At 47.6% G+C, this 66,985-nt stretch overlaps 1 protein-coding gene across 1 annotated transcript; it reads right to left on the minus strand.

The window, feature by feature from the left end:
• Positions 1-7,333: 7,333 nt before the first annotated feature.
• LOC143764305 (nicotinamide N-methyltransferase-like) lies at positions 7,334-46,739 on the minus strand. Its single transcript, XM_077249736.1, has 3 exons — positions 46,567-46,739; positions 18,706-18,913; positions 7,334-8,054 (listed from the first exon to the last, which is right to left on the minus strand). Exons 1-3 carry the CDS (start codon positions 46,715-46,717, stop codon positions 7,631-7,633), a joined length of 783 nt encoding a protein of 260 aa, XP_077105851.1. The 5' UTR covers positions 46,718-46,739; the 3' UTR covers positions 7,334-7,630.
• Between the last annotated feature and the right edge of the window lie 20,246 nt (positions 46,740-66,985).

A 66,985-nucleotide genomic window follows, 5' to 3' on the forward strand; every position in this document is an offset into this window, starting at 1 on the left:
CCCCCTCAAGGGAATAGGACTCTGCAAAGGCTCCAAGGAAAAACCACAGCGCTTGGCAAATTCTAAGTCCATTAAGTTCAGGGCAGCGCCAGAATCCACAAATGCCATTACAGAAAAGGACGACAATGAGCAAATCAGGGTAACAGACAAGAGAAATTTAGGCTGTACAGTACTAATGGTAACAGACCTAGCGACCCTCTTAGTACGCTTCGGGCAATCAGAAATAGCATGAGTAGAGTCACCACAGTAAAAACACAGCCCATTCTGACGTCTGAATTCCTGCCGTTCTGCTCTAGTCAAAATCCTATCACATTGCATAGGCTCAGGACTCAGCCCAGAGGACACCGCCATATGGTGCACAACCTTACGCTCGCGCAGGTGCCGATCAATCTGAATGGCCAGAGACATTGATTCGTTCAAACCAGCAGGTATGGGGAACCCCACCATAACATCTTTAAGGGCTTCAGAAAGACCCTTTCTGAAAATAGCTGCTAGGGCATCCTCATTCCATTTTGTGAGCACAGACCACTTTCTAAATTTCTGGCAGTATACTTCTGCTGCTTCCTGACCCTGACACAGAGCCAGCAAGATTTTTTCTGCCTGATCCACAGAATTAGGTTCATCATACAGCAGTCCGAGTGCTTGAAAAAATGCATCTACATTGAGCAAAGCAGGATTCCCTGGCTCTAGGGAGAATGCCCAGTCCTGCGGGTCTCCACACAGCAGAGAAATTACAATCTTCACCTGCTGAATGGGGTCACCAGAGGAACGGGGTCTCAAAGCAAAAAACAATCTGCAGTTATTTTTAAAGTTCAGAAATTTAGATCTATCCCCAGAAAACAAATCAGGAATAGGAATTCTAGGATCCAGAACCGGAGTCTGAACAACATAATCTTGGATACTCTGTACCCTTGCAGCGAGCTGATCAACACGCGAGGACAGACCCTGAACCTCCATATCCGCACCAAAATCCGGAACCACCCAAAGATCAAGGGGAAAAAAAGACAAAACAAGCCACAAAGGAAAATAAAATGGCTCAGAACTTTCTTTTCCCTCTTTTGAGATGCATTCAACACATTGTGGGCCAGCTGTACTATTATGACCCGGTGGTTACGGAGAAGCACTGATATGACCTGGTGGGTAAAATGAGTCATGGGACAATCTCTGGGAGGTGGTAGCTTTACTGACCGCAGTTCCTAATCCTAACACCAACACTAGAAATAGCCGTGGGACGTTCCTGTCACTCCCTAGACGCCTCGTCACAGCCTAAGAACTAGCTACCCCTAAAGATGGAAACAGAAAACTATCTCGCCTCAGAGAAATTCCCAAAAGGAAAGATAGCCCCCTACAAATATTAACCGTGAGTAGAGAGGGAAATGACATACACAGAAATGAAATCAGATTTTAGCAAAGGAGGCCAATTCTAATCTAGATAGACAGAAAATAGAAAAGGATACTGTGCGGTCAGTATTAAAAACTAAAAATCCACGCAGAGTTTACAAAAATGATCTCCACACCGACTCATGGTGTGGAGGGGCAAATCTGCTTCCCCAGAGCTTCCAGCTAGCCTGAATATTTCATAATGACAAGCTGGACAAAAGAAACATAACTTAACTGAGCAGTAAGGTCCAAAGCAAATGGATAACCAAAGAACTAGCAAGAACTTATCTTTTGCTGAAATGGACAGGCCATCAGAGAAATCCAAGTAGAGATCTGAATCCAACCCAGAGAACATTGACAGCTGGCATGGACTACAGACCAGAGCCAAGTTAAATAGCAAGGCCAGTGGAGCCGATTAGTGAAAGCAGCTGCTGCAGAACCTCAAGGAGCAGCAGTTCCACTCGAAACCACCAGAGGGAGCCCAAGGGCAGAACTCACAAAAGTACCATTCATAACCACAGGAGGGAGCCCAAGAACGGAATTCACAACAATGACCCATCTTAAGATCCTTGATGGAGGAGCGGAGGTTCTTGGCCAAAATCTCCAGCTAGGCAGTGCTATCCATCTTCCCATGGATGCGGACCAGATGGCCAGGCCCCTTGGCTGAGAAACAGCCCCACAGCATGATGCTGCCACCACCATGCTTGACTGTAGGGATGGTATTCTTGGGGTCGTATGCAGTGCCATCCATTCTCCAAACGTCACGTGTGTGGTTGGCACCAAAGATCTCGATCTTGGTTTCATCAGACCAGAGAACCTTGAACCAGTCAGTCTCAGAGTCCTCCAAGTGATCATGAGCAAACTGTAGACGAGCCTTGACATGACGCTTTGAAAGTAAAGGTACCTTATGGGCTCGTCTGGAACGGAGACCATTGCGGTGGAGTACGTTACTTATGGTATTGACTGAAACCAATGTCCCCACTGCCATGAGATCTTCCCGGAGCTCCTTCCTTGTTGTCCTTGGGTTAGCCTTGACTCTTCGGACAAGCCTGGCCTCGGCACGGGAGGAAACTTTCAAAGGCTGTCCAGGCCGTGGAAGGCTAACAGTAGTTCCATAAGCCTTCCACTTCTGGATGATGCTCCCAACAGTGGAGACAGGTAGGCCCAACTCCTTGGAAAGGGTTTTGTACCCCTTGCCAGGCTTGTGACCCTCCACGATCTTGTCTCTGATGACCTTGGAATGCTCCTTTGTCTTTCCCATGTTGACCATGTTTGAGTGCTGTTCACAAGTTTGGGGAGGGTCTTAAATAGTCTGAAAAGGCTGGAAAAAGAGATAATTAATCCAAACATGTGAAGCTCATTGTTCTTTGTGCCTGAACTACTTCTTAATACTTTAGAGGAACCAAACAGAATTCTGGGGGGTTGAGGGGTTGAATAATAAATGACCCTCTGATAAAACTTTTCACAATTTAAAAAAAAAATAAACAAAGAAATAACATTCTTTTTTGCTGCAGTGCATTTCACACTTCCAGGCTGATCTACAGTCCAAATGTCACAATGCCAAGTTAATTCCAAATGTGTAAACCTGCTAAATCTGCAGGGGGTTGAATACTACTTGTAGGCACTGTATGTGAACTATTGATCAGGGTCATTTGGATGTTTTGGGTTGTCATTATTATTCAAAAAGAGAAAACACAGTAGCTTGACAATAAATGGCTTCACCCAACCAGTAACCATGAGTGGAGAAAAAGTTTTGGTGTTATCATTCATATTCTCTGAAAAAAAACTACGAAAGCAAAAATTCTGTCAGGGTATGTAAACTTTTGAGCACAACTGTATCAGTGTAACCATCCCACTGCTATGTCAATTAAAATGTTCACTGCAGAATCTCAAAGAGGAAACCTTGAATGTCGAGCAGGTTGCTATGGAGCAAGATTTTACAGTGGCTGATACCACACAGACCAGCCTCACACAATATTCTCAAGCCACATTGGGTGATGACGAGGAACAGGAGGAGGAGGAGGAAGATGAGGAGGAACAGGAACATCCTTCAGCATGACCGGTTTGGCAGTGGGTCACTAATGGTGTGGGGTGGCATTTGTTTGGAGGGCCGCACAGCCCTCCATGTGCTCGCCAGCGGTAGCCTGACTGCCATTAGATACTGAGATGAGATCTTCAGACCCCTTGTGAGACCATATGCTGGTGTGGTTGGCCCTAGGTTCCTTCTAATGCAGGACAATGCCAGACCTCATGTGGCTGGAGTGTGTCAGCAGTGCCTGCAAGATGAAGGCATTGAAGCTATGGACTGGCCTGCCTGTTCCGCAGACCTGAATCCGATTGAACACATCTGGGACATCATGTCTCGCACCATCCACCAACATCACGTTGCACCACAGACTGTCCAGGAGTTGGTGGATGCTTTAGTCCAGGTCTGGGAGGAGATCCCTCAGGAGACCATCCGCTGCCTTATCAGGAGCATGCCCAGGCATTGTAGGGAGATCATACAGGCACGTCGAGGCCACACACACTACTGAGCCTGTAACTTCATTTTCCACTTTGATTTTGAGCATCATTCCAACTCCAGACCTCCTTGGGATATTAGTTGTGATTTACCATGATCATTTTTAGGTTTTATTGTTCTCAACACATTCCACTATGTAATGAACACAGATTTACAATTGGAATATTTCATTCAGTGATATCTAGGATGTGGGATTTTAGTGTTCCCTTTATTTTTTGGCTAAAAATATTTAGAACTTTGTATAAAAAATGTATTCATGTTGACATTTTCTGAGACCCGTGAGATAATTTTCTACATTGATGTAGCCCCTTGAGAAAGTTCTTTGTGAAACGTATGTAGGAGTGAAGACTCTTCTGTTCGGTTTGTCTCATTATGTTACATTATGTCTATGAAATGCTATTTTGAATTTCTTATAACCATGTTTACTGATATTCATTGTATTCTTATTAATTAAATTCAGGAAATATTTAAATACACTTTTTATTTTAATTTTAAATCTTAATTAGTTAATTTATTTTTAAAGGGGGGAGCTCTTTTTCATACAGGGACCTGTAGGTTTGGATTATTTTTTCCCTTAATTATAAAGACCTTCATTTAAAAACTGATTTTATGTTTACCTATGTTATATTATTTAAATTTGTTTGGTCATCTAAAACATTTAAGGGTGACAAACATGTAAAAGAAAAGGAAATCGGGAAGGGTGCAATCACTTTTTCACACAACTGTTACTAACAATAGCAATGTTATGTTTGGTTTCTGAGGAATGGTAAAATCTCGACAAAAAAATGGCATTGATCTCGAACTTCTGCAATCATCAGAAATGAAGCTATCGCCTAAGTTGGGTAGGTCACAAAATCCTGAAGGGCTGAGGACATTTCACAACCCGGCCAATGTGAAGTCATCACGGGTGGAGGAGGGGTGAGTATGGGTGTAACTCAGGTGCTGATAAAAGGTCAAGACACATTATGATCTGGATTCATGTAGGGAGATGCACTTCGGTGTATGCATGATTCCTGTCCGCTGGACGTTCTTCAAAAGAAGTACTCTCTTTCACTAGGCCGAAGAATTATATCTGTGATCAGTGTAATAAGTTTCTTTTGCTTTATCCATTTTATGTTATGTAACTTTACAGTATATGCTCATTGGTAAAATTGTCTGCACATTTTTTATAAACATTGGTTTGTTTGAATTAAATATAAAATGTAATAGTTCTGTTCCTTTTGTTCCTTCCACTGGCTGTCTCACTACGCTGTCTTCCATTTCTCCTGCCCAGTGCCTTGCCCACAGTTTCCCAAGCCAGCAGCCACGAACCTGGTCGGGCAACGTCCTCTGAGTCCCCTGGGTCCTATACGGCTGCCTTTTTGGCAAAGTATGGGTGAATGTGGCTGTGCTTCTTGCAAATGCAACAGACTCTGGTTTCTTAGCTGAACTTAACCCCTTCATAACCCAGCCTATTTTTACCTTAATGACCAGGCCATTTTTTGCAATTCTGACCAGTGTCACTTTATAAGGTAATAAGTCAGGAGCGCTTCAACAGATCGTAGCGGTTCTGAGAATTTTTTTTTGTGACATATTGGGCCTCGTGTTAGTGGTAAATTTAGGTCGATAATTTTTGCATTTATTTGTGAAAAAAATGGAAATTTGGCGAAGATTTTGAAAATTTTGCAATTTTCAAATTTTGAATTTTTATTCTGTTAAACCAGAGTTATGTGACACAAAATAGTTAATAAATAACATTTCCCACATGTCTACTTTACATCAGCACAATTTTGGAAACAAAATTTCTTTTTTGCTAGGAAGTTATAAGGGTTAAAATTTGACCAGCGATTTCTCATTTTTACAACAAAATTTACAAAACCATTTTTTTAGGGACCACCTCACATTTGAAGTCAGTTTGAGCGGTCTATATAGCTGAAAATACCCAAAAGTGACACCATTCTAAAAACTGCACCCCTCAAGGTGCTCAAAACCACATGCAATAAGTTTATTAACCCTACAGGTGCTTCACAACAGCAGAAGCAACATGGAAGGACAAAATGAAAATTTTACTTTTTAGTCACAAAAATGATCTTTCAGCAACAATTTTTTTTATTCTCCCAAAGGTAAAAGGAGAAACCGGACCCCAAATGTTATTGTACAATTTGTCCTGAGTACGCCGATACCCCATATGTGGGGGGAACTACTGTTTGGGTGCACGACAGGGCTCGGAAGGGAAGGAGCGCCATTTGACTTTTTCAATGACAAATTGGCTCCAATCTTTAGCGGACACCATGCCACGTTTGGAGAGCCCCTGTGTGCCTAAACATTGGAGCTCCCCCACAAGTGACTCCATTTTGGAAACTAGACCCCCAAGGAGCTTATCTAGGTGCATAGTGAGCAGTTTGAACCCCCAGGTGCTTCACAAATTGATCCGTAAAAATGAAAAAGTACTTTTTATTTCACAAAAAAAATTTTTTAGCCTCAATTTTTTCATTTTCACATGGGCAACAGGATAAAATAGATCATAAAATTTGTTGGGCAATTTTTACTGAGTACACTGATACCTCACATGTGGGGGTAAACCACTGTTTATGCACTTGTCAAGGCTCGGAAGGGAAGGAGCGCCATTTGACTTTTGAATGAAAAATTTGCTCCAATCGTTAGCAGACACCATGTCGCGTTTGGAGAGCCCCTGTGTGCCTAAACATTGGATCTCCCCCACAAGTGACCCCATTTTGGAAACTAGACCGCCCAAGGAACTAATCTAGATGTGCGGTGACCACTTTAAACCCCCCAAGTGCTTTAACAGAAGTTTATAATGCAGAGCCGTGAAAATAAAAAATCATTTTTCTTTCCTGAAAAAATTATTTTCTAGCCCTCAATTTTTTATTTTCACAAGAGTAACAGGAGAAATTGGACCCCAAAAGTTGTTGTCCAGTTTGTCCTGAGTACGCTGATACCCCATAAGTGGGGGGGAACCACTGTTTGGGCACACGTCGGGGCTCGGAAGGGAAGTAGTGACGTTTAGGAATGCAGACTTTGATGGAACGGTCTGCAGGCATCATGTTATGTTTGCAGAGCCCCTGATGTGCCTAAACAGTAGAAACCCCCCTGCAAGTGACCCCATCTTGGAAACTAGACCCATGTGGGGATTGCCTTTTTGTTAGGCATGTATTCAAGCTGTCTAGCAGCCGCAAATCATGCAGCTGCGTCGACATAAACTAAATCTCCGAGCACGCTGAAATACTCGGAGACCACCCGAGCATGCTCGGAGAAACTCGAGTAACGAGCATACTCGCTCATCACTAGTGATAACTTGTTTTAATTGCACAACTCCTTAAAGGCTCTGCATAAAATATAGCTATAATAAGACTCAGAAATCAAGATAGATAGCTTTTTGGCAAAGAAAGAGGCAAATAGCAATAACACCTCAAGGAAATCACAAGATTCAAGTTTAATATTGCATTCTCTTTATTTCAATATTGATATCTTGCAAATAGCCAGAAGGCTCATAATACCATAAGATCTCCCAAATGATCACATCACGTGCTAACTCTATTTTCATTTCACTCAATTATTGTTCCAAATAAAGACTCCAAAAAATAAAGGTGGAGAAATAGTGTGAAACTTTTACAAGAAAAATGTTGGAAATTCTTTTCTTTAAAGAAATTTTATCATTTGTATATTTTGAAAGCATAGATATTAATATTAAAATACACACAGGATTATTTTGTTAGTTTTTTCTCACACTTACTTCTCTTTGTGAGCTGCAATGAATAGGATTCCCTTATGGTCAACAAGATCACTTGCAACTGTTCTCTTCAAAACCTCACAGCGGTCAATAACAAAACCTTCTCCAACTAGAGCTTTCCTGGCAAAATCCTCATCATAATTGAGAAGATGTAATTTGTCTTTCCCAACTGTGAAATATGTTGACTCTAAACACCCAAATATTATAATGTGTCCACCAGGTTTTAGTAAACTTGAGAACTTTTTGAGATTTCTCATATAATCATCTTGGTCTTTACTGATAGTATCTAGGAGCCAAGCACAGATTATACAGTCTGCTGGAGGTAAAACAATCGGATCCATCATATTTTCTTTCTCAAGATCACATTTCACAACATGTTGAAGGGCAAACCTCATTTTCTCTTCTTTTTCCAGTAATTTGTCACTGAAAGAAATGTAAAATAATGTAAAATTGATTGTCACAACTCTGTTGTTGGGTATCCCAGGGCCAGGGGATCCTTCCCTGTCCCTATTGCTAGGAGCACTCTAGCTATCCCTGTTCCCCAGATTACTTCTAATGGTGAAGATGCCAGGGCCATGTACCTTGCTGAGCTCCTGAATCCACCCTCAGTCTGTTCCCTCCCCCCACCGAGGGAAGAGGGGAGTAGTGGTGTATGGCAATACACAACCAGACCAGCAAGGTAATATGAACAGGGATAAAAGAAAATACCAATCATACAAAAATGCTCACACAAACAAAGGAAAAAAACAGGGAGGGGAGGATCGGGGAAAACCAAAGTAGGAGAAGGAGAGCACACAACCTAAACCACACAACAGTCTTAGATAAATCCAGCAAACACCTTCTCAAACACCAACTCTCCACCAGCTCCTAAACTATGCAGCAATGAAACTATCTATGGCAATGAGTGCTTGCCAGAGTGCAGTTTATATAGGCGAGGAGAGTGTCTAAGAGTGAACAGCTGATAACCTTAATGCAGGCAAGCTTCCAGGAGTTCTCAAATGAGCGGATTAACCACTGCCCTGCTAGAAGAAACCTGTAACATTTAATATGAAGTAGAAGTGCTTCTAGTTAGTGCAGGAGTAGGAGAAATCATACGTTGCCATTATCTGACTCCTGTCTGTTGTGGTAAACCCATGACAATGATTGTTCCAAACTCACCATTTTTTTTTTATTGTTGCATTCTGTGCAAGCTGGGGTGTGGCCTTCCCCTATCCTGAGCTAGAAATTGTATATAGAGCTTCCCCAGTCTGGTGTTTCACTGGTTGGGCCCAGTACTTTTCTCTGCCCTTATTCACACTGAGGTAAACATTGACACATGGTAAGGTTTTAATATTAGACAGTGTAGAACAGTCCCGATCAGAGTTAGGCTACTTTCACACTAGCGTTAACTGCAATACATCGCAAATGTGTCGTTTTGCCGAAAAAACGCATCCTGCAAAAGTGCTTGCAGGATGCGTTTTTTCTGCATTGACTTACATTAGCGACGCATTTGCGACGCATTGCCACACGTCGCAACCGTCGTGCGACCATTGCGCCGTGTTGTGGCGGACCGTCGGGACCAAAAAATGTTACATGTAACGTTTTTTGCTCCCAACGGTCCGCTTTTTACGACCACGCATGCGCGGCCGGAACTCCGCCCCCACCTCCCCGCACTTCCCCGCACCTCACAATGGGGCAGTGGATGCGCTGGAAAAATGCATCCGCTGCCCCCGTTGTGCGGCGGAGACCACGCTAGCGTCGGGAACGTCGGCCCGACGCACAGCGACGGGCCGAGCCCGACGCTAGTGTGAAAGAAGCCTTACCTTGACATGGTGGGATGGCTTTTGTGCTATTTTTTTAATCAAAAAATGGTATTACTAAAAACTTTGTTATTCAAATGCACTTTTGCTTTCTTTACTTAGTTACCGCAGGGTTTTTGCTCACTTTTTCTCTGGTAGGTGTTACAGTATATGTGACATGTATTCCCCTTAAAAAATAGCCTTTATTAATACAAGATGCTCTAAAAATACCAATTTCCCGGTGAAAAAAACAGAAAACCAAAAAAGATCCAAATTGTGCACCTAACCTAGCATGTAACCCTACGCTCTACTACTGTCCCTTCCTGGCAGTGGAGGTTGGCACCCTGATAGATAATTTTGGCGCCTCCACTCAACGGCGGCTGTCCCCAGCTCACCCTGTTAAATAACTAATACACTAAAGGTAGGAAAACAATGAGCATATAAAAGAGATGAAGCAAGGTGTAGAGAAACAAAACTAGGTGCACAAATATACCCCCATGTATTGTCCTATATCAAAATAGTTATACATATATTGCACCTGAGCACTATTATAGACATATAACTAATTTAGCTCAAAGCATCCCATCTGCTAGTCACCAAGTATACAGGTATAATCAACCTTTTCTGGGAATGCAGATAGATGCATAAAGGACAATAGTAACACAGGGAGATAAAAAATTACCTACTATTAAAAGTCTGGTTCATGAAAAAATACATGCCAGACTGTACAAAACAGCCTTAGTAAGCCTCAGGCAGGATACCAACCTGACAATAGCAAAATATTAACAATGTACAGTCTAAATGTCAATATCAGGTTTCATGGATAGCAAAGAGAGGGTGATGGCCCCACATAAAATACTTAGCTTCCAAATAATCGCCTCAATGCGTTTCCCCGAAATACGGTTCATCAGGAGGCAGCAATATAAGAACCAGTGATGCATTGATGCAGGTGCCCTAGGTGTTACAGTAGAAACCTGTAACGTTTAATACGAAGGAGAAGTGCTTCTAGTCAGTGCAGGAGTAGGAGAAATCATACAGTACGTCACGGTTATCTGACTCCTGTCTGTTGTGGTAAACCAATGACAATGATTGTTCCGAACTCACAATCAAAAGTGAAAAATGTAAGACCAGTAGTTAGCTTTAGAGAGGGGTTTCTAATACATAATGATTGCTTATTGCTAACTCCACTATTTTACAGGACCTTATGAATCAGTACAATTACCTTTGTGGACAAAAATACTATTTGATTTTAGATAGTCTAGCATTGCGATAATAGAATATGTGCATGGTCTAGATCTCACTTCCGGCCTAAATTTGTACACTATGGTATGGGGCAGAATCTTCATCCACTCCCCTGTAATTCATGCCCTTAAAGATTGTGAATGGATGCATAGATATTTCTCTAGTGGCCTGCAGAATAGACAGAAGGAAGAATGGGACTGTCTAAAAAAATAGTGACAGGTGGAGAGAGCAGGTCGAGAAACGGTCTTCTCAGCTTCAAGGGATAAAATATATCACAGCTAGTGATGGGCGAACCCCCTGATGTTCGGGATAGGCGGGTTCACTTGAGTTTTTTTGTAAAGTTCGAGCTCGGGGCCGGAGATGACACGATCTTGCGTCCAAACCCCGAGTTTGGACTTTACAGATATGGGATGGGGCGGGAGGGGGCTGTAAAACAAAGCATACAATTAATAATAAACATTATAATTATATGCAGCGCCCCAGAGTCCTGGTCGTTGCAGTAATGTCGCTCTGCCACTAAGGGGAGCGATGTTACGTCTGATTGCACTAAAGGAGTTCACCTGACCAGGTATCACAGTCACACATTACACTTCACACTCTGGCCACCAGGGGGAGCAAAGGGTTCTATGTATTAGGCCACTCCTCACACTCTGGTAAAACTGGGGGTTGGATAGGAAGTTAGGGAGAAGCTGACTGGGTTTTGCCCAGGTAACATCTAGTGAGAGGAGAGCGTTACTTGGGAAGATTCAGGGGGGTCCCTGTCAGGGGTGCGATCCCGACAGAGGCCTAGCAAAGGACAGATTGTTACGGAGCCGTGCCTGCACCTCATTGCGGCGGCATCTTAAGAAAGGACACGAAGCGAAGTATATTGTGGAGAAGTGAGAAAAGAGATCACAGCACAAAGGCGATAGAACCAGTAGGAGTCGTGCCCCGAGATCGGCAACATCCTACTGAGGCGCGTAGCCGGTGGCCGGAACGCCGAGAAAGTAACAGACTCTACGCATTACTTTAAACCAACGGCAGGGCAGTTAACTCTAGGTTGGCTGTCTCACCTTTTTCCCCTAATGAAGACAACGGAGGCAATTGTGGGAGAGGGGCGTCTCTAGGGTCCCTATAAAATAACTCCAGGCCTACCCGTCATACGGGTGCGTCCTATCCATATCATCTGGGGGACAGAGAGAGAAAGAACAAAAACATACACGACAGTTGTGAGGACTATCCCGTGGTGCTCAGCAGGGAAGTACTACAACACCCAGGCGCTAGTAGGTAGGTGTTATGATCCCAGTGGCAAGGATCGCAGGTCTGACAAGCTAAGTACTAACGGACAACTAGCTCTGGGGAAGTGGTAGCTAGATTGACCACAACCTGATCCTATCCGCATCCAACTAAAAGTAGCCGTGGAACGTTACCTAAAAAATTCCTAGACGTCTCGTCACGGCCGGAGAAACTGACTATTCCTAGAGGGAAAGAAAGTCCTCGCTTGCCTCAGTGAAATGACCCCAAAGAAATAGAATAGCCCCCCACAAATATTAACGGTTAGTTAAGGGGAAAGCACAAACGCAGAGATGAAATTAGATTTAGCAAACGAGGCCCGCTAATAGTAGATAGCAGAAAATAGGAAGGGGACTGTGCGGTCAATACAAAACCCTATTCAAAATATCCACGCAGAGATTGCTCGAGCCCCCGCACCAACTAATGGTGCGGGGGAAGCAACTCCGTACCCCAGAGCTTACCAGCAAAAAGAAATCACATATTAGCAAGCTGGACTAGACTCATCATACACAGAAATCATATTACAGGCAGATGAGCAAAAATATTCAAACAGAACTTAGCTTATCCTGAAGAGGCAGAAAACAAGATGATCAAGAGCAATCAGAATAGCACTGAATACATAGACAGCCGGCGACAAGTGGAAGTGAAGCAGAGCTAAATAGGAGCCTCCCTGGTGGATAACGAGGCAGCTGATCCAGCCAGACCCGCAGGATAATAAACCAAACCACCAGGGGGAGCCAAAAAACCAAAGTCACACAATACCATCTGTGACCACAAGAGGGAGCCTGAAAACGGAGTTCACAACAGTACCCCCCCCCTTGAGGAGGGGTCACCGAACCCTCTACAAAACCCCCAGGGCGGTCAGGGTGAGCCACATGGAAGGCACGAATCAAATCGGCCGCATGAACATCAGAGGCGACAACCCAGGAATTATCCTCCTGACCATAGCCTTTCCACTTAACCAAATACTGAAGCCTCCGTCTAGAAATACGAGAATCCAAGATCTTCTCCACCACGTATTCCAATTCTCCCTCAACCAGCACAGGGGCAGGAGGCTCAACCGAAGGAACCACAGGCACCACATACCTCCGCAACAACGACCGATGGAACACATTATGAATAGCAAACGATGCCGGAAGGTCCAAACGAAAAGACACAGGGTTAAGGACTTCCAAAATCTTATAAGGACCGATAAACCGAGGCTTAAACTTAGGAGAGGAGACCTTCATAAGAACAAAGTGAGAAGACAACCACACCAAGTCCCCAACACAAAGTCGGGGGCCCACACAGCGACGGCGGTTGGCAAAGCGCTGAGCTTTGTCTTGTGACAGCTTCAAATTGTCCACCACATGATTCCAAATCTGATGCAACCTATCCAACACAACATCCACTCCAGGACAGTCAGAAGGCTCCACCTGACCCGAGGAAAAACGAGGATGAAACCCTGAATTACAAAAAAAAGGCGAAACCAAAGTAGCAGAACTAGCCCGATTATTAAGGGCAAACTCGGCCAATGGCAAAAAAGTCACCCAGTCGTCCTGATCAGCAGAAACAAAACATCTTAAATAGGTTTCCAAAGTCTGATTAGTGCGCTCGGTTTGGCCATTCGTCTGAGGATGGAAGGCCGACGAAAAAGACAAATTAAAGCCCATCTTAGCACAAAAGGTCCGCCAAAATCTAGACACAAACTGGGATCCTCTGTCGGAAACAATATTTTCAGGGATCCCGTGCAAACGAACCACATTTTTAAAAAACAGAGGAACCAACTCGGAGGAGGAAGGCAACTTAGGCAAGGGCACCAAATGGACCATCTTAGAAAAATGATCACACACCACCCAAATGACAGACATTCTCTGAGAGACAGGGAGATCTGAAATAAAATCCATGGAAATGTGCGTCCAAGGCCTCTTCGGGACAGGCAAAGGTATCAACAAGCCACTGGCACGAGAACAGCAAGGCTTAGCCCGAGCACAAATTCCACAAGACTGCACAAAGGAACGCACATCCCGCGACAAGGAAGGCCACCAGAATGACCTAGCCACCAAATCTCTGGTACCAAAAATCCCAGGATGGCCTGCCAACACCGAAGAATGAACCTCGGAAATAACTCTGCTGGTCCATCTATCTGGGACAAACAGTCTCTCTGGTGGGCAACGGTCAGGTCTATCCGCCTGAAATTTCTGCAGCACACGTCGCAAATCTGGGGAAATGGCAGACAAAATCACTCCCTCCTTGAGAATACCAGCCGGCTCTGAATCTCCCGGAGAGTCAGGCACGAAGCTCCTAGAAAGAGCATCAGCCTTCACATTCTTCGAACCAGGCAGGTACGAAACCACAAAATCGAAACGGGAGAAAAACAACGACCAACGAGCCTGTCTAGGATTCAGGTGCTTGGCCGACTCGAGATAAATCAGATTTTTGTGATCAGTCAAGACCACCACACGATGCTTAGCTCCCTCGAGCCAATGTCGCCACTCCTCAAATGCCCACTTCATAGCCAACAACTCCCGATTACCAACATCATAATTCCGCTCGGCAGGCGAAAACTTTCTTGAAAAGAAAGCACATGGCTTCATCACAGAGCCATCAGAGCTTCTCTGCGACAAAACAGCCCCCGCTGCAATCTCAGAAGCATCAACCTCGACCTGGAAGGGAAGGGAAGGGAGACGTCTGGCTGACATAAGACCGGAGCTGAAGAAAACCGGCGCTTCAGCTCCCGAAAGGCCTCCACAGCCGCAGGAGACCAATTAGTAACATCAGAGCCCTTCTTGGTCAAATCCGTCAATGGCTTAACAACACCAGAAAAACTAGCGATGAAGCGACGGTAAAAGTTAGCAAAACCCAAGAACTTCTGAAGACTCTTAACAGATATAGGCTGAGTCCAGTCATGAATAGCCTGAACCTTGACTGGGTCCATCTCAATAGCAGAAGGAGAAAAAATGAAACCCAAAAAAGAAACCTTCTGGACTCCAAAAAGACATTTTGAGCCTTTCACAAATAACGCATTGGCACGCAGGACCCGAAACACCATCCTGACCTGCTCAACATGGGACTCCCAATCATCCGAAAAAATCAGAATATCATCCAGATACACAATCTTAAATTTATCCAGATATTCCCGGAAGATGTCGTGCATAAAGGACTGAAAGACAGAAGGAGCGTTAGAAAGTCCAAAAGGCATCACCAAGTACTCAAAATGGCTTTCGGGCGTATTAAATGCAGTTTTCCATTCATCACCCAGCTTAATACGCACAAGGTTATACGCACCTCGAAGATCTATCTTGGTGAACCAACTAGCCCCCCTAATGCGAGCAAACAGATCAGATAACAATGGCAAAGGATACTGAAATTTGACCGTGATTTTGTTTAGAAGGCGATAATCAATACAAGGTCTCAGGGAACCATCTTTCTTAGCCACAAAAAAGAACCCCGCACCAAGAGGGGACGAGGAGGGGCGAATAAGTCCTTTCTCCAAAGACTCCTTTATATAACTCCGGATAGCAGCATGCTCCGGCACTGACAAATTGAAAAGTCGTCCCTTAGGAAATTTACTACCAGGAATCAAATTTATAGCACAATCACAATCCCTATGAGGAGGTAGAGAACTGAGTTTGGGCTCATCAAATACATCCTGGTAATCTGACAAAAACGCAGGGACCTCAGAAGGAGTGGATGAAGCAATTGACACCACAGGAGCGTCGCCATGAATTCCCTGACAACCCCAACTTGCCACAGACATTGCTTTCCAATCCAGGACTGGATTATGAGTCTGCAACCATGGCAGGCCCAACACGACAACATCATGCAAATTATGCAATACAAGAAAACGAATCACCTCCTGATGAGCAGGAGTCATGCACATGGTCACTTGTGTCCAGTACTGAGGTTTATTCGTAGCCAATGGTGTAGCATCAATTCCCCTTAGTGGGATAGGGAATTTTAAAGGCTCCAAAACAAAACCACAGCGCCTGGCAAATGACAAATCCATCAGACTCAGGGCAGCACCTGAATCCACAAAAGCCATAACCGGGTAAGATGACAGGGAACAAATCAGGGTAACAGACAAAATAAACTTAGGCTGTAAAGTACCGATGGTGACAGATTTATCAATCCTTTTTGTGCGCTTAGAGCATGCTTAGATAACATGAGCTGAATCACCACAGTAAAAGCACAACCCATTTTGCCGTCTATAATTTTACCGTTCACTTCTGGTCAGAATTCTATCACATTGCATAGACTCAGGTGTCTGTTCAGAAGACACCGCCAAATGGTGCGCAGATTTGCGCTCCCGCAAACGCCGATCAATCTGAATGGCCAGAGTCATTGACTCATTCAGACCTGCAGGCGTAGGGAACCCCACCATGACATTCTTAATAGCTTCAGAAAGACCTTTTCTGAAATTTGCAGCCAGGGCACACTCATTCCATTGAGTAAGCACCGACCATTTACGAAATTTCTGGCAGTACACCTCTGCATCATCTTGCCCCTGAGAGAGGGCCAATAATGCTTTTTCAGCCTGGTTCTCAAGATTAGGTTCCTCATAGAGCAATCCAAGGGCCAGAAAAAACGCATCCACACTGAGCAATGCAGGATCCCCTGGAGCCAATGCAAAAGCCCCATCTTGAGGATCGCCACGCAAGAAAGAAATAATAATCTTAACTTGCTGAACAGAATCCCCAGAGGAACGAGGTTTCAAAGAAAGAAACAATTTGCAATTGTTCTTAAAATTCAGGAACCTAGATCTATCTCCAGAAAACAACTCCGGAATAGGTATTCTAGGCTCTGACATAGGACTGTGCACAACAAAATCCTGAATACTTTGTACCCTTGCAGCAAGATGATCTACACTGGAGGCTAAACTCTGGATATCCATATCAGCAGCTGAACTCAGAGCTACACCAAGATTAAGAGGAGGATAGAAGCCAGACACACAGCAGCTAGACACACGGCAGCAAAAAAAAAATTTCTCCAGGCTTCTTTTCTCCTGCTTCTGCCATGCAATTAACACTTTACTGGCCGGCAGTACTGTTATGATCCCAGTGGCAAGGATCGCAGGTCTGACAAGCTAAGTACTAACGGACAACTAGCTCTGGGGAAGTGGTAGCTAGATTGACCGCAACCTGATCCTATCCGCATCCAACTAAAAGTAGCCATGGAACGTTACCTAAAAAATTCCTAGACGTCTCGTCACGGCCGGAGAAACTGACTATTCCTAGAGGGAAAGAAAGTCCTCGCTTGCCTCAGTGAAATGACCCCAAAGAAATAGAATAGCCCCCCACAAATATTAACGGTTAGTTAAGGGGAAAGCACAAACGCAGAGGTGAAATTAGATTTAGCAAACGAGGCCCGCTAATAGTAGATAGCAGAAAATAGGAAGGGGACTGTGTGGTCAATACAAAACCCTATTCAAAATATCCACGCAGAGATTGCTCGAGCCCCCGCACCAACTAACGGTGCGGGGGAAGCAACTCCGTACCCCAGAGCTTACCAGCAAAAAGAAATCACATATTAGCAAGCTGGACTAGACTCATCATACACAGAAATCATATTACAGGCAGATGAGCAAAAATATTCAAACAGAACTTAGCTTATCCTGAAGAGGCAGAAAACAAGATGATCAAGAGCAATCAGAATAGCACTGAATACATAGACAGCCGGCGACAAGTGGAAGTGAAGCAGAGCTAAATAGGAGCCTCCCTGGTGGATAACGAGGCAGCTGATCCAGCCAGACCCGCAGGATAATAAACCAAACCACCAGGGGGAGCCAAAAAACCAAAGTCACACAATACCATCTGTGACCACAAGAGGGAGCCTGAAAACGAAGTTCACAACAGGTAGGCTCTTGATTTCCACCTGCAAAGGGAACTCTGGATGTGCCTTCGGACCGGTCGGACTCAGCCAGCCCTGTTAGCAGTGCTCTGGATTGCAGATGCCGAAGCCTTCAGTAAAGAGGTAAAGAGACTGCAACCCTGTGTTCTCGTTATTTACTGCGACCTACACCGTCACCTGCATCTTTAATTGGGCGCCCCTTAGCAGGGCCACGGACCGGGTCAGGCCACCGTGACATCTCCAGAACCGAGAGAGAGACCCGGTACCGAGTACCCCGCTGCCCTGCGTTTGGGGGCCGCTCCATATACTTACCGCTCCAGCGAAGAATCCTCTCGTCCCACGAACACTGCCGGAAAAAGCCGAAGACTGCCGAGTGCAGTGAGTACCGCCAGAAGTTAATGAGCTGCTCCGGAAGCAGATGCGGCCAGGGAGACAGCAGGAAAAGACGACTCATCACTGGACAGGTAAGTATAATTTTAATATTTATTATTAATTTATGCTTTTACAGGCCCTCGACCCGAACTGATACATGGGTTTACCATGGAAACCCGTGTTCGGGATCTTGTGACCGAACACTATGTGTTTGGTACTGTTCCAGAGCTTTACAGTTTGGGTTCGCCCATCCCTAATCATGGCATATTTTCATGGTAAGAATACACAGCAAATGATCAATCTGGATTTCCCTAACAAAATATCTCATGCATTTTACAGTAGCGCCATTGGGTGAGAGATATTATCTTATGTGATTCCAGAAGCTTGTTAGGGGGTTGCACTATTATACAGCATTGTTTTGGTGGTGATAATAAGTTATTCACTGAATAGATGATATTAAATTGATTTGAATCTGATGAAAGGATAAAAGGTCATCGAGGGCAGTAAACGGCTCGTGGGTCTAAGGTTCTCCACCCCTGGTCTAGACAGTAGATCTGCCTCATTTTTCCTTTTCAGCTCACCATTCTTCTCCATCGTCAGCATGAAGTTGTGCGGCGTGGCCCCAATTAAATGCTCCAGTACGTGAATCCACCCATCTTTTCAGCTCCATGATGCATCTGTCTCTGAACTTCAGCACTATGATGTGCTTGAAAAAATCGCAGGCTGCGTACAATTGATGAACCAGTGAACCATTGCTGAGGTCAATCAAGATGTCTCCTTTAATATGACCTGCAGAAAAATCCAAATATTCAAGTTCTGACATATTAAACCCTAATAGATGTTAATAAACAATCACTTCTAGCAAAGTATTTAAAAGGATTCTGTCACCCTCAAACCTCAAATTAAATTATTTATACATCGATATAGCAGACTTGGCCCTCATATAAATCATACTGGTAGTGTAGATTTGACTTGTTGCATTTTACATATAAAAGCATTCTAATAAAAAAGCAAATAAAGGGGCTTTGGTTTAACCAAGGTCTCAATGTAGTTTTTTCAACTGTTTAATTGCAACCCTCTGCACCTCGCCTTATGTTGATTTACAGCACTAGATATGGAGCACTATCTAAATTGATCCTTGGCTCTGCACACACTGACTCTGCAGGAGCAAGAGCACACACTGTGTCAGTGTGAGCAAATGCTTTTTCATCCCGATCTCCTGTCAACAGTGGCCACTTGCTGCACATAGTAGTGGATGGCTGATGCTGATGGGAGAGGAGAATTAGATAACAGGCACACTGACACTGTGCGTTCAGCCCTTTCACTGCCAAACCGGTCATGCTGAAGGATGTTGCAGGCAGCAGATCGTTCTCCACAGCGTCTCCAGACTCTATCACGTCTGTCACATGTGCTCAGTGTGAACCTGCTTTCATCTGTGAAGAGCACAGGGCACCAGAGGAGAATTAGCCAATCCTGGTGTTCTGTGGCAAATGCCAAGCATCCTGCACGGTGTTGGGCTGTGAGCACAATCCCCATCTGTGGATGTCGGGCACTCAGACCATCCTCATGGAGTCGGTTTCTAACCGTTTGTGCAGGCACATGCACATTTGTGGCCTGCTGGAGGTCATTTTGCAGAGCTCTGGCAGTGCTTCTCCTGTTCCTCCTTGCACAAAGGCTGAGTTAGCAGTCCTGCTTTTGGGTTGTTGCCTTCCTACTGCCCCCTCCACGTCTCCTGGTGTACTGGCCTGTCTCCTGGTAGCACCTCCAGCCTCTGGACACTACACTGAAAGACACAGCAAACCTTCTTGCCAGTGCTCGATTTGATGTGCCATCCTGGATGAGCTGCACTACCTGAGCCAATTGTGTGGGTTGTAGAGTCCGTCTCATGCTACCACGAGTGTGAAAGCACAACCAACATTCAAAAGTGACCTAAACATCAGCCAGAAAGCATTAGTACTGAGATGTGGTCTGTGGTCCCCACCTGCAGAACCACTCCATGATTGAGGGGGTCTTGATAATTGCCAAAAATTTCCATCTGTTGTCTATTCCATTTGCACAACAGCATGTGAAATTGATTGTCAAACAGTGTTGCCTCCTAAAGGTACCTTCACACTCAGCAACTTTACAACGAGAACGACAACGATTTGTGACGTTGCAGCATCCAGGTTAGCGATCTCATTGTGTTTGACACGCAGCAGCGATCTGGATCCCGCTTTGTCGTCAGGTCGGCATGTATCGTCGTGTTTGACAGCAAAAGCAACAATGCCAGCAATGTTTTACATGGAGCTAACAACCTGTGAGAACGATGCGTGAGTCACCGTTACGTCACAAGATCGCTCCTGCATCGTTCTGGAGCTGCTGTGTTTGACGTCTCTACAGCGACCTAAACAGCGACGCTGCAGCAATCGGCTCGTTGTCTATATCGCTGCAACGTCGCTGAGTGTGACGGTACCTTAAAGGGAACCTGTCACCACGTTTTTGGAAGATGGGATAAAAATAGCGTTAAATAGGGGCAGAGGTGGGCGTTACATTAGTGTGTTTGTTATGCGTTTATTACCCACCTAAGTTGCCGAAATACCTTTGCAAAGTCTCCGTTTTCGCCTGTCAATCAGGCTGGTCTGGTCAAAAGGGCGTTGTCTTCCACCAGATTTTGCGTAGTTTTCCGTTGGTGGCGTAGTGGTGTGCGCATGCCCAAGGTCCCGAATCCTCTGCCAGGGGATTTAAAAGAGCGCGCTGTTCGTTATTTCATTGGTGATCGTGGGCGCGGCCATCTTCCTTTGGCCGCGCGTGCGCAGAAGCGGCGCTCTGCTGGCCGCGGCTTCAGGAAAATGGCCGCCGCGATATCCATCTGCGCACGCGCGGCATCCCGCAGCCATTTTCCTGAAGCCGCGGCCAGCAGAGCGCCGCTTCTGCGCACGCGCGGCCAAAGGAAGATGGCCGCGCCCACCGATCACCAATGAAATCATGAACAGCGCGCTTTTTTAAATCCCCTGGCAGAGGATTCGGGACCTTGGGCATGCGCACACCACTACGCCACCAACGGAAAACTACGCAAAATCTGGGGGAAGACAAGACGCCCTTTTGACCAGACCAGCCTGATTGACAGGCGAAAACGGAGACTTTGCAAAGGTATTTCGGCAACTTAGGTGGGTAATAAACGCATAACAAACACACTAATGTAACGCCCACCTCTGCCCCTATTTAACGCTATTTTTATCCCATCTTCCAAAAACGTGGTGACTAGTGTTGAGCATTCCGATACCGCAAGTATCGGGTATCGGCCGATACTTGCGGTATCGGAATTCCGATACCGGGATTCCGATACTTGCCGCGTATCGGATACCGGAATCGGAAGTTCAAAGATTCAAAATGCAGAAATTCAGCCAATGAGAATGATTCCAAGTGTGGGCACATCCTGTTTAGCATGGAGGGCATGAAACTACTGGCAAGGCTGTTATTGGCTGCTGAAATGATGTCATGATGCAGTTTAAAAGTCGCTGGCGCCATTTTGCGATCACTCTGCTGTGAATTCAGTTAGTGACAGGACGCTGTTTGCTGACTGAGGGACAGTTTAGAGATAGCGATTTGCTTCTTTGTGCTTTCCAAAGGCTAATTTAGCAACCGCTGTGTTCACCTACTATTCACCTTGCTTTTGCCTTGTAGCGCTGTTTTCACAGCGATCTGCAAGGTCTGTGTGTGTGTGTGTGTGTGTGTGTGTGAGTGCAGCCCACTCTCTAGTCTGAGTGCAGCCACATAGGCCATCCATAGCTGGTTGTATTCAGTTCAGGGAGGGTGGTTCATTGCCTCATACTGTTCTTTTTTTTTTTTTTCAAGTAGTGTAGTCTGCTGCTAATTTATTCAAAAAAATCCTATTAGTGTCTTTCCACCCGTCTCCAGCTAATTTGTGGAAAAACACTACATAGGATAAAGTAGAGGAGGGTTTTTGGGCCTTGCAGCGCCGTTTACGGCTGTCTGCACGGTCTCCGTGTGACTGCAGCTCGCCCTGTAGTCTGTGAGCAGCCATAGCCTGGTTGTCTCCAGCTCAGGGTTGTTCACTGCGTCATACCGCCAAATCAATTTTAATTTTTTTTCAAGTAGTGTAGTCTGCTGCTAATTTATTTAAAAAAATCCTATTAGTGTCTTTCCACCCGTCTCCAGCTAATTTGTGGAAAAACACTACATAGGATAAAGTAGAGGAGGGTTTTTGGGCCTTGCAGCGCCGTTTACGGCTGTCTGCACGGTCTCCGTGTGATTGCAGCTCGCCCTGTAGTCTGTGAGCAGCCATAGCCTGGTTGTCTCCAGCTCAGGGTTGTTCACTGCGTCATACCGCCAAATCAATTTTAATTTTTTTTCAAGTAGTGTAGTCTGCTGCTAATTTATTTAAAAAAATCCTATTAGTGTCTTTCCACCCGTCTCCAGCTAATTTGTGGAAAAACACTACATAGGATAAAGTAGAGGAGGGTTTTTGGGCCTTGCAGCGCCGTTTACGGCTGTCTGCACGGTCTCCGTGTGATTGCAGCTCGCCCTGTAGTCTGTGAGCAGCCATAGCCTGGTTGTCTCCAGCTCAGGGTTGTTCACTGCGTCATACCGCCAAATCAATTTTCTTTTTTTTTCAAGTAGTGTAGGTTGCTGCTAATTTATTTAAAAAAATCCTATTAGTGTCTTTCCACCCGTCTCCAGCTAACTTGTGGAAAAACACTACATAGGATAAAGTAGAGGAGGGTTTTTGGGCCTTGCAGCGCTGTTTACGTCTGTCTGCACGGTCTCCGTGTGACTGCAGCTCTATCTGTTGTCAGTTCAGCCCCCAAAAAAGAAATAAATAATAAAGTTCACCAAACACACCAGTTACACCACTTTACATTTGTGTAGGCCACATTAGCTCATATTAAAGTCTAGTCCACACTTTAGAAAATTAGTGTTTCTTATACCTGTTAGGAGGAGTTGCTCAGGAATAAGCACACAAATCCGTTAGTACTTTTCTGCTTATCTTTATCAGTCAACCAAGATGAAGAAGGCAGTGAGTAAGGCACGTGGGCGTGGGCGTGGGCGCGGAGCAGGGAGGGGACGTGGGGATTCTGTGCCTGCTGCGGGCACCGGTGACTCATCAGCACCCACTTTCACCAGGCAACAGTCGTTCATGCGCAGCTTTGTGTCAGAGCGCCGTACACCGCTGCTGCGTCAAGAACAAATTGAAGCTGTTGTCGGATGGATGGCAGCTAATGCATCAACTTCCATTAGTGCCACATCCTCTCAGACACAGAGCACTGGAGAGCAGCCATCTGTCTCTTCACCACCTGCCAAATTGCCCAGGCAGACAGAGAGCCCAGGACAGGAGCCGTCTCTACTTCTGTTCTCTGAATCTCTTGGCTTGGAAACAGGGGGCCAGCCAAGCAGCATTGGAGAAATGGAAGAAGAGGCAGGGTGCAGTGATGCCCAACAGCTTTTTCTGTCTTCCTCTGAAGAGGCGGGTGGGCCAGTGGCTCCGGTCACCACATCGCAGGCCGCATCAGCTGATGATGACACTCAGGTGCCACTTACTGGTGCGTGCTCTGCTGCTGAGACTACCCAGGAGGAGCAGTTGGGGGCAGAGGGTAGTGTAGATGATGAGGTCCTTGACCCATCTTGGCGTGAGGGACAGGAAGGTGGTGGGAGCAGCTCTAAGGAAGAGATTCCCCGTACGGCCCAAAGAGGGAGAGGGAGGGGGAAGACTGCGGATCCTGCAGCCTCCGCTTTGGCACCCGTTAGGAGCATGTCTCTTCCAAAAGCCAAAAAGGGCGCTCCCAAGACTTGCAGTGCCTGGTCCTTTTTTGACACAGTTGCAGATGACATTTGCTATGTCAGATGCAACGTGTGTCATCAAAAAGTCAAAAGAGGGAAAAATGTCAGCAACCTCAATACCTCCAACATGTGGAAACATGTGCGCAACAGGCACCCGGCGGAGTTAGAAAAACACACTGAAGAGGTAGGCCAACCAACAGCGGCAGCTACCACCTCTTCAGCTCGTGTTGCCTCTTCCTCTAGCTCACACGCAGCTGGTTCGGCTTCCTCCCAGGATCGCCGTGGAAGAACCTCTGGCCCTGTTGTCCAGAGACCCGCTGTAATTCCACCCGCAGCACCACTTTCCCAGTCATCCACACACTCCCAGCCCAGTCTACAGCCATCGGTAGTACAGGCATGGGAGAAAAGGCGGCCTTTCTCGTCAAACCACCCACGAGCACAGGCTCTGACTGCAGGCATTGCCAAACTTCTGTCACTGGAAATGCTGTCATTCAGGCTGGTGGAGACTGACAGCTTCCGTGACTTGATGTCATTGGCAGTCCCACAGTACAATGTGCCCAGCCGCTTTTACTTCAGCAGGCAAGCCGTCCCTGCCCTGCACAAGCATGTGGAGGGACACATAAAACACGCGCTACTGAACGCCGTCAGTAGCAAGGTCCACCTCACCACCGATGCGTGGACCAGTCAACATGGACAGGGGCGATACCTTTCCCTCACTGCCCATTGGGTTAATGTCGTTGAGCCGGGTACAGACCGTGCGAGTGGCGCAGGACGTGTCCTGCCCACTCCAAGGATTGCAGGAATCCATTCTGTACGCATTGACTCCTCCTCTTACACCAGTTCCTCAGAATCATCGCTGCAGGAGCCGTCACAGTCCACCTCCACATGGACCCGTGATGAACGTGTACCTGTTATGACCGACATGAGCACAGCCGTGGCCAAACGTCAACAGGCCGTGTTGAAATTAATTTTTTTGGGGAATCGTAGCCACACAGCGCAGGAGCTCTGGAATGCCATCAAGCAGGAGAGCGATGTGTGGTTTGTGCCAGCGAATCTCCAGCCAGGCATGGTAGTGTGTGATAATGGCCGAAATCTGGTGGCAGCTCTGGGCCTCGGCAACCTCACTCACATCCCATGTCTGGCACATGTGCTCAATTTGGTCATGCAGAGCTTTTTGAGGGACTATCCGGATCTTGATGCACTGCTGCACAAGGTCCGCCTAGAGTGTGCTCACTTGCGGCGTTCCAGCACGGCAAAAGCGCGCATTGCGGCTCTGCAGCGCCGACACCGCCTGCCGGAACATCGCATCATATGTGACCTACCTACCAGGTGGAATTCCACGTTACATATGTTGGAGCGGTTGTGTGAGCAGCAGCAAGCTGTAATGGAGTACCAGCTGCTTCAGGCGCAAAAAAGTCGCAGTCAGCGCCGTTCAGACTTCACAACCACAGAGTGGGCCACTATGAATGACGTCTGCCAGGTTTTGCGTCCCTTTGATTATTCCACGCGGATGGCGAGTGCAGATGATGCACTAGTCAGCATGACTGTCCCCCTTATCTGCCTGCTTGAAAAATCACTGCAAGCGCTAAGGGATGATGTTGTGGAAGAGGTGGAGGATGAGGATTCACCATTTCCATCATCTTCTGGACAGTCAGCGCCACGTGGTTCCTCACAAACGCGTAGGCAGGGGACAGTTTGTGAGGAGGATGAGGAGGAGTCAATGGAGGAGGAAGACGTCCGTCCAGAGGAGGGAGTTACCGAATTGTCCAGTACTCAGTGTGTACAGCGAGGGTGGGGTGATGACGAGCGGGCAGAGATCACGCCTCCAGCAGGGGACAGCGTTTCTTGGGCAGTTGGCAGTCTGCAGCACATGGTGGATTACATGCTGCAGTGCCTGAGAAACGACCGCCGCATCGCCCACATTCTCAACATGTCTGATTATTGGGTGTTCACCCTCCTCGATCCTCGCTACCGGGACAACGTAGAAAGCCTCATCACACCGTTGAACCGGGAGCGAAAAATGCGGGAGTACCAAGACACACTGGTCAATTCCATCATCTTCTCCATTCCAACTGAGAGAAGTGCTGCTAGTGCATTCCAAAGCAGCTCAGTGCGTCCAGGCAGTGGTGGAGGCTCTGCACAAAGAGGGAGCAGAAGCAGTGCCTCTGCCCAAGGCAAGACCAGTATGGCCCAACTGTGGCACAGTTTTCTGTGCCCCCCACAAAAGTCTACACCATCACAGACGGCTCCAGTCAGCAGGAGGCAACGGTTCCGTCAGATGGTGACAGACTACATGTCTTGCCCTCTTGCTGTACTCCCAGACGGCTCTTCCCCTTTCAAGTTTTGGGTCTCAAAGCTGGATACATGGCCAGAGCTAAGCCAGTATGCATTGGAGGTGCTGTCTTGCCCTGCGGCCAGTGTATTATCGGAACGTGTCTTTAGTGCTGCAGGTGGTGTACTAACTGACCGTCGCATGCGACTATCCTCCGATAACGTTGACCGGCTTACTTTCCTGAAAATGAACAAGGCCTGGATCTCGCAGGAATTTGCCACTCCTCCTCCTGATTAAATAATTAGGTCACTGTATACGTTATCCAGGTCTCCTGTTGTGTTCATCTTTCTACCACCTGAACTTAAATTCCTGGGCTCCAACACCGCCAGTTGAGGCTCAGAAGTGCCGTCTGCACAGTCAAAACATACGACCCAGTGTTATTGGGTTTCAGTAACGTCAGCTGATCCCCAGCTGTGTAGCCGGCAATGTGTCATGCGACCGCCACGCTGACACAACAACTGAAATGTAAGGGAATCTGTCCCCCCCCCCCCCAAGGCGTTTGTTACTGAAAGAGCCTCCTTGTGCAGCAGTAATGCTGCACAAGGAAAAGGTAGCTATTTTTGTTTAGCACCTTGCACACGCAGAACTTAACACTTATAAAATGTGTCCACTGATACCGTAACACCGTCCCGGAGGTGGGACTTTCCTTCGTAATGTGACGCAGCACAGCCGTCATTCCTACCCCCCCGGCGCCACGCACCCGCTCCTCAGCGTTGTTTGATTCCGTCCCGGAGCCTGCGCTGTTATGTTATCCCGTGGCCAGGCACACTTAGCGCTGCCCGTCTTCTGGCATCATTTGGTGTCAGGATGGCTGCGCCTGTGCGGCCGCGCTGGCAGAGAGCCCGCCTCGCAGTGTCTTCTGATTTAATCCCACTGGGGGCCTGGGATCCATGGACATGCGCAGTGCATATCTGAACCTCCACCTCTCACTTATCTCCCTATGGCTTCTTCAGACTGTTCGGTGTCAGCTGGTCCCTAATAGCATGCCACGGCCGTGACACCGCACAGTCTTAAGAAGCCGTAGGGAGGGGAGTGAGAGGCGAGGATATGCACTGCGCATGTCCATGGATCCCAGGCCCGCGGTGGGATTAAATCAGAAGACACTGCGAGGCGGGCTCTCTGCCAGCGCGGCCGCACAGGCGCAGCCATCCTGACACCAAATGATGCCAGAAGACGGGAAGCGCTAAGTGTGCCTGGCCACGGGATAACATAACAGCGCAGGCTCCGGGACAGAATCAAACATCGCTGAGGAGCCAGTGTGCGTCGCCGGGGGGGGTAGGAATGACGGCTGTGCTGCGTCACATTACGAAGGAAAGTCCCACCTCCAGGACGGTTTTACGGTTGCAGGGGACACATTTTATAAGTGTTTAGTTCTGTGTTTGCAAGGAGCATGATGAAAAGAGCCACCTTTTCCTTTTGCATCTTTTGTGCTGCACAAGCTGGCTCTTTCAGCTACAAACGCCTTGGGGGGGGGGTTAAAGGTTCAATTTCGACTTTCTCAGGCTTCGGCCTACATTGTGTTCCTCTGCTTTTCCACCTGTCCCTGGGCTCCAACACCGCCAGTTGCCGTCCAGAAGTGCTGTACGCACAGTCAACAGTCCCTCCTCTGTTATTGGGGTTCAGTAACGTCAGCTGTTCCCCTGCTGTGTGTGTGGCAATCCCTCCTACCTCCTCCAACCTCCTCCAACCTCCTCCTCCTCCACCTGTCCCTGGGCTCCAACACCGCCAGTTGCCGTCCAGAAGTGCTGTACGCACAGTCAACAGTCCCTCCTCTGTTATTGGGGTTCAGTAACGTCAGCTGTTCCCCTGCTGTGTGTATGGCAATCCCTCCAACCTCCTCCTCCTCCACCTGTCCCTGGGCTCCAACACCGCCAGTTGCCGTCCAGAAGTGCTGTACGCACAGTCAACAGTCCCTCCTCTGTTATTGGGGTTCAGTAACGTCAGCTGTTCCCCTGCTGTGTGTGTGGCAATCCCTCCTACCTCCTCCAACCTCCTCCAACCTCCTCCTCCTCCACCTGTCCCTGGGCTCCAACACCGCCAGTTGCCGTCCAGAAGTGCTGTACGCACAGAGCCAAACACCTCGCAAATGTGTTAGTGGGGTTCAGCACCGCCAGCTGTTCCCCTGCTGTGTATACGGCAACGTGTACTGCGACCGCCACGCAGGCACAACAAGTTAAATTTAAGGGAACCTGTCCCCCCCCCCCCCAGGCGTTTGTTACTGAAGGAGCCACCTTGTGCAGCAGTAATGATGCAAAGGGAAAAAGTGCCTCTTTTCGTGGTGCTCCTTGCAGATGCTGAACCTAACACTTATGAAATGTGTCCCCTCACAGCGTTCAACCGTCCGGTAGGTGGAACTTTCCTTTGTCATGTGACGCAGCACAGCCGTCATTTTTACCCCCTTGGCGCCGTGCGCCGTCTCCTCAGCGTTGTTTGAATCTGTCCCGGAGCCTGCGCTGTTAGGTTACCCCTTGGCCATGCACACATTTTGCGCTGCCTGTCTTCTGACATCATTTGCTGTCAGGCTGGCTGCGCCTGTGTGTGTGCGCTGTCCGAGATTCAGCCTCGCAGTGTCGTGTAATGTAATCCCACCGCGGGCCTGGGATCCGTGGCCATGCGCAGTGCATATCCTCGCCTCTCACTCCCCTCCCTACGGCTTCTAAAGACTGTTCGGTGTCAGCTGATCCCTAATAGCATGCCACGGCCGTGACAACGCACAGTCTGAAGAAGCCGTAGGGAGGGGAGTGAGAGGTGAGGATATGCACTGCGCATGGCCACGGATCCCAGGCCCGCGGTGGGATTACATTACACGACACCGCGAGGCTGAATCTCGGACAGCGCACCCACACAGGCGCAGCCAGCCTGACAGCAAATGATGTCAGAAGACGGGCAGCGCGAAATGTGTGCATGGCCAAGGGGTAACCTAACAGCGCAGGCTCCGGGACAGATTCAAACAACGCTGAGGAGGCGGCGCACGGCGCCAAGGGGGTAAAAATGACGGCTGTGCTGCGTCACATGACAAAGGAAAGTTCCACCTACCGGACGGTTGAACGCTGTGAGGGGACACATTTCATAAGTGTTAGGTTCAGCATCTGCAAGGACCATAATTAAAAGAGCTAAGTTTACCTTTTCCAGCATTAGTGGTGTACACGATGGCTCTTCCAGCTACAAACGCCTGGGGGGGGGGTTAAAGGTTTCCTTTCAACTTGCTCCAGTGCAGGCTTCGGCCTACACTCCGCTCCCCCTGCTCCTCCTGCTGACCCTGGGCTCTAACACCGCCAGTTGGAGCCCGGTACTGCTAGCTGCACAGAGAAAAACACCAGCCAATGTGTCAGTGGGGTTCAGCACCGCCAGCTGTTCCCCTGCTGTGCAGCCGGCAACGTGTCCTGCAACTGCCACGCAGGCACAACAGACCCAAAAGCTGCCGCCAGTGCAGGCTTCGGCCTACACTCTGCTCCATCTCCTCCTCCTGCTGACCCCGGGCTCCAACACCGCCAGTTGGGGCCCGGTACTGCTAGCTGCACAGAGAAAAACACCAGCCAATGTGTCAGTGGGGTTCAGCACCGCCAGCTGTTCCCCTGCTGTGCAGCCGGCATCGTGTCCTGCAAAAGCCACGCAGACACAAGAACTGAAATTGAAGGGAACCTGTCCCCCCTCCCCCAGGCGTTTGTACGTTTTAAAGGCCACCTTGTACAGCGGTAATGCTGCATGTGTGCAAGGTGGCTCATAAACGTATTCTCCTCGCACAGGTGGAACTGAAAACACGTCTAAAATGTGTCCTCTGTGTGACCATTTAACCGTCCCGGTGGTGTGACTTTCCTTTGTAATGACACGCTGCAACCCCCTTGGTAGCGCTGCCCGTCTTCTGGCATCATTGTTTGGCTGCCTGCGCCTCCGCGGCCGCCCTGACCCACACAACGCCCCTCGTTGTCTTATTTATTGGGACTGCGAGGGTGTGATTGACGGGCATGATCAGTGCATCAGTTCGCCTGTCCCTCATCTCCTTCCGCCTTCTGCGGACTGTGCGGCTTCATGGCCGTGGCATGCGATAAGGGATCAGATGACGCCGCACAGTCTGAAGCGGGTGTAAGGACCCGAGTGTCAGAGGCGAACATATGTGCTGCGCCAGGCCCTGAATCCCAGCCCCGCAGTGTTTTAACAATGTTAAGACACTGCGGGGCTGGGATTCATGGTCATCGCGAACCGCACCGGCCGACATTAAATGATGCCAGAACATGGGCAGCGCTAACAGCGCTAGGCCAGGGGATCACACGACAGCGCAGACTCCTGTACAGCAAATAACAACGCTCAGGAGGCTGCACCCAGCACCAAGGTGGGATTCTTGACATCTGTGCTGCGTCTCATTACAAAGGGAACTCGCGCCTCCAACACAGTTTGACTGTTTAAAGGGCTAAATGTTATACGTGTTTCATTCAGCGTGTGCAAGGAGCGAAATTAAAAGAGCAACCTTTGACTTGTGCAGCACTACTGCTGCATAAGCTGTGGCTCTTCTACTTTGTAACCCCTGAGGGGGGGTTAAAGGTTACCTTTGAAATTGGTTCAATTAGGCTTCGGCCTACACTCTGCTCCCCCTGCAGAGCCCTGGGCTCCAACACCGCCAGTTGGGGCCCGGTACTGCTAGCTGCACAGAGAAAAACACCAGCCAATGTGTCAGTGGGGTTCAGCACCGCCAGCTGTTCCCCTGCTGTGCAGCCGGCAACGTGTCCTGCAACTGCCACGCAGGCACAACAGACCCAAAAGCTGCCGCCAGTGCAGGCTTCGGCCTACACTCTGCTCCATCTCCTCCTCCTGCTGACTCCGGGCTCCAACACCGCCAGTTGGGGCCCGGTACTGCTAGCTGCACAGAGAAAAACACCAGCCAATGTGTCAGTGGGGTTCAGCACCGCCAGCTGTTCCCCTGCTGTGCAGCCGGCATCGTGTCCTGCAAAAGCCACGCAGACACAAGAACTGAAATTGAAGGGAACCTGTCCCCCCTCCCCCAGGCGTTTGTACGTTTTAAAGGCCACCTTGTACAGCGGTAATGCTGCATGTGTGCAAGGTGGCTCATAAACGTATTCTCCTCGCACAGGTGGAACTGAAAACACGTCTAAAATGTGTCCTCTGTGTGACCATTTAACCGTCCCGGTGGTGTGACTTTCCTTTGTAATGACACGCTGCAACCCCCTTGGTAGCGCTGCCCGTCTTCTGGCATCATTGTTTGGCTGCCTGCGCCTCCGCGGCCGCCCTGACCCACACAACGCCCCTCGTTGTCTTATTTATTGGGACTGCGAGGGTGTGATTGACGGGCATGATCAGTGCATCAGTTCGCCTGTCCCTCATCTCCTTCCGCCTTCTGCGGACTGTGCGGCTTCATGGCCGTGGCATGCGATAAGGGATCAGATGACGCCACACAGTCTGAAGCGGGTGTAAGGACCCGAGTGTCAGAGGCGAACATATGTGCTGCGCCAGGCCCTGAATCCCAGCCCCGCAGTGTTTTAACAATGTTAAGACACTGCGGGGCTGGGATTCATGGTCATCGCGAACCGCACCGGCCGACATTAAATGATGCCAGAACATGGGCAGCGCTAACAGCGCTAGGCCAGGGGATCACACGACAGCGCAGACTCCTGTACAGCAAATAACAACGCTCAGGAGGCTGCACCCAGCACCAAGGTGGGATTCTTGACATCTGTGCTGCGTCTCATTACAAAGGGAACTCGCGCCTCCAACACAGTTTGACTGTTTAAAGAGCTAAATGTTATACGTGTTTCATTCAGCGTGTGCAAGGAGCGAAATTAAAAGAGCAACCTTTGACTTGTGCAGCACTACTGCTGCATAAGCTGTGGCTCTTCTACTTTGTAACCCCTGAGGGGGGGTTAAAGGTTACCTTTGAAATTGGTTCAATTAGGCTTCGGCCTACACTCTGCTCCCCCTGCAGAGCCCTGGGCTCCAACACCGCCAGTTGGGGCCCGGTACTGCTAGCTGCACAGAGAAAAACACCAGCCAATGTGTCAGTGGGGTTCAGCACCGCCAGCTGTTCCCCTGCTGTGCAGCCGGCAACGTGTCCTGCAACTGCCACGCAGGCACAACAGACCCAAAAGCTGCCGCCAGTGCAGGCTTCGGCCTACACTCTGCTCCATCTCCTCCTCCTGCTGACCCCGGGCTCCAACACCGCCAGTTGGGGCCCGGTACTGCTAGCTGCACAGAGAAAAACACCAGCCAATGTGTCAGTGGGGTTCAGCACCGCCAGCTGTTCCCCTGCTGTGCAGCCGGCATCGTGTCCTGCAAAAGCCACGCAGACACAAGAACTGAAATTGAAGGGAACCTGTCCCCCCTCCCCCAGGCGTTTGTACGTTTTAAAGGCCACCTTGTACAGCGGTAATGCTGCATGTGTGCAAGGTGGCTCATAAACGTATTCTCCTCGCACAGGTGGAACTGAAAACACGTCTAAAATGTGTCCTCTGTGTGACCATTTAACCGTCCCGGTGGTGTGACTTTCCTTTGTAATGACACGCTGCAACCCCCTTGGTAGCGCTGCCCGTCTTCTGGCATCATTGTTTGGCTGCCTGCGCCTCCGCGGCTGCCCTGACCCACACAACGCCCCTCGTTGTCTTATTTATTGGGACTGCGAGGGTGTGATTGACGGGCATGATCAGTGCATCAGTTCGCCTGTCCCTCATCTCCTTCCGCCTTCTGCGGACTGTGCGGCTTCATGGCCGTGGCATGCGATAAGGGATCAGATGACGCCGCACAGTCTGAAGCGGGTGTAAGGACCCGAGTGTCAGAGGCGAACATATGTGCTGCGCCAGGCCCTGAATCCCAGCCCCGCAGTGTTTTAACAATGTTAAGACACTGCGGGGCTGGGATTCATGGTCATCGCGAACCGCACCGGCCGACATTAAATGATGCCAGAACATGGGCAGCGCTAACAGCGCTAGGCCAGGGGATCACACGACAGCGCAGACTCCTGTACAGCAAATAACAACGCTCAGGAGGCTGCACCCAGCACCAAGGTGGGATTCTTGACATCTGTGCTGCGTCTCATTACAAAGGGAACTCGCGCCTCCAACACAGTTTGACTGTTTAAAGGGCTAAATGTTATACGTGTTTCATTCAGCGTGTGCAAGGAGCGAAATTAAAAGAGCAACCTTTGACTTGTGCAGCACTAATGCTGCATAAGCTGTGGCTCTTCTACTTTGTAACCCCTGAGGGGGGGTTAAAGGTTACCTTTGAAATTGGTTCAATTAGGCTTCGGCCTACACTCTGCTCCCCCTGCAGAGCCCTGGGCTCCAACACCGCCAGTTGGGGCCCGGTACTGCTAGCTGCACAGAGAAAAACACCAGCCAATGTGTCAGTGGGGTTCAGCACCGCCAGCTGTTCCCCTGCTGTGCAGCCGGCAACGTGTCCTGCAACTGCCACGCAGGCACAACAGACCCAAAAGCTGCCGCCAGTGCAGGCTTCGGCCTACACTCTGCTCCATCTCCTCCTCCTGCTGACCCCGGGCTCCAACACCGCCAGTTGGGGCCCGGTACTGCTAGCTGCACAGAGAAAAACACCAGCCAATGTGTCAGTGGGGTTCAGCACCGCCAGCTGTTCCCCTGCTGTGGAGCCGGCATCGTGTCCTGCAAAAGCCACGCAGACACAAGAACTGAAATTGAAGGGAACCTGTCCCCCCTCCCCCAGGCGTTTGTACGTTTTAAAGGCCACCTTGTACAGCGGTAATGCTGCATGTGTGCAAGGTGGCTCATAAACGTATTCTCCTCGCACAGGTGGAACTGAAAACACGTCTAAAATGTGTCCTCTGTGTGACCATTTAACCATCCCGGTGGTGTGACTTTCCTTTGTAATGACACGCTGCAACCCCCTTGGTAGCGCTGCCCGTCTTCTGGCATCATTGTTTGGCTGCCTGCGCCTCCGCGGCCGCCCTGACCCACACAACGCCCCTCGTTGTCTTATTTATTGGGACTGCGAGGGTGTGATTGACGGGCATGATCAGTGCATCAGTTCGCCTGTCCCTCATCTCCTTCCGCCTTCTGCGGACTGTGCGGCTTCATGGCCGTGGCATGCGATAAGGGATCAGATGACGCCGCACAGTCTGAAGCGGGTGTAAGGACCCGAGTGTCAGAGGCGAACATATGTGCTGCGCCAGGCCCTGAATCCCAGCCCCGCAGTGTTTTAACAATGTTAAGACACTGCGGGGCTGGGATTCATGGTCATCGCGAACCGCACCGGCCGACATTAAATGATGCCAGAACATGGGCAGCGCTAACAGCGCTAGGCCAGGGGATCACACGACAGCGCAGACTCCTGTACAGCAAATAACAACGCTCAGGAGGCTGCACCCAGCACCAAGGTGGGATTCTTGACATCTGTGCTGCGTCTCATTACAAAGGGAACTCGCGCCTCCAACACAGTTTGACTGTTTAAAGGGCTAAATGTTATACGTGTTTCATTCAGCGTGTGCAAGGAGCGAAATTAAAAGAGCAACCTTTGACTTGTGCAGCACTACTGCTGCATAAGCTGTGGCTCTTCTACTTTGTAACCCCTGAGGGGGGGTTAAAGGTTACCTTTGAAATTGGTTCAATTAGGCTTCGGCCTACACTCTGCTCCCCCTGCAGAGCCCTGGGCTCCAACACCGCCAGTTGGGGCCCGGTACTGCTAGCTGCACAGAGAAAAACACCAGCCAATGTGTCAGTGGGGTTCAGCACCGCCAGCTGTTCCCCTGCTGTGCAGCCGGCAACGTGTCCTGCAACTGCCACGCAGGCACAACAGACCCAAAAGCTGCCGCCAGTGCAGGCTTCGGCCTACACTCTGCTCCATCTCCTCCTCCTGCTGACTCCGGGCTCCAACACCGCCAGTTGGGGCCCGGTACTGCTAGCTGCACAGAGAAAAACACCAGCCAATGTGTCAGTGGGGTTCAGCACCGCCAGCTGTTCCCCTGCTGTGCAGCCGGCATCGTGTCCTGCAAAAGCCACGCAGACACAAGAACTGAAATTGAAGGGAACCTGTCCCCCCTCCCCCAGGCGTTTGTACGTTTTAAAGGCCACCTTGTACAGCGGTAATGCTGCATGTGTGCAAGGTGGCTCATAAACGTATTCTCCTCGCACAGGTGGAACTGAAAACACGTCTAAAATGTGTCCTCTGTGTGACCATTTAACCGTCCCGGTGGTGTGACTTTCCTTTGTAATGACACGCTGCAACCCCCTTGGTAGCGCTGCCCGTCTTCTGGCATCATTGTTTGGCTGCCTGTGCCTCCGCGGCCGCCCTGACCCACACAACGCCCCTCGTTGTCTTATTTATTGGGACTGCGAGGGTGTGATTGACGGGCATGATCAGTGCATCAGTTCGCCTGTCCCTCATCTCCTTCCGCCTTCTGCGGACTGTGCGGCTTCATGGCCGTGGCATGCGATAAGGGATCAGATGACGCCGCACAGTCTGAAGCGGGTGTAAGGACCCGAGTGTCAGAGGCGAACATATGTGCTGCGCCAGGCCCTGAATCCCAGCCCCGCAGTGTTTTAACAATGTTAAGACACTGCGGGGCTGGGATTCATGGTCATCGCGAACCGCACCGGCCGACATTAAATGATGCCAGAACATGGGCAGCGCTAACAGCGCTAGGCCAGGGGATCACACGACAGCGCAGACTCCTGTACAGCAAATAACAACGCTCAGGAGGCTGCACCCAGCACCAAGGTGGGATTCTTGACATCTGTGCTGCGTCTCATTACAAAGGGAACTCGCGCCTCCAACACAGTTTGACTGTTTAAAGGGCTAAATGTTATACGTGTTTCATTCAGCGTGTGCAAGGAGCGAAATTAAAAGAGCAACCTTTGACTTGTGCAGCACTACTGCTGCATAAGCTGTGGCTCTTCTACTTTGTAACCCCTGAGGGGGGGTTAAAGGTTACCTTTGAAATTGGTTCAATTAGGCTTCGGCCTACACTCTGCTCCCCCTGCAGAGCCCTGGGCTCCAACACCGCCAGTTGGGGCCCGGTACTGCTAGCTGCACAGAGAAAAACACCAGCCAATGTGTCAGTGGGGTTCAGCACCGCCAGCTGTTCCCCTGCTGTGCAGCCGGCAACGTGTCCTGCAACTGCCACGCAGGCACAACAGACCCAAAAGCTGCCGCCAGTGCAGGCTTCGGCCTACACTCTGCTCCATCTCCTCCTCCTGCTGACCCCGGGCTCCAACACCGCCAGTTGGGGCCCGGTACTGCTAGCTGCACAGAGAAAAACACCAGCCAATGTGTCAGTGGGGTTCAGCACCGCCAGCTGTTCCCCTGCTGTGCAGCCGGCATCGTGTCCTGCAAAAGCCACGCAGACACAAGAACTGAAATTGAAGGGAACCTGTCCCCCCTCCCCCAGGCGTTTGTACGTTTTAAAGGCCACCTTGTACAGCGGTAATGCTGCATGTGTGCAAGGTGGCTCATAAACGTATTCTCCTCGCACAGGTGGAACTGAAAACACGTCTAAAATGTGTCCTCTGTGTGACCATTTAACCGTCCCGGTGGTGTGACTTTCCTTTGTAATGACACGCTGCAACCCCCTTGGTAGCGCTGCCCGTCTTCTGGCATCATTGTTTGGCTGCCTGCGCCTCCGCGGCTGCCCTGACCCACACAACGCCCCTCGTTGTCTTATTTATTGGGACTGCGAGGGTGTGATTGACGGGCATGATCAGTGCATCAGTTCGCCTGTCCCTCATCTCCTTCCGCCTTCTGCGGACTGTGCGGCTTCATGGCCGTGGCATGCGATAAGGGATCAGATGACGCCGCACAGTCTGAAGCGGGTGTAAGGACCCGAGTGTCAGAGGCGAACATATGTGCTGCGCCAGGCCCTGAATCCCAGCCCCGCAGTGTTTTAACAATGTTAAGACACTGCGGGGCTGGGATTCATGGTCATCGCGAACCGCACCGGCCGACATTAAATGATGCCAGAACATGGGCAGCGCTAACAGCGCTAGGCCAGGGGATCACACGACAGCGCAGACTCCTGTACAGCAAATAACAACGCTCAGGAGGCTGCACCCAGCACCAAGGTGGGATTCTTGACATCTGTGCTGCGTCTCATTACAAAGGGAACTCGCGCCTCCAACACAGTTTGACTGTTTAAAGGGCTAAATGTTATACGTGTTTCATTCAGCGTGTGCAAGGAGCGAAATTAAAAGAGCAACCTTTGACTTGTGCAGCACTACTGCTGCATAAGCTGTGGCTCTTCTACTTTGTAACCCCTGAGGGGGGGTTAAAGGTTACCTTTGAAATTGGTTCAATTAGGCTTCGGCCTACACTCTGCTCCCCCTGCAGAGCCCTGGGCTCCAACACCGCCAGTTGGGGCCCGGTACTGCTAGCTGCACAGAGAAAAACACCAGCCAATGTGTCAGTGGGGTTCAGCACCGCCAGCTGTTCCCCTGCTGTGCAGCCGGCAACGTGTCCTGCAACTGCCACGCAGGCACAACAGACCCAAAAGCTGCCGCCAGTGCAGGCTTCGGCCTACACTCTGCTCCATCTCCTCCTCCTGCTGACCCCGGGCTCCAACACCGCCAGTTGGGGCCCGGTACTGCTAGCTGCACAGAGAAAAACACCAGCCAATGTGTCAGTGGGGTTCAGCACCGCCAGCTGTTCCCCTGCTGTGGAGCCGGCATCGTGTCCTGCAAAAGCCACGCAGACACAAGAACTGAAATTGAAGGGAACCTGTCCCCCCTCCCCCAGGCGTTTGTACGTTTTAAAGGCCACCTTGTACAGCGGTAATGCTGCATGTGTGCAAGGTGGCTCATAAACGTATTCTCCTCGCACAGGTGGAACTGAAAACACGTCTAAAATGTGTCCTCTGTGTGACCATTTAACCGTCCCGGTGGTGTGACTTTCCTTTGTAATGACACGCTGCAACCCCCTTGGTAGCGCTGCCCGTCTTCTGGCATCATTGTTTGGCTGCCTGCGCCTCCGCGGCCGCCCTGACCCACACAACGCCCCTCGTTGTCTTATTTATTGGGACTGCGAGGGTGTGATTGACGGGCATGATCAGTGCATCAGTTCGCCTGTCCCTCATCTCCTTCCGCCTTCTGCGGACTGTGCGGCTTCATGGCCGTGGCATGCGATAAGGGATCAGATGACGCCGCACAGTCTGAAGCGGGTGTAAGGACCCGAGTGTCAGAGGCGAACATATGTGCTGCGCCAGGCCCTGAATCCCAGCCCCGCAGTGTTTTAACAATGTTAAGACACTGCGGGGCTGGGATTCATGGTCATCGCGAACCGCACCGGCCGACATTAAATGATGCCAGAACATGGGCAGCGCTAACAGCGCTAGGCCAGGGGATCACACGACAGCGCAGACTCCTGTACAGCAAATAACAACGCTCAGGAGGCTGCACCCAGCACCAAGGTGGGATTCTTGACATCTGTGCTGCGTCTCATTACAAAGGGAACTCGCGCCTCCAACACAGTTTGACTGTTTAAAGGGCTAAATGTTATACGTGTTTCATTCAGCGTGTGCAAGGAGCGAAATTAAAAGAGCAACCTTTGACTTGTGCAGCACTACTGCTGCATAAGCTGTGGCTCTTCTACTTTGTAACCCCTGAGGGGGGGTTAAAGGTTACCTTTGAAATTGGTTCAATTAGGCTTCGGCCTACACTCTGCTCCCCCTGCAGAGCCCTGGGCTCCAACACCGCCAGTTGGGGCCCGGTACTGCTAGCTGCACAGAGAAAAACACCAGCCAATGTGTCAGTGGGGTTCAGCACCGCCAGCTGTTCCCCTGCTGTGCAGCCGGCAACGTGTCCTGCAACTGCCACGCAGGCACAACAGACCCAAAAGCTGCCGCCAGTGCAGGCTTCGGCCTACACTCTGCTCCATCTCCTCCTCCTGCTGACCCCGGGCTCCAACACCGCCAGTTGGGGCCCGGTACTGCTAGCTGCACAGAGAAAAACACCAGCCAATGTGTCAGTGGGGTTCAGCACCGCCAGCTGTTCCCCTGCTGTGCAGCCGGCATCGTGTCCTGCAAAAGCCACGCAGACACAAGAACTGAAATTGAAGGGAACCTGTCCCCCCTCCCCCAGGCGTTTGTACGTTTTAAAGGCCACCTTGTACAGCGGTAATGCTGCATGTGTGCAAGGTGGCTCATAAACGTATTCTCCTCGCACAGGTGGAACTGAAAACACGTCTAAAATGTGTCCTCTGTGTGACCATTTAACCGTCCCGGTGGTGTGACTTTCCTTTGTAATGACACGCTGCAACCCCCTTGGTAGCGCTGCCCGTCTTCTGGCATCATTGTTTGGCTGCCTGCGCCTCCGCGGCCGCCCTGACCCACACAACGCCCCTCGTTGTCTTATTTATTGGGACTGCGAGGGTGTGATTGACGGGCATGATCAGTGCATCAGTTCGCCTGTCCCTCATCTCCTTCCGCCTTCTGCGGACTGTGCGGCTTCATGGCCGTGGCATGCGATAAGGGATCAGATGACGCCGCACAGTCTGAAGCGGGTGTAAGGACCCGAGTGTCAGAGGCGAACATATGTGCTGCGCCAGGCCCTGAATCCCAGCCCCGCAGTGTTTTAACAATGTTAAGACACTGCGGGGCTGGGATTCATGGTCATCGCGAACCGCACCGGCCGACATTAAATGATGCCAGAACATGGGCAGCGCTAACAGCGCTAGGCCAGGGGATCACACGACAGCGCAGACTCCTGTACAGCAAATAACAACGCTCAGGAGGCTGCACCCAGCACCAAGGTGGGATTCTTGACATCTGTGCTGCGTCTCATTACAAAGGGAACTCGCGCCTCCAACACAGTTTGACTGTTTAAAGGGCTAAATGTTATACGTGTTTCATTCAGCGTGTGCAAGGAGCGAAATTAAAAGAGCAACCTTTGACTTGTGCAGCACTACTGCTGCATAAGCTGTGGCTCTTCTACTTTGTAACCCCTGAGGGGGGGTTAAAGGTTACCTTTGAAATTGGTTCAATTAGGCTTCGGCCTACACTCTGCTCCCCCTGCAGAGCCCTGGGCTCCAACACCGCCAGTTGGGGCCCGGTACTGCTAGCTGCACAGAGAAAAACACCAGCCAATGTGTCAGTGGGGTTCAGCACCGCCAGCTGTTCCCCTGCTGTGCAGCCGGCAACGTGTCCTGCAACTGCCACGCAGGCACAACAGACCCAAAAGCTGCCGCCAGTGCAGGCTTCGGCCTACACTCTGCTCCATCTCCTCCTCCTGCTGACCCCGGGCTCCAACACCGCCAGTTGGGGCCCGGTACTGCTAGCTGCACAGAGAAAAACACCAGCCAATGTGTCAGTGGGGTTCAGCACCGCCAGCTGTTCCCCTGCTGTGCAGCCGGCATCGTGTCCTGCAAAAGCCACGCAGACACAAGAACTGAAATTGAAGGGAACCTGTCCCCCCTCCCCCAGGCGTTTGTACGTTTTAAAGGCCACCTTGTACAGCGGTAATGCTGCATGTGTGCAAGGTGGCTCATAAACGTATTCTCCTCGCACAGGTGGAACTGAAAACACGTCTAAAATGTGTCCTCTGTGTGACCATTTAACCGTCCCGGTGGTGTGACTTTCCTTTGTAATGACACGCTGCAACCCCCTTGGTAGCGCTGCCCGTCTTCTGGCATCATTGTTTGGCTGCCTGCGCCTCCGCGGCCGCCCTGACCCACACAACGCCCCTCGTTGTCTTATTTATTGGGACTGCGAGGGTGTGATTGACGGGCATGATCAGTGCATCAGTTCGCCTGTCCCTCATCTCCTTCCGCCTTCTGCGGACTGTGCGGCTTCATGGCCGTGGCATGCGATAAGGGATCAGATGACGCCGCACAGTCTGAAGCGGGTGTAAGGACCCGAGTGTCAGAGGCGAACATATGTGCTGCGCCAGGCCCTGAATCCCAGCCCCGCAGTGTTTTAACAATGTTAAGACACTGCGGGGCTGGGATTCATGGTCATCGCGAACCGCACCGGCCGACATTAAATGATGCCAGAACATGGGCAGCGCTAACAGCGCTAGGCCAGGGGATCACACGACAGCGCAGACTCCTGTACAGCAAATAACAACGCTCAGGAGGCTGCACCCAGCACCAAGGTGGGATTCTTGACATCTGTGCTGCGTCTCATTACAAAGGGAACTCGCGCCTCCAACACAGTTTGACTGTTTAAAGGGCTAAATGTTATACGTGTTTCATTCAGCGTGTGCAAGGAGCGAAATTAAAAGAGCAACCTTTGACTTGTGCAGCACTACTGCTGCATAAGCTGTGGCTCTTCTACTTTGTAACCCCTGAGGGGGGGTTAAAGGTTACCTTTGAAATTGGTTCAATTAGGCTTCGGCCTACACTCTGCTCCCCCTGCAGAGCCCTGGGCTCCAACACCGCCAGTTGGGGCCCGGTACTGCTAGCTGCACAGAGAAAAACACCAGCCAATGTGTCAGTGGGGTTCAGCACCGCCAGCTGTTCCCCTGCTGTGCAGCCGGCAACGTGTCCTGCAACTGCCACGCAGGCACAACAGACCCAAAAGCTGCCGCCAGTGCAGGCTTCGGCCTACACTCTGCTCCATCTCCTCCTCCTGCTGACCCCGGGCTCCAACACCGCCAGTTGGGGCCCGGTACTGCTAGCTGCACAGAGAAAAACACCAGCCAATGTGTCAGTGGGGTTCAGCACCGCCAGCTGTTCCCCTGCTGTGCAGCCGGCATCGTGTCCTGCAAAAGCCACGCAGACACAAGAACTGAAATTGAAGGGAACCTGTCCCCCCTCCCCCAGGCGTTTGTACGTTTTAAAGGCCACCTTGTACAGCGGTAATGCTGCATGTGTGCAAGGTGGCTCATAAACGTATTCTCCTCGCACAGGTGGAACTGAAAACACGTCTAAAATGTGTCCTCTGTGTGACCATTTAACCGTCCCGGTGGTGTGACTTTCCTTTGTAATGACACGCTGCAACCCCCTTGGTAGCGCTGCCCGTCTTCTGGCATCATTGTTTGGCTGCCTGCGCCTCCGCGGCCGCACTGACCCACACAACGCCCCTCGTTGTCTTATTTATTGGGACTGCGAGGGTGTGATTGACGGGCATGATCAGTGCATCAGTTCGCCTGTCCCTCATCTCCTTCCGCCTTCTGCGGACTGTGCGGCTTCATGGCCGTGGCATGCGATAAGGGATCAGATGACGCCGCACAGTCTGAAGCGGGTGTAAGGACCCGAGTGTCAGAGGCGAACATATGTACTGCGCCAGGCCCTGAATCCCAGCCCCGCAGTGTTTTAACAATGTTAAGACACTGCGGGGCTGGGATTCATGGTCATCGCGAACCGCACCGGCCGACATTAAATGATGCCAGAACATGGGCAGCGCTAACAGCGCTAGGCCAGGGGATCACACGACAGCGCAGACTCCTGTACAGCAAATAACAACGCTCAGGAGGCTGCACCCAGCACCAAGGTGGGATTCTTGACATCTGTGCTGCGTCTCATTACAAAGGGAACTCGTGCCTCCAACACAGTTTGACTGTTTAAAGGGCTAAATGTTATACGTGTTTCATTCAGCGTGTGCAAGGAGCGAAATTAAAAGAGCAACCTTTGACTTGTGCAGCACTACTGCTGCATAAGCTGTGGCTCTTCTACTTTGTAACCCCTGAGGGGGGGTTAAAGGTTACCTTTGAAATTGGTTCAATTAGGCTTCGGCCTACACTCTGCTCCCCCTGCAGAGCCCTGGGCTCCAACACCGCCAGTTGGGGCCCGGTACTGCTAGCTGCACAGAGAAAAACACCAGCCAATGTGTCAGTGGGGTTCAGCACCGCCAGCTGTTCCCCTGCTGTGCAGCCGGCAACGTGTCCTGCAACTGCCACGCAGGCACAACAGACCCAAAGCTGCCGCCAGTGCAGGCTTCGGCCTACACTCTGCTCCATCTCCTCCTCCTGCTGACCCCGGGCTCTAACACCGCCAGTTGGGGCCCGGTACTGCTAGCTGCACAGAGAAAAACACCAGCCAATGTGTCAGTGGGGTTCAGCACCGCCAGCTGTTCCCCTGCTGTGCAGCCGGCATCGTGTCCTGCAAAAGCCACGCAGACACTTGCTCTTGTACCTTCTGCTCCCCATCCTGGTTCCAGTACCGTCAGCTGGTTCCGGGCAGAGCCTTTGGCTTAGGTGCCTCCCTCTGGGTATCCGAGTTCCACCAACGTCAGGTGGTCCTTGGTAGTGCTTTCAGGCACGGGTACCTCCTGCTTAGTAACCGGGTTCCAGTAACGTCAGCTGGTCCTCGGTAGTTCCATTGGCTCTTGGACCTTCGGCTACCCATCCGGGTTCCAGCACCGTCAGCTGGTTCTCGGCAGTGTCTTTTGCTCTTGTACCTTCTGCTCCCCATCCTGGTTCCAGTACCGTCAGCTGGTTCCGGGCAGAGCCTTTGGCTTAGGTGCCTCCCTCTGGGTATCCGAGTTCCACCAACGTCAGGTGGTCTTTGGTAGTGCTTTCAGGCACGGGTACCTCCTGCTTAGTAACCGGGTTCCAGTAACGTCAGCTGGTCCTCGGTAGTTCCATTGGCTCTTGGACCTTCGGGTAGCCATCCGAGTTCCAGTTCCATCAGCTGGTTCTCGGCATTTTCTCAGCCTTCTTGTACCTTCTGCTACATTTCCAAGTTCAAGAGACTAAACACGATGACCCGGAAGACCACCCCTAAGATGACGACGACACCAGAGACGACAACCACTGTGATGACGACGACCCTGGAGACGATGACCCCGAAGACCACCCCGATGACGACGACCCCGGAGACGACGACCCTGAAGACCACCCCGATGACGACGACCCCGGAGACGACGACCCTGGAGACGACGACGACCTGGAAGACCGAGAAGCAGAAGAACAAGAGGCTGCAGAACAAAGAGCAGAAGAACATTAAGCATAACACTAAATATCAGAGCAAAAAATATTATCTAAATTATAAGCAGAAGAAGACTAAGCAGTGTATGGGGGTGAGTCCGTTTCTCCTCGTGGTGCCCCTGGATAAAGCCTGATGCTGCAGGCCAAACTGAACGCGGACAAATGTAACTGTTTTGTGACAGGCAGAAAGGAAGGTGTAATCTTCAAACTTTTATAGATAACAACTACGGGAATGCCTGTCACAAATAAGAATATGATGAAGAAGTAGAATATGATGAAGATAATAGTAAAATAAAAAGAATATGAACAATGTAACCAAAAAAATAATAGGTAGAAGATGAAGAAGAAGATGAATAAGGTGAAGAAGTTGATGTCAAAGAAGCTGATGATGAAGATAATGAAGAAGAAAGTGTGGGAGAAGTAAAAAAGAAGGTGAAGGGCGTGGAAGTAGTGAAACATCAATATCTGACAAAATAAAAAAAAAATTAACATAGTCAAAATCTTTCTACCGCCGAACGTCATAAAAAACAAAACAAAATCCTGCTATTCTATTACATTGGGCTAAACCTCTGTGCCTTTAATGTCTCCGCCACGTCCCCCAATACATCCTACATTATTCTTAGTTGTTTTCCTTCATGTAGAATGAACCTACAAGTTTATAAAGGGTTTATTTTAATTCCGATATTTTCGTCCCATTGACTTGCATTGGGATCGGGTATCGGTATCGGATTGGATCCGATATTTTGACGGTATCGGCCGATACTTTCCGATACCGATACTTTCCGATATCGGAAAGTATCGCTCAACACTAGTGGTGACAGGTTCCCTTTAAGTGGACAGTTTGATTTCACAGAAGTTTGATTTACTTGGAGTTGTATTCTGTTGTTTCAGTGTTCCCTGTATTTTTTGAGCAGTGTATATATATATACATATATATATATATATATATATATATATATACCAAATAGCAAAAAGAAGGCAGCACTCCAAGGTTTCAAAGTGGAAAAAGGTGTGAAGTTTAATCAACCCACATCACTGCGCGACGTTTCGGCTCACACTGAGCCTTTTTCAAGCCATTGAAACACCTTTTTCCACTTTGAAACCTTGGAGTGCTGCCTTCTTTTTGCTATTTGGTATACATGTTGGATAGATGTGTGGACCATTCTATCCAGGGGACCAGGCACCCACCGGTGAGCATTGTGCTGCTCCATTTTTTCTCTATCTATATATATATATATATATATATATATATATATATATATATACATACATATGAATATATATATATATATATATATATATATATATATATATATATATATATATATATATATATATATATATGTGTGTGTGTGTGTGTGTGTGTGTGGTTTTATTATTGGTTTAAAGAAATTTTAAACTGTCTTTAAAAAACATTTACTCATGTTACCATTTTCTGAGACTCTTTATCTTTTTTTACATTGATGTGGCTGGGTGAGAGCTCTTTTTTTTGCAAGTTGCTTTTATCGACACTATGTTGGGCTATATAAGACATTTTGATTGCTTTTTATTCTATTTTTAAGGGAAGCGTGGTGACCAAAAAAATTTGCGTTTTTTAAATTATTGTTAACATTGGTTTAAATAATTTTATGTTATGATAACTTGGATATTGTCAGACTCTATCAAATATATAATAATAATAATAATATATAAATATATACTGGTATATATATTTTTTACAATTTTCTAATTTTAAAATGAGAAAAAAATGTTAGTTTGAACATTCATTTATTTTTCTTATCTTTTTTAAAACACTGTTTTTCTTTTTTTCTTTATTGTTTAGCAATTTTAGGGAACTTGAACAATAACTTGTTTTCTCGCCTATTGTTTATACTGGAATAATACAATATTGCAGTAAAAATGTACAAAGTCAATATGGTTTAAAAATGCCCGTCATGTTCAACCAAGAAAGGACGCAGGGAAGGGGCATGATCCAGTCCACCCCAAAAGTGCTAATAATTTCTTCCTTATCCTAACTGTCAGTCCACTGGACCAAACATTCGGAAAGAACTTTATACATTTGGAAGACATGAGAAAATGACAAAAGCAAAAAAAGGTAAACTGGTATTTTCCAGATGCAAGCAGATTTAAAGTAATTACCTCTACTCTTTGGAATTTAAGATTTACTTTTAATCATCCTTTAAAGTCCTCAAAGGTTCTGGATATTAGAGGAGGAAGCAATGACTCTACTAATCGTACACTATAGATTCATTATAATCAATTCAATAAATCAAGGCTTCGCTCTGCTCCCATTAGTTAATTTGACTGGGGCAGCATGGTTCCCTCTCTGATCACCTTACTGAAGAGTAGCCTTTTCCAGTATTCTCTTCTCCCCATATGGGCAGCAGGCCAATGTTGTTCATTGGTAGAGTCCAAGATGATTATGATGAGATACCATTGATGTTGTAAAGTAAACTGTTTTTAGTAAAACTTAGAAAAGAAACAATTAAACATTGAAAAATACTTACCTTCTGTGAAAGTTTTTCTAAGATTTTCAATGGGAAATTTCAAGAAATCCTCTACAAAGACCATTCCTGGGCTATCTGAAACATAGTGCTCCAGAAATTGCCTGGTATCAAAGCCAGACTCATGATAGAACTTATAGTTTCTGGAATCCATCGCCTAATCTTGTATCACAGACGAAATGACTAAAATCTAGGTCTTTTTATAGTAACTATAAATTAAATTTGCAAGTATAATAACGTAGAACTTATTGCTTTTCACATCACGAGTTATTATCATAAGTCAGTCATGGGATGTGTTATAATACATATGCATAGAATATTACTCATATTTCAATTCTAAAATGTTTTATTGACAAAGAAAGTGATAAAAAGAATTATTTTTACTGTAATGGAGCAATGAATAATGACTATACAGTGTAAGATGGCTGCCGGTCCATGAGTGGAAATATGTATCATCGGGGCTGGTAGCCTCAGTGATGTAAGTCCGAAAAAGCAGGCTCCAGCACGTATAGTTCTGAGAGAGTTAATAAGGCATGTCCAGGGCCGGGTTTCCGAGCAGTCAAAGAGATGAGTGGGACTGGCTGCTCACATATCCCCACCCCAGGGCATGGTATGGTAGATAAAAACAGAGAATAGTTGTCTCATTTGGTGTCTGTGGGTGGAGGTATGCAGACCTACAGTGTTGTTCCTGTTTGCTAAGGACTAAACACCTGGACACTAAAGGTACCTTCACACGAAGCGACGCTGCAGCGATAGCAACAACGATGCCGATCGCTGCAGCGTCGCTGTTTGATCGCTGGGGAGCTGTCACACAGACCGCTCTCCAGCGACCAACGATGCCGAGGTCCCCGGGTAACCAGGGTAAACATCGGGTTGCTAAGCGCAGGGCCGCGCTTAGTAACCCGATGTTTACCCTGGTTACCAGCGTAAAAGTAAAAAAAACAAACAGTACATACTCACCTGCGCGTCCCCCAGCATCTGCTTCCTGACACTGACTGAGCTCCGGCCCTAACAGCACAGCGGTGACGTCACCGCTGTGCTTTCACTTTCACTTTAGGGCCGGCGCTCAGTAAGTGTCAGGAAGCAGACGCTGGGGGACGCGCAGGTGAGCATGTACTGTTTGTTTTTTTTACTTTTACGCTGGTAACCAGGGTAAACATCGGGTTACTAAGCACGGCCCTGCGCTTGGTAACCCGATGTTTACCCTGGTTACCAGTGTAAAACATCGCTGGTATCGTTGCTTTTGCTTTCAAACACAACGATACACGGCGATCGGACGACCAAATAAAGTTCTGGACTTTATTCAGCGACCAGCGACATCACAGCAGGATCCTGATCGCTGCTGCGTGTCAAACGAAACGATATCGCTAGCGAGGACGCTGCAACGTCACGGATCGCTAGCGATATCGTTACAAAGTCGTTTCGTGTGAAGGTACCTTAACCCAAGCAGGCAAACACACACCCCTATATGGACTATTTACTGTACTTTGTGTTTTCACTCTGCCAGAAAAGGCTGCTTTTGTTTGCTTACTCTGAGCAGTATATGAAGCGTTAATAAACCACCCTGGACATCTTACTGAAACAGCTCCCTGTGCCTATCTCAAAAAGCAACTGAGTGAGCAGAAATGCTACAGTTAATGCTTTGAATGAGGGCAGAAATCCCAGAAAGACACAGGCGGTTGCCAGCAAGACATTTTTTGTCCTGGGTCAAGTCAGCAGTAGCAGGGCAAGCACGGTCTGAAGCAGACAACATGGAAGAGCTGATAAAGCAATTGGTGCAGGCTAATCTCCAGCAGCAACCACTAGAGCAGCAGAAACAGCAGCAGAAACAGCAGCAGCAGGCAAAAACAATAGCAGCAGCAGCAGAGGCAATAGCTGAAGAAGGTGCAGCAGCACAGGCAGCAGATGGAACTTCTAGCTGGGGCGATCTTTGGCATGGCAACCTCTTCACCTCCAAGTCAAGGTGATGATTTGCATGGGAGGAAGATGGTAAGGAGAGGCGTTCCTGGCAGTTTTTGAAAGGGTGTCAGAATGGGAGAAAATGCCTACAGAGCAGTGGGCATAGGATCTAGCGCCATATCTAATGGGGAAATTACAAAAGGTCTATTGTGAATTGGCCTTTCTAGGATGAAAAAGAGTATGCCAAACTGAAAATGGAGATCTTGTCACATTTAGGAGTGACTCTGACTGTCAGGGCGCAAAGGGTGCACCACTGGGCCTATCACGGTGACAAACCTCCTCGGTCCCAAATGTTTGACTTATTACATCTGGTTCAAAAGTTGTTGCAACCAGACTCCTCCTCTCCAGCTCAGATGGTAGAGCGGGTCATCGTGGAAAGATTCATACATTCCCTTCCGAGGCCGATGCAGTCCTGAGTTGCCCAGAAAGATCCTCGGAATGCTGATGACATGGTGGGCTTGGTGGAAAGGTACCAGACAGTCGAGAGTTCCTTGGGGAGGAAGAAGTTTTAACTGGTTTTCCCACAAAAAGGAACTGACATCCAAAACAAGGGAGCTTGAGCCACATCCAGGATGTATTCAGGGGCCCTGGAAGCATCTGATTTGTTGCCATAGGTACCATCTAATAACGGTATTTGCTGGAGGTGTCACACTCTGGGTCCCATAGCCATCCATTGCCCTATGACCACCAAGACAATGGAGTGCAGCATAGGATGACATTGTTCATATTTTACATACACTGCCTGCAGTGCTGCCCCTCAACCGGGCAAGGGGCTGCAGGCATGTCCCATGTATGTGAACAAAGTGCAAATGATTGGTCTGTTGGACTTGGGAAGTCTGCTAACCCTAGTGATTGCTACAATTCCTCATCATCTGATTCCTGGGAAGATGGTACACGTTGTTAGGACTCTGAACGTTTTTTAACTTTTGTGCATTACTGCCCTTTTCCAAGATGGCGTCTTTGGTCTCATGTGCACTGTGTCTTCCTGCTATAAAACTCCACCCCAGCCTTCAGTCTGTGCTAGAGTACTCTGCCTTGCATCCAGCTCCTGACCTCTGGTGACTCCCTGGCTATATACCTGCTCCTGTGAACCTATGGGGTTATCCTGCTACTCTGCTCTGAGTTTCTGCTGCATACACCAGTTCCAGTAATCCTCCTTCATCTGCTGCTCATGTTTACTTCCATCTGCATTTGCTGAACATGTAAGCTTTGCTGCCCTGCAAGAACCTGAGACTATTACCCAGGCCTCCCTGGTTGAGTTAAGATATTATTTGAACTGCCTTATAAGCATATCTATCTGTGTTTTGGACTAAGCAAGGACTTATTCGTGTCAAGTATCCTCAAGAATAAGTGTGCTTCATAGACTTTCTGCGTTATTGCATTTTCCTCTGAAGTTTCCTATAGACTGCTAAGCTGCATTTAATATTTACTCCAAGTGTTGTGGACTTGAGTTTCTCTCTGCACCTGTTTGAATCACCGTGTGATAATATAGACTTTACCACTTATAAAACTGTGTCCTGTAGTTGTCTTGTTCCATGCAAAGAGTCTCCTGAGTTATCCCTTATAATTATTACAGGATACTCTAACCTAAAAAAAAGGAGACTGCTGGAACAATGACTGCAGAAAACAGACTAGAGCAGGTGCTTTCCATAATTAGATCACTGCAGAAAGATGTGGAAGGTCTGCAAAAGAAGTTTGGAAGCTTTGAACACAATCAACAAGTGTTTGGACAGACTTTGCAGGACTAAAGCACCCGCATTAGTAAATAATAAAAAGGTCTCGCACTCAACTTAAATCTTTTAGATTGATAAATTTAATGGTATTGGAGTAGCACTGGAAACGTTTCAGCCCTTAACGAGCTTTCATCAGTCACTACAATATTCAAAATAACAATTATACAGTGTATAAACCAAAAAATACATAGAGAAACAAAAGTATATACATAATTTCTAATAATAGCCAAATATGCAAAAAATATCATAGATACAGTATTGCAGTGGATATACGCATATACATACTAGTCCGATATTTTATTAACTCTAAGAATACACATACCGTGCTGTGCCTTTTAGTGTGTGTTAACCATATCTTTGGTTAGAGTACAGATCATAGATTGTGCCTGATGGAGCATAAGAAGAGGACAGAATTGTGTCATAGTATAGCCGGGGCTATAGGTGTTATAGCCCAAATAGAATGGAGTGAATACTCACAGTGGATGACTGCCTAGTGGTAACGTGGTATATATTGGTGGTATGAAAAGTGCTTAGGAGCTGAAATTGAAAGTAACAGAGGAGGAGAGAGGTTCATGTAGGTTTATTGTATATTATGTTGGGTCTATGTCCCGTAATTACCCCTTTCAAAGTTATTACCTCATATATGTCATATACGTCGTCAGAGGAACTGGCCTCACTGGGGAGAGACAGCACTTAGGTATAGGCTATGAGAAATGTAATAAAGAGGATTATCTGTATATATGGAGTTACTTACAAATGCTGTGTAACAGCGTATCAGGTCATACCTGGAGGGGAGGTGCCGGCATAGAAATGGGGGCTAGGGAGGAATGCAGTAACTGCATCATAGCCTATACCTAAGTGCTGTCTCTCCCCAGTGAGGCCAGTTCCTCTGACGACGTATATGACATATATGAGGTAATAACTTTGAAAGGGGTAATTACGGGACATAGACCCAACATAATATACAATAAACCTACATGAACCTCTCTCCTCCTCTGTTACTTTCAATTTCAGCTCCTAAGCACTTTTCATACCACCAATATATACCATGTTACCACTAGGCAGTCATCCACTGTGAGTATTCACTCCATTCTATTTGGGCTATAACACCTATAGCCCCGGCTATACTATGACACAATTCTGTCCTCTTCTTATGCTCCATCAGGCACAATCTATGATCTGTACTCTAACCAAAGATATGGTTAACACACACTAAAAGGCACAGCACGGTATGTGTATTCTTAGAGTTAATAAAATATCGGACTAGTATGTATATGCGTATATCCACTGCAATACTGTATCTATGATATTTTTTGCATATTTGGCTATTATTAGAAATTATGTATATACTTTTGTTTCTCTGTGTATTTTTTGGTTTCTACACTGTATAATTGTTATTTTGAATATTGTAGTGACTGATGAAAGCTCGTTAAGGGCTGAAACGTTTCCAGTGCTACTCCAATACCATTAAATTTATCAATCTAAAAGATTTAAGTTGAGTGCGAGACTTTTTTTTTTTTATTATTTACTGAATGGTTTGGGAACCTAGTCTCTGCACCGAAAACACAGCTGTGCACACGGCGTTTATATATAAAGCACCCGCATGGCAGCCCAGGAAAACAAACTTGCTGGCATAGAGTCCCAGTATGGATGGGCTTTTCAGGACATAAGCACGCAAATAGCTGCACAAGCGACTTTTCCCTCTGGGGAACCGCCACCAGCTAGCCCACCTAAGTTGCCCCCATTCAGATTTAATGGTGATCGCGACAAATTTCGTGGCTTTGTGAGTCAATGTATGCTATATTTTGATGTGCATGCTGACCGTTTTCCTAATGATAGATCCAAAGTATTGTGTGCAATAATGTTGCTGACTGCACGAGCGCTCGCCTGGGCGAATCTGATGATTGAGTCTCGTGACCCACGGTTAAATAACTTGGATGAGTTCTTGGCCGCTATGGCATTAATGTTTGATGATCCTAATCACCATGCAACCGCTGAATCTGCTTTATTGTCTTTATGCCAGGCAAAACGTTCTGTTATTGAGTATGCTACTGAATTCAGGAGATTAGCGGTAGATAACAATTGGGACAGTTATGCACAATTGCCTATTTTTAAAAGGGGTCTGTCTAGTATTGTAAAAGATGAACTAGCTTGCTCTGAGTCACCACAAGAGCTAGAGACATTTATACAGCATTGTGTGCGCATTGACATTCGCCTTACTGAGCGAAGGCAGGAAAAGTTTGCTGCATATAACCATATTTTTAACTTTTCCCTTCCTTCCAAAGAGCCTGCAGGTAAAACATCTCGGGAGGTGGAGGAGGTGCCCATGCAAATTGATTCCGTTCAGAGGCGCGAGATCGATGAGCGCCGGGAGCATCGCCTTCGTGAAAGTCTATGTTTCTACTGCGGCCAGTCTGACCACTTCTTGATCAATTGTCCTAAGTGTCCTAGACGGCCTAACAAGGTGCTAGCAGCAGTAGGGGAGTATGACAAATGTGATGATGAATCTGACATCTCTGAATGTAGCCTGCCTTTAAACACTGTATTCCATTCTCTTTCTATAACTTCACCCCCCAAGAACCTTAAGGAAAAGAACTCTCACTGTTCTCTCCCTATTAAGATCCTGTGTTCAGGACAGCGGATTTTCAGTGCAGCTATGATTGACTCTGGTGCAGGTGGCAATTTCATGGATATCACATTTGCCAAGGAACATGGTATTGAAATTCAGCAAACAGCCTCTCCAATTACCATGGAAACAGTGGATGGGTCACCTTTAATCTCTGGGCCTGTGGATCAGTAGACCGTACCCCTTGAAATTTTGCTGGAGCCTAATCATCAGGAGCAACTTTCTTTCTTGCTAATTTCTTCTCATTTTCCTGTAATTTTAGGCATTCCTTGGTTGCATTCTCAGAACCAAATTATCAACTGGGAGACCAAGGAGATTATATTTCCAACAAGGAGCAACTCAGCATTAACAGAAGCTGTCCCTGAGTCCATGGCTACGGAACCACATGTACAGGTATTTTCTTTACATCCAGCATATAAAGAGTTCTCTGACATCTGTGACAAGAAGAATGCAGATCAGCTTCCTCCACACAGGCATTATGACTGTCCCATTGAGTTGCTTCCTGGGGGAGCTATTCCTTTTGGTAACGTATACCCTTTGGCGGCACCTGAGCTTCAAGACTTAAAGGAGTATATTGATGAAAATCTGGCCAAAGGCTTCATACGTCCTTCTTCCTCACCAGCAGGGGCACCTATCTTTTTTGTAAAGAAGAAGGATGGGACCCTGAGACCCTGTGTTGACTATCGGGAACTCAATAAGGTAACTGTACAAAACTGTTACCCTTTGCCTCTGATTCCCGAATTACTGGAAAGAGTCCACCTTGCTAAGGTGTTCTCTAAACTGGATCTTCATGGGGCTTATAATTTGGTGCGTATTCGTCCAGGGGATGAGTGGAAGACAGCATTCAGATGCCGGTATGGACACTTTGAATCTCTTGTGATGCCCTTCGGGCTTTGTAACGCCCCTGCAACGTTTCAACACCTTGCAAATGACATTTTCAGAGATTTGTTGGACCAGTTTGTAGTGATCTATTTGGACGATATGCTAATCTTTTCTGACTCTCTACAGGGACATGAAGAACATGTCAAAACTGTTTTAAGACATCTGAAAGAGAACCATCTGTATATTAAGCCGGAGAAATGCGAGTTCCATCATTCTGAGATATATTTCTTAGGTTATATCATCTCTCCCCAGGGGCTGAACATGGAATCTGGTAAGATTCAGGCTATCCTTGACTGGCCGGTACTCAAGAACGTTAAGGAGGTCCAACGTTTTATTGGTTTTGCAAATTTCTATAGATGCTTCATTCGAAATTTTTCTGATATTGTCCGTCCCATTACTTTCTTGACAAAGAAGGAAAAGCCCTTTAAGTGGTCACCACAGGCTCAAGAAGCTTTTGATCAGCTTAAGATCTGCTTCACATCAGCACTGCTGTTGATCCACCCAGATCCAACACTTTCTTTCATTGTGGAGGTGGACACTTCTGATAATGCTTTGGAGGGTATTCTCTCCCAAAGAACTGGAGAGAAGGGTCTGCTACATCCTTGTGCTTTCTTTTCCCGTAGACTAACCTCAGCAGAGAAGAATTACGATGTGGGAGACAAGGAATTGCTGGCTGTTATTGCGGCTTTCAAAGATTGGAGGCATCATCTGCAAGGAGCTGCACAACAGATCATAGTGCTAACTGACCATCACAATTTAGAGTTCCTTAGATCCGATAGATGTCTTTCTCCTCGTCAGGCTCGTTGGAACTTATTTTTAAACCAATTTAACTTTGTTATCTCGTACCGTCCATGTTCTGGTAATGGTAAGGCTGATGCTTTATCCCGAATCCATGCTGCGGATTCCGTACCTGGAGCCCCGTCCAAGACCATTCTATCTGATGCCAATTTCATAGGAGTTATCCACGATCAGGACTTGTGGAAGGAGTGCAGGGAGGCCTATGACGGTGATGTATTTCTCTCCAACCCACCTGTGGATATTAATCTTGTCTTTAAGGGTGGCATGTGGTTCAGAGACTGACGTATCTACGTCCCTGAGGTCGTCCGTCTGCAGATCCTCAAGTTGGTACATGACTCCAAGTTGGCTGGTCACAGGGGGGTACAGAAGACACAAGAGTTCCTGAGCCGATTCTTCTGGTGGCCAACTTGCCTGAAGGATACCAAGGACTATGTTCTCTCTTGCGAGGTATGTGCTCGTTACAAGACTCCTCATGTGGCACCTACGGGTCTTCTACAACCATTACCTGTTCCGTCCCGCCCTTGGGGGTCTATATCAATGGACTTTATTGTGGAGCTGCCTACATCGGGGGGCATGAATACAATCATGATGGTAGTTGATTGCCTGACTAAAGCTGCTCATTTTGTTCCGTGCACCGGCCTCCCCTCAGCTAAAGATACAGTGAACTTGGTTATACAGAATGTCTTTCCATTGCATGGGGTTCCGGTAGAGATCATCTCTGACCGTGGAGTGCTGTTCACTTCAAGATTCTGGAAGGGGTTTTGCTCTGCACTCAATATTAATGTCTGTCTCTCTTCCACTTACCATCCCCAGACAAATGGTCAGACTGAGCATACCAACCAGACGCTGGAACAATATCTAAGATGCTATGTCAGCCATCTCCAGGATAATTGGTTGGAGTTGCTGCCGTTAGCCGAATTTTCATATAACAATTCTCAGAGTGCCTCCACTAAATTTACACCTTTCTTTGCCAATCTGGGTTATCATCCGTGTATCTTACCTAGGTCTCCAATTAATTCTCCAGTTCCGGCAGTGGAGGAAAGGCTGACTGCGATGATGAGGCAAAATCTGGAGATTCTGAAGGAATCCCTGACAACAGCTCAAGAACGTTATAAGAGATCGGCTGATAGATTCGGAAAACCTGCACCCATGTTCAAGGTAGGAGATTCCGTGTGGTTAGCAACTAAGAATCTGAAGTTAAACGTTCCTTCACAAAAACTTGGACAGAAATTCATTGGCCCTTTCAAGATCAACGGTATTGTGAGCTCTGTGGCCTGCCGGCTGAAGCTGCCTAGGACTATGAAGGTACACCCAGTTTTTCATGTATCTTTACTAAAGCCTGTATCTCCTAATACCTTCCAGGGACGTGTTGTGCCACCTCCGCAGCCTGTAGTGATTGATGGGCAAGAACAATTTGTGGTGGAGGAAATTGTTGATTCCAGGATTCGCAGGAATCAGCTCCAATATCTGATAAGATGGCAGGGTTATCCCCCTGAGGAAGACTCTTGGGAACCTGTGGAAAACATCAATGCCCAACAGAAGATTTCTCGTTTTCATCAGAGATTCCCTGAGAAACCAGGTCCAGGATCATCCTGAGGCCGCTTCTAAGGAGGGAGTAATGTCAGGACTCTGAACATTTTTTACCTTTTGTGCATTACTGCCCTTTTCCAAGATGGTGTCTTTGGTCTCATGTGCACTGTGTCTTCCTTCTATAAAACTCCACCCCAGCCTTCAGTCTGTGCTAGAGTACTCTGCCTTGCATCCAGCTCCTGACCTCTGGTGACTCCCTGGCTATATACCTGCTCCTGTGAACCTATGGGGTTATCCTGCTACTCTGCTCTGAGTTTCTGCTGCATACACTAGTTCCAGTAATTCTCCTTCATCTGCTGCTTGTGTTTACTTCCATCTGCATTTGCTGGACATGTAAGCTTTGCTGCTCTGCAAGAACCTGAGACTATTACCCAGGCCTCCCTGGTTGAGTTAAGATATTATTTGAACTGCCATATAAGCATATCTATCTGTGTTTTGGACTAAGCAAGGACTTATTCGTGTCAAGTATCCTCAAGAATAATTGTGCTTCATAGACTTTCTGCGTTATTGCATTTTCCTCTGAAGTTTCCTATAGACTGCTAAGCTGCATTTAATATTTACTCCAAGTGTTGTGGACTTGAGTTTCTCTCTGCACCTCTTTGAATCACCATGTGATAATATAGACTTTACCACTTATAAAACTGTGTCCTATAGTTGTCTTGTTCCATGCAAAGAGTCTCCTGAGTTATCCCCTATAATTATTACACACGTCCTCTGTATTCATGGGGATACTAAAGACTAACCTGTGGCCTGAATAGTCATAGACACAAGCTGTGGCACCAAGTCCCATGAGGTTAGCATTATCAAGGACTTATTATGCCCTGTTATAATAGGATGGGACTTGTATTTTTATTCTGGGACTTGTGGGGGAAAGCGGGGTCGCCTGATTGCTCGGAAGACAGCCAGGTCTGTCCTAAAGATGTTTTATGCCTGCTATGTGTTGCCATTTATTCAAAAGGTTTAAAAGTCAACGTATTTTGATGAAGAGGTCTTGCGTGACCTCGAAACGTGTTGACTTTTACACCTTTTGAATAAATGTTTTAACTACACCAAAGATTTTATTTCAGCAGCACATAAGTGATACCTCCGTTTTATTCCTAAGCAAATCTCGTTGCAGGCTGCAGCTGTCAGGTTAAGGTACCGTCACACTAAGCGACGCTGCAGCGATAGCGACAGCAATGCCGATCGCTGCAGCGTCGCTGTGTGGTCGCTGGAGAGCTGTCACACAGACCGCTCTCCAGCGACCAGCGATGCCGAGGTCCCCGGGTAACCAGGGTAAACATCGGGTTGCTAAGCGCAGGGCCGCGCTTAGTAACCCGATGTTTACCCTGGTTACCAGCGTAAAAGTTAAAAAAACAAACAGTACATGCTCACCTGCGCGTCCCCCAGCCTCTGCATCCTGACGCTGACTGAGCTCCGGCCCTAACAGCAGAGCGGTGACGTCACCGCTGTTGCTTTCACTTTCAGTTTAGGGCCGGCGCTTTAGTGTCAGGAAGCAGAGGCTGGGGGACGCGCAGGTGAGTATGTACTGTTTGTTTTTTTAACTTTTACGCTGGTAACCAGGGTAAACATCGGGTTACTAAGCGCGGCCCTGCGCTTAGTAACCCGATGTTTACCCTGGTTACCAGTGTAAAATATCGCTGGTATCGTCGCTTTTGCTGTCAAACACGGCGATACACGGCGACCTAGCGACCAAATAATGTGCAGACCTTCTAGCAGCGACCAGCAATTTCACAGCGGGATCCAGATCGCTGCTGCGTGTCAAATACAGCGATATCGCCATCCAGGTCGCTGCAACGTCACGGATTGCTGGCGATATCGCCTAGTGTGACGGTACCTTTACTCATTTGTGTGCTTGTTGGCAATGAGTATGAGGCAGCATCCCCAGTGGCCAACATTCCTGAGCTGGAGGTTTCCAGGGAAAACTTTGGAACCGCCCAACTAAGGAGTGACTGTACTTAATGATGTTGCTCAAGAGCCGGCTTTCCGACACTCGATACCCATATTTTGCCATAATTGGGGACTTACTATATCAGGTCACCAAGCAGAGAGGTGAGGTAATAGGGCAGTTACTGGTGCAAGGGCATTACAGATGCAAGGTGTTAGACATGGCCCATACTCATGTGTTAGGTGGTCATCCAGGGATAGAAAAAACACAGGAATGCATCCTCCAGAGGTTCTACTGGCCAGATTGTCACAGAGAAATCATGAACTATTGTAGGTCCTATCCCACCTGCCAGCTAATCTCCCTTGTGGCTCACTTCCGTAGCCCCTTGGTGCCATTGCCCATCATTGAGGTCTTGTTTGATCGCATGGCCATAGATCCAGTGGAACCCCTGGTCAAGTCCGCCAGAGGACATCAGTATATCCTCGTTGTCCTGGACTATGCTACATGGTATTCAGAGGCTGCTCCACTACAAAACTCCTCCACCAAGTGTATAGCTCAGGAGCTAGTCCACATCTTTTCCAGAATGGGATTGCCTAATGAGAACCTAACAGATAAAGGGACTCCATTAATTTCAAAGGTGACGAGAGAGTTGTGCAAAACTCTGCAAAACACAAAATGAAGGACCTCAGTCTACCATCCACTGATGGATGGTTTAGTGGAATGGTTTAATATAACATTGAAAGCCATGTTAAAGAAGGTCATAGAGAAAGATGGCCAGGACTGCGACTGTCTGCTACCATGCCTTTTATTTTCTGGCTGACGATCTGGCCAATTACTTCAAAGAAAAAATTGACCACATCCGACAGAAAATTATCTCTCAATCTCTTCATACCATGCACTTGCCTCCCTCCCCCACTGCATCTAGCTCACTCTCTGACTTTAAACCAGTTACAGAAGAAGAAGTAATCAGGCTCCTTGCATCTTCTCGCCCAATCACTTGCACCAATGACCCCATTCCCTCACATCTCCTCCAATCCCATTCCCCGGCTGTCACCTCTCACCTAACAAAAATATTCAACCTCTCTTGTCCTTCTGGTATTTTTCCCTCCTCATTTAAGCATGCCATCATACATCCATTACTTAAAAAACCATCCCTCGATCAAAACCGTGCCACTAATTATAGATTATAGACCAGTCTCTAATCTTCCCTTCATCTATAAACTCCTCAAATGCCTGGTTCACTCCCGTCTCATCTGCTATCTCTCAGATAACTCTTTTCTCAACCCTCTTCAATCTGGTTTCCGGTCTTTACACTCTATTGAAACTGCTCTCACTAAAGTCTCTAATGATCTACTAACAGCTAAATCTAATGGTCACTACTCCATGCTAATTCTATTGGATCTCTCTGCAGCATTTGATACTGTGGATCATCAGCTCCTCCTCACTATGCTCAGCTCCATTGGCCTCAAGGACACCGTTCTCTCCTGGTTCTCCTCCTATCTCTCTGACGGCTCCTTCACTGTATCTTTTGCTGGTTCCTCCTCCCCTCACCTTCCCCTTACTGTTGGGGTTCCTCAAGGATCAGTCCTAGTCCCCCCTCTTCTTCTCTTTGTATACTGCCCCTATTGGACAAACAATCAGTAGATTTGGTTTCCAGTACCATCTCTATGCTGATGACACCTAATTATACACTTCTTCTCCTGATAACACGCCTGCCTTTTTAGAAAACACCAGTGATTGTCTTATCGCTGTCTCTAACATCATGTTCTCCCTCTATCTGAAATTGAACCTGTCAAAAACTGAACTCCTCATATTCTCTCCCTCTACTAACCTACCTTTGCCTGACATTGCCATCTCTATGTGTGGTTCCACCATTACTCCCAAGCAACATGCCCGCTGCCTTGGGGTCATACTTGATTCCGAGCTTTCATTCACCCCCCACATCCGATTACTGGCTCGCTCTTCTTAACTGCATCTCAAAAACATTTCTAGAATTCGCCTTTTTCTTGCTTTCGACTCTGCAAAAACTCTCACTGTTTCACTCATTGATTCTCATCTGGACTATCGTAACTCTCTGTTAATCAGCCTCCCTCTTACCAAACTCTCCCGGCTCCAATTTGTCCTGCATGCTGCTGCCAGGATTATTTTCCTTGCCAACCATTAAACTGATACCTCTACCCTGTGCCAGTCATTACACTGGTTAGCCATCCGCTCCAGAATCCAGTACAAAACTATTATCCTCATCCAGAAAGCACTCCATGGCTCAGCACCACTCTACATTTCCTCCCTGGTCTCAGTCTACCACCCTACCCCTGCTCTCCATTCTGCTAATGACCTGAGGTTAGCATCCACAATAATCAGAACCTCCCACTCCTGTCTCCAAGACTTTTCATGTGTTTTGCCAATTCTTTGAAATGCACTACCCAGGTTAATACGATTAATCCCCATAGTTTTAAGCGTGCCCTAAAAACGCATTTGTTCAGACTGGCCTACCGCCTAAACGCATTAACCTAACTATCCCTCTGTGGCCCATTCAAAAAACTTAAACCATAATCAGGTTCCTCGCATCATGTTGTCATACACTTTATGCAGTTAATAGCCCTCTGTGTCTGTACTGTTACATACTTAGGCTGTTAACTGGTTCATGCAGCTTTACATGAACACCTGATCCTTACACTAAGACTGGTCCGAACAGCAAAAGCAATTGTTGCCATCCACCTCTCAGGCCTCCCCTTTTTCCTCATAGTTTGTAAGCTTGCGAGCAGGGCCCTCATTCCTCTTGGTATCTATTTTGAACTGATTTTTGTTATGCTGTAATGTCTATTGTCTGTACAAATCCCCTTTATAATTTGTAAAGCGCTGTGGAATATGTTGCCGCTATATAAATAAAATTATTATTATTATAAGAGAAGTCCCACAGGCCTCTATTGGTTTCTCCATATTTGAACTGTTGCATGGCCAACAACTCTGTGACTATCTGATGTAGGGAAGGAGACATGGGAGGAAGAGTCTACATCTGCAGGAGTGTAATCGAAAATGTGGCCCAGATGCAAGAGAGAATTGCTGAGGTGATGTCCATTGTGAAAGAACAACTCCTCAAAGCACAAGATGCGCAGTCGAGAGTGTACAATAGATTGGTGAGGGTGAGACACTTCAACCATGAGACTTGGGTACTGGTGCTGGTTCCTATATTGGAGAGCACATTTCTAGCAAATTGGTAGGGTTCCTATGAAGTAGTCATAATGGTTGGCAAAATCAAGTAGAAAGTCCACCAACCAGGGAGAAGGAAACCCTATCAGTGTACCACGTCAACCTGATGAAGATATGGTGAGATAACGAGCCCATAGAAGCTCCGTGTTTGGTGGCTAAGTCTGAAGCCAATGTGAAAGAGGTCAAGGTGGCAGAGTCACAGTTCACATTCCCAAAAGCAGGAGTGCCGAGAGTTGCTACATGGGAACAGAGATGTGTTCTCAGAATTACTTGGTTGTACACAGATCATAGAGCCTTAAGTTTTCACAGTCCCTCATGTTCAGGTGAACTTGAAGCCATATCAGATTCCTGAAGCCTGTCGAGAGATGATCTTGAAAAAGATGAGGCAGATGCTGTGAGTTGTCAGTGGTTGGTCCAGTCCCATAGTCTTAATGCCAAATTCAGTTGGAGAATGGCAGTTTAGCATTGACTATAGGAAGCTGAATGAGGTCTCTAAGTTTGATAGGTATCCAATGCCACCTGTTGATGAACTGATTGAAAGGCTAAGGTTGGCCTGGTACATTACCACCTTTGACCTCACGAAAGATTATTGGCAAATTCCCATGTCCCAAGACTCCAAGGAGAGGACAGGCTTCTCAACAACAGATGGATGTTTCCATTACACAAGGATGCTGTTTGGGTTGTAGGAAGCTCTGGCTACCTTCCATAGGTCCATGGACTGGATCCTAGCTCCCCACAAGAAGTACACAGCGGCATCCCTCGATTACATCATGATCTTCAGCCAGGATTGGGGAAGCCATCTGAGCAAATTCCAAGCAATACTTGATGCTCTATGGAAGACAGAGTTTCCGTAAACCCAAATAAAATTGCTATGGGAATGGAGGAAGTCAAATACTTAGGCTATGTCATAGGAAGGGGCGAAATCAATCCCCAAATAAATAAAGTTGACGCTATCCAGAGTTGGCCACAGCATCTCTCAAAGAAGCAGGTTGGAGCATTCCTGGGCATCGTGGAATACTACCACTGGTTTATCCCTAACTTCACCATCATAGCCACTGCTCTGATGGACTTCCTTAAAGAGAAGAAGGTGGCTAATGCTATGTGGTCTCCAGAAGCTTAGGCAGCCTTTCAGAAACAGAAGTAGTGTTGGTGGCACCAGATTTTGTCAAAGGAGCTTGTTGTCCAGATAGATGCATCAGATGTCGGCCGTCGATCTGTCTTCTCTCAAAAGGTGAATGGGGAAGAGCACTCTATAATGTATCTAAGCTGGAAGCTGTCATCCTGCAAGAAGAACTACTCCATAGTGGTGAAGGAATAATTGGCCATCAAGTGGGCATCGGACACTCTGAGGTACTACTTCTTAGGCTGGAAATGCAGGCTAGTATCAGACCATACCCTGCTGAGATGGATGTGGGAGAAGAAGAGGAACAATGCCGAAGTGACCAGGTGGTTCCTAGCACTTCAGGATTTTAGCTTCCACGTAGCGCTTAGGTCCAGGAAACTGCATGGCAATGCTGATGCTTTGTCAAGGGTCCACTGTTTGATGGTGGAAGGTGCCAAGTCCCTCGACTTTTGGCAGAAGGGGGTATGTAAGATGGTTGCAGGACAGGTTATCGAGAGGAGATATGTATCATCGAGGATGATAGCCTCAGTGATGTAAAAGCAGGCTCCAGCACGTTAGTGCTGAGATAGTTAATAGGGCAGGTCCAGGGCAGATTTATGAGCAGTCAAAGAGATGGGTGGGACTAGCTGATCGCATATCCCCACCCTGGGGCTTGGTATGGCAGATGAAAAGGAGACCAGTTGTCTCAGTCAGGCTCTGTGGGTGGAGGTGTGTGGACCTCCTGTGTTGTTCATGGCTGCTTAGGACTAAAGAACTGGACACTAACCCAAGCGGGCACACTAGCACCCCTGTATGAACTATTTACTGTGTGTTCTCACTTTATTCCAGAAAAGGTTGTTTTTGTTTGCATACCCTGAGCAGTTTATGAAGTTTTAATAAACCAGCCTAGATGTTTTACTGAAACTGCACCCTGTTCCGACTTCAAAATGGAACCAAGTGAGTACAAACGCTACAATAACTATTGTTTTAGTTGCTGAAAATTGATTTATACATCATTACCTCCTGTTGCCCCCATCTACCTATACTGATATATCCTCTTTAAATTGAGTCTGTCAGCACAGAACGATTGTTCAAACCAAGTATTGTTGCTCGATGCACCTTTGGCTTGGCAGTACAGTTGAGTGCACTTCGCACCTACTTATTTTTTGTCTACCTCCTCCCTTCTCTGGCTCCATAAACTGTAAAGTCCCCAAAGATTTACACATCTTGCCCACTTTACAAGTTTCAAAGATTGCATAATCACTATATACAGCTACCCCAAAGAAGGGGTATATGAGTTTGTGCTTGTTTGTGTTGATCTCTTTTCAGTTTGGCCTGAGACATATCCAGTTCATAAAGCTATGGTTTAGGTAAATGCTCAAAAACTCATGGAGGAGGTGGTATGTAGATATGAGGATCCTGAAGTGATAGAAAGTGATAGAATTTCACAATTTAAAGTAGAGGTCATGTATGAGATTTGCAGTCACTGGGAATTCAGCAGTCTTTCCATGCACTTTACTGTCTGCAGAGCAGTGAGAAGGTGGAAAAGCTGAAAAGAACATTAAAGAATCTGTCACCCAGAAAATGCAGTCCAGTCTACAGTCACCATTTGTAAAGCAGAGGAGCTCAGCAAACATATAGTTTTATGAGAAACTATTCAGTATACTGGTGTTTTATACATTTAAAACTCTGCTCTTTTGGGGATTTTTCGTCCAGTGGAACATCCTATCAGTGACTGACAGCTTGCTTTGTATAAGAGTACATACAGAGGTAGGTGTCAATCATTGATAGAACTTCCCACTGGGCCGAAAAGCACAGTGAGACAGAGGTTTAAATGATTAAAACACAGGTTAGACTGATTTTTTTCACAAGCTATATATCACTCTACTCAGTTTCTCCTGCTTTATAACATGGTGCAAAGTATGCAGCATTTTCATGGTGACAAGTTCCCTTTAAAGGGAACCTGTCGCCCCACCTGGCGTTTTCAACTAAAAGAGCCACCTTGTGCAGCACTAATGCTGCATTCTGTCAAGGTTGCTCTTTTATTTGGGGTCCCTTCCAACGCTGCAATATTCATTTTTTTTATTTGCCCGCCATACCTGTAGTCTGTCCGGGGAGCATGTCTTTTCACCCCGGACACAAACGCCTCCCAGCCATCACTCTGCCCTTCCGTGCGACAGGTACCGCCTCCTGTGCCTTCATTAACGTCCCCGGTGCCTGCGCTGTAAGTTCCTTTTTCGGGCATGCGCAGTTTGCGCTGCCCTTCGACTCACATCACATGATGGGAACTTACAGCGCTGGTGCTGGGGACGTTAATGAAGGCACAGGAGGCGGCACCTGGCGCACGGAAGGGCCGAGTGATGGCTGGGAGGTGTTTGTGTCTGGGGGGAAAAGACATGCCCCTCGGACACACTACAGGTATGGTGGGCAAGATTAAAAAAAACAAATATTACAGCATTGGAAGGGACCCCAACTAAAAGAGCCACCTTGACAGAATGCAACATTAGTGCTGCACAAGGTGGCTCTTTTAGTTAAAAATGCCAGGGGGAGGGGTGACAAGTTCCCTTTAAAGATAAAAATCCAGAAGAAAATGGAGGAAACCCACAAACGAATGCCTTTAGCTCTTTTATCAATAAGATACTTTATATGTAGAAAAATAGGTATCTGTCCCACAGTCACTTCAGATGCAGCATGAAATCTTTACCAGCTATGCACAAGCTTTACATAATTGATGAAACAGTGTGATAAACAAGTGTATTCTTCCATTCCAGACCCTCAATCAACATCTGGAGAACATGATCTAAGCCAGGAGACTGAGTAGTCCTGAAAAGACATGTGAAGAAAAGCCTTGAGTCAAGATTTGATGAGCCATTCCAGGTTCGCCTAAGCAAAAAACTTCAATGAAGCTTGATGGAAAACTCACCTGAATACATGCCAGCCAGAGTAAATAGTCACACCACCAGCAGAATGAAGGCCTGAGATAATTGTAGTCATTAGCCAACACAGTATAGTGCAGACTATCTCGCAGGAAGAAAAAAATGGATGGGTCAGGTAATAGGTCCTAGATGTTGTCATTATTTAGACCTTATGTGGCATCTCCAGGTTAGGGCTGATATTCAAAAATATATGAAATAAGAAAGAAATATTACAGGAACATGACACAAAGACTCATGGTGGGAAAAAACATTCTCTTTCCTGAACAAACCCAATAGGTTCAAGGTCCTAATGGGTGGTTCTCAGGGATCATAAAAACCTATATGCAGCTAGTATTGGATTGATTGTTGGTATATGAGGCTATAAAAACTCTAATCAGTATTATACCCAATGTAATTAGGTCCAGGAGTAAGGAAACCTTGTCAAAGAACCCTTGGTTGCACAAACCCCAAACAAGAAGAGATCATTAAAAAACAAACAATAACACACTGGCGCTGGTGAAGTAATGTATGTGCAAGCTGCTGATATCAGATGGGTGCCGTGACTCGCCCGTCACACCTGCTGGTGAACCAAAATAACCATAAAACTGAGATATCGCGCTATAGCACTGTGTGTGTTAATCAACTTATTAGATTTACCAGAGACCTTCACTAAAATAGCATAAACTAATAATAATATAATAAACTACCGCCACTCCGAGTGTCAGAACCAGTATGACTACTGTACAGGAGGTGAGCTATGCTCCTTACCTAGAAAGTGGCTTGATACGGGTTACAGCTGATATAGCGATACTGATGGTAGGTGTCAGTTGTTGGAGATGCTCGACACTTGGCGGCAGGAGTGAATACCAAGAATGCCCGTAGTCTAAGAACACGCAGAGCCAGAAGCGCTCCGGCCGGTAGCGCTCCTGGATGCGCGTATGGAAAAAATGGCCGCCGCTGCTAAACAGCAGCGTGTGACGTCACAAGAACCTACGGCGTGTACCACAGGGCAAAAAGACTAACCAACGCGTTTCGAGGGACTCCGTCCCTCTTCGTCAGGGTTACCGCCCCCTCACTGCCGATCGCTATATATAGATTGCTAATATAATTGGTAAACCAGCAAATTAACCCCTACAGGAAAAATGAGAGTGTGCAATAGTAGCTTACAATGATTGACAATGATTAGTTATAATATATGGGATATTACCGCACTATGTAATGTAGAATTACCACAGTACCTACATACAGTAACATAAAAACAATTTTATTTCAATTATGATTAAAATCATTATATTTCTATTATAATTAAAAAACAAAGGGTAATCACATGCATGTACCACTGGTGATAGGGTGTTAAAAATTCCACGTATAGGGAATAAATAAAGAGTGTAAGTAAATACATATTCTATACATACTGGACTATACCCATATGTTTAGACTTCTCTATCTAAAACCTTATATTTTTATTTTTATTTAAAACCTATATAAAAACAAAAATTAGAAAAAAGGGTTAGAAAAAATTAAAACGCATATAATTCTAATTCATAGTTAAGGCCCATAGGGGCCAAACTATTTAAATTAAAAATCCATAGGGATTCGACCCTAGACATTTTCATCAAATAGTCACCACCCCTTTGGCTATGAGGGACAATCTGTATGCCGCAAAAGGTGACGTTTCTCAAAGATTGGTTGTGTTTTTCTTTAAAATGGCGAGAAAGG

The sequence above is a fragment of the Ranitomeya variabilis genome, chromosome 4, assembly GCF_051348905.1.
Source record: "Ranitomeya variabilis isolate aRanVar5 chromosome 4, aRanVar5.hap1, whole genome shotgun sequence".
NCBI lineage: Eukaryota > Metazoa > Chordata > Amphibia > Anura > Dendrobatidae > Ranitomeya > Ranitomeya variabilis.

What these genes read in the sequence shown, in the direction of transcription:
- LOC143764305 (XM_077249736.1), bottom strand. Translation starts at nt 46,717, where the DNA reads ATGGATTCCAGAAACTATAAGTTCTATCATGAGTCTGGCTTTGATACC. An exon ending in TAGAAAAACTTTCACAGAAG is followed by an intron (nt 18,914 to 46,566) that starts GTAAGTATTTTT and finishes ATTTTTCTGCAG; the next exon opens with GTCATATTAAAGGAGACATC. An exon ending in GCTGACGATGGAGAAGAATG is followed by an intron (nt 8,055 to 18,705) that starts GTGAGCTGAAAA and finishes CATTTCTTTCAG; the next exon opens with TGACAAATTACTGGAAAAAG.